The sequence below is a fragment of the Bubalus kerabau genome, unplaced genomic scaffold, assembly GCF_029407905.1.
Source record: "Bubalus kerabau isolate K-KA32 ecotype Philippines breed swamp buffalo unplaced genomic scaffold, PCC_UOA_SB_1v2 scaffold_70, whole genome shotgun sequence".
Classification (NCBI taxonomy): domain Eukaryota; kingdom Metazoa; phylum Chordata; class Mammalia; order Artiodactyla; family Bovidae; genus Bubalus; species Bubalus kerabau.
In genome coordinates, this window is record NW_026577924.1 from 421,856 (window position 1) to 493,213 (window position 71,358).

Consider the following 71,358-nt stretch of genomic DNA (forward strand, 5'->3'; position numbering starts at 1 on the left):
GCCTCAAGGTGTCACTTGGCTCGGCACTTTTGATCTCTTTGTGTATTTGGCGATTCCATTCTTTCCTTTCCTGGGTTCATGTGTACGCTATATTCAAGGCACAATCTAAGGCATTAAGACATATCCATCAGTATGGGTTCTTGCTTTCAAGGAACTCGTACAGCAGATTTCTACAGTTTAGGGCTTTTCAAATGCTCTAGAAGAATGTGAACGTTCAGTGTGATCCATTTTCATTTCCAAGAAAGATCGTTTGACTTCCATAGCAAAGGTGGAGACCTTCCGACGTGTAGTCCAATACTTAGACCTTGACCATGTCAGGCAAGTCTTGCGGTTCCTTCTGGAGGTGTGTGGCTCTTGCAGAAACGTGAAGATCTTCCATCGTCCTCGGACTTTGGTGTCATTTGCAATCATCAAGAAAGCTTCCAGGTATAGGTTCCAGACCACCACCGCACACACTCAGTAGGCAACGGAGTGGATTCCAGGAATATGCGTTGTTAACCAGCATCACCGTTGATATTGTTGCTGCACGCTCTATGCAGTGGCCAGGGCCTGGATTGTCCACTGGGTCTCATGTGGAATGGAAAGAAGGGCTTCCCCCACCCCCCACCCCACCCCCCACTGTTGACAGCCTTGTGACTAGAAAAGGGCCCCGAAACAAGAATCAGACAAACCAGATAAGCCCAGATGGTAGTCCATGAGATGAAGGAACTAAGCAGCTGGTTGGGATGGCGCCAAGGGGAAAGGTTGCTCTTTTTGTCTCCCGCTCTACTCCTTTCTTCCTGGACGCCTTAGGGGTTCATCATGGAGATTTGAAATAAAGTTCACCAAAGTCATAGGTGTTGAATCAAGATTTTGCATTTCACCATCTCTCAAAAACGAAGAGTGCTTAACCTGCACAGGTTTCTTTCAAAAAAGTCAATTGCTTTTCAGTTCTGGGGTTTCTCTCTTGCCTTGTTCAAGTAGCCTTAAGAGTAAAAATCAACGAAAACTAAAGAAAGATTCCAAGATACCAACAAAGGACACCTTCTGTTTCTTCAATCATCTTTCCACTTAGTAGCACACGAGCTCTTTTCTTTGTATTTTGCCTAGGGAATTCGCAATGTGCTGGTTCAGATGGCAAGGCATCCGCCCGCAGGAGACTCGGGTTTGACCCCTGGGTCGGGAAGATCCCCTGGAGAAGGTAATGGCAACCCACTCCAGTATTCTCGCCTGGGAAATGCCACGGACAGAGGAGCCTGATGGGCCACACTCCATGGGTCCTATAAGAGTTGGGCTCAACCCAGCAACTACGAACAGAAGTATTTCCAAAGACCACACTCGTGTGTGTGTGTGTGTGTGTCTGTCTGTCTGTCTGTGTGCCTGCCTGTGGTTCGTCTGCTCTCTCAGGAAGGTCGGGTGCTTGGCGGGCGGCGTGGGGACAAGGGGGGCGCCTCGGTAGGGCAAAGGGGCGGGGCTGAGGCGCTCCGGTCGACCGCGCCTCCGTGGCTCCCGGTGGGTTTGGGCAGCGGGCAGGTGCCGGGCAAGTTGGGCGCTCAAGATTCGCTGAGCCTAGGCCCGCAGGAGGTTCAGAGGCCCCCGGGCCGCGGGGATCGGGAGGCGGCGGGCCCCGAAGACCGACACCTCCGGGGTCGCGCGGCCCTGAGCAGCGAACGGGATGGGGGGGGAGGGGGAGGCCCCGCTCAGCCAGCGCGGCCGGGTCTGGAGTGGCCGGGGGTGGGAGGGCGCCGAGACCTCCGCACCCCTCAGCCCACCCCCCAGGCCCCGCGCGCACGCACGCACGCCCTCCCGGTCACTGGGGGGTCCTGGAAGCCCATCGGGCCCCCGGGCCCGGCCAGGCGGTTGCTGGTCTGGTGTTGGCGGTGTTCGGGGGCCGGGCCGGCGTCAGCAGGCTGGAGTGCGGTCGCGGGTCGTGCGGCTCAAGTACAGCACGGCCCCCCGAGGAGAGGGGCGGCCCGTTGGCCCGACCTGCAGGTCAGAGCGAAAGGGAGGCGAAGCGCAAGGCTCTTAGGGCGCCCCGCGGCGGCCGCGCCCGTCTCCGGCCCTATCGGCCTGAAGGCGCCCGATCTCGTCTGATCTCGGAAGCTAAGCAGGGTCGGGCCTGTTCAGTATCTTGGATGGGAGACCACCTGGGAATTCCGGGTGCTGGAGGCTTTTTTGCCTACCAGAAGAGGTCCTTTAGCCCCCGCCCCGCGTCCCAATTCTTGGACCCACACCCCCCCTCGCCCCCCCGCCACCCCCGCAGCCCCAGCCCCTCCCGGGGCGGGGGGAGTGAGTGGGTGGCCGGGGCCCCGACTCCCGCTGCAGACCTGGGTTGCCTCCCCGCGGCCCGCGAGCCCCTCCGCCTTCGCATTCGGCTTTCAGGAAACCAGACGACCGGCCGTCCCGTCTCCCTCTGGGGCTCCTTTGGCTTGCCTCAGGCAATCCCGGGGCTTGCACCGACTCCAGCCAGAGCCCCAGCCCCCGCCCCACCCCCAGCCTCGCAGGCGATCGCGCATGCGCATGCGAGCGCGCGCACAGATCGATGTGCCCAAACGGGGCATCTAGCTTGTTGGCTTGTACTGGGGGTGGATCTATGCCTGGGAGTGGGACTGCTGAACCATAGGCTACTTCTACTTTTAGTTCCTTCGCGAACCTCCATACTCTTTTCCATCCCGGCTGTACCAACTCCCATTCCTACTCAGCGTGGAGGAGAGTTCCCTTTGCTCCACAGCTTCTCCAGCATCTGCTATGGACAGACATTGCAATGAGGCCCAATCGGACTCGGGCGAAGTGGTCCCTCCTTGGCGTTTGGAGTTGAGTCTCTCCAATCATTAGTGACGTGGAGCAAGATGACCGTTTGGAAATGCAGATGCAATTCTCTCACCATCCTGCTCCAACGGCTCTTGTATTTTCCCATCATATTGAAGATACGACCAATTCCCTTCATGCCTGCTCCTCACGTTCTTCTCGGATGTCTTTTCCCTGGAATGCCCTCTGCACTCTTTGGCTTCCATCCCATAGGGCATTTTCATTTCTTGAACGTCCTAAGTTTCCCTGGTCACCTAGACTTCCAGGATGCTGTTTTCCCTGCCTGAAATTCTTCCTGCATCTCAACCCTGGTTTACGTAGGTTCAACCTATGGACCTCAACGCAATGGTTACTCTGAAAAGCCTTCCCTGACACCCAGGTTTTGGTGAGGGTAGAGGCCCCTCGACAAGTTCTCCAAGGATCTGCCTGTGATGTATCATTAGATTCGTCTCAGTGAAAGCAGGAACTCTGTGTCTGCTTCTCTCCGCCTTCTAGTTCCAGAAACTTATTACATGCCTCCCAGCTCATCGTAGGTGCTCAGGATTTACTTAGTGTGTGAAAGACAGAAAAGTTCTTGGAAGCCTCAAGGTGTCACTTGGCTCGGCACTTTTGATCTCTTTGTGTATTTGGCGATTCCATTCTTTCCTTTCCTGGGTTCATGTGTACGCTATATTCAAGGCACAATCTAAGGCATTAAGACATATCCATCAGTATGGGTTCTTGCTTTCAAGGAACTCGTACAGCAGATTTCTACAGTTTAGGGCTTTTCAAATGCTCTAGAAGAATGTGAACGTTCAGTGTGATCCATTTTCATTTCCAAGAAAGATCGTTTGACTTCCATAGCAAAGGTGGAGACCTTCCGACGTGTAGTCCAATACTTAGACCTTGACCATGTCAGGCAAGTCTTGCGGTTCCTTCTGGAGGTGTGTGGCTCTTGCAGAAACGTGAAGATCTTCCATCGTCCTCGGACTTTGGTGTCATTTGCAATCATCAAGAAAGCTTCCAGGTATAGGTTCCAGACCACCACCGCACACACTCAGTAGGCAACGGAGTGGATTCCAGGAATATGCGTTGTTAACCAGCATCACCGTTGATATTGTTGCTGCACGCTCTATGCAGTGGCCAGGGCCTGGATTGTCCACTGGGTCTCATGTGGAATGGAAAGAAGGGCTTCCCCCACCCCCCACCCCACCCCCCACTGTTGACAGCCTTGTGACTAGAAACGGGCCCCGAAACAAGAATCAGACAAACCAGATAAGCCCAGATGGTAGTCCATGAGATGAAGGAACTAAGCAGCTGGTTGGGATGGCGCCAAGGGGAAAGGTTGCTCTTTTTGTCTCCCGCTCTACTCCTTTCTTCCTGGACGCCTTAGGGGTTCATCATGGAGATTTGAAATAAAGTTCACCAAAGTCATATGTGTTGAATCAAGATTTTGCATTTCACCATCTCTCAAAAACGAAGAGTGCTTAACCTGCACAGGTTTCTTTCAAAAAAGTCAATTGCTTTTCAGTTCTGGGGTTTCTCTCTTGCCTTGTTCAAGTAGCCTTAAGAGTAAAAATCAACGAAAACTAAAGAAAGATTCCAAGATACCAACAAAGGACACCTTCTGTTTCTTCAATCATCTTTCCACTTAGTAGCACACGAGCTCTTTTCTTTGTATTTTGCCTAGGGAATTCGCAATGTGCTGGTTCAGATGGCAAGGCATCCGCCCGCAGGAGACTCGGGTTTGACCCCTGGGTCGGGAAGATGCCCTGGAGAAGGTAATGGCAACCCACTCCAGTATTCTCGCCTGGGAAATGCCACGGACAGAGGAGCCTGATGGGCCGCACTCCATGGGTCCTATAAGAGTTGGGCTCAACCCAGCAACTACGAACAGAAGTATTTCCAAAGACCACACTCGTGTGTGTGTGTGTGTGTGTGTGTGTGTGTCTGTCTGTCTGTGTGCCTGCCTGTGGTTCGTCTGCTCTCTCAGGAAGGTCGGGTGCTTGGCGGGCGGCGTGGGGACAAGGGGGGCGCCTCGGTAGGGCAAAGGGACGGGGCTGAGGCGCTCCGGTCGACCGCGCCTCCGTGGCTCCCGGTGGGTTTGGGCAGCGGGCAGGTGCCGGGCAAGTTGGGCGCTCAAGATTCGCTGAGCCTAGGCCCGCAGGAGGTTCAGAGGCCCCCGGGCCGCGGGGATCGGGAGGCGGCGGGCCCCGAAGACCGACACCTCCGGGGTCGCGCGGCCCTGAGCAGCGAACGGGATGGGGGGGGAGGGGGAGGCCCCGCTCAGCCAGCGCGGCCGGGTCTGGAGTGGCCGGGGGTGGGAGGGCGCCGAGACCTCCGCACCCCTCAGCCCACCCCCCAGGCCCCGCGCGCACGCACGCACGCCCTCCCGGTCACTGGGGGGTCCTGGAAGCCCATCGGGCCCCCGGGCCCGGCCAGGCGGTTGCTGGTCTGGTGTTGGCGGTGTTCGGGGGCCGGGCCGGCGTCAGCAGGCTGGAGTGCGGTCGCGGGTCGTGCGGCTCAAGTACAGCACGGCCCCCGAGGAGAGGTGCGGCCCGTTGGCCCGACCTGCAGGTCAGAGCGAAAGGGAGGCGAAGCGCAAGGCTCTTAGGGCGCCCCGCGGCGGCCGCGCCCGTCTCCGGCCCTATCGGCCTGAAGGCGCCCGATCTCGTCTGATCTCGGAAGCTAAGCAGAGTCGGGTCTGTTTAGTATCTTGGATGGGAGACCACCCGGGAATTCCGGGAGCTGGAGGCTTTTTTGCCTACCAGAAGAGGTCCTTTAGCCCCCGCCCCGCGTCCCAATTCTTGGACCCACACCCCCCTCGCCCCCCCCCCACCCCCGCAGCTCCAGCCCCTCCCGGGGCGGGGGATAGTGAGTGGGTGGCCGGGGCCCCGACTCCCGCTGCAGACCTGGGTTGCCTCCCCGCGGCCCGCGAGCCCCTCCGCCTTCGCATTCGGCTTTCAGGAAACCAGACGACCGGCCATCCCGTCTCCATCTGGGGCTCCTTTGGCTTGCCTCAGGCAATCCCGGGGCGTGCACCGACTCCAGCCAGAGCCCCAGCCCCCGCCCCACCCCCAGCCTCGCAGGCGATCGCGCATGCGCATGCGAGCGCGCGCACAGATCAATGTGCCCAAAAGGGGCATCTCGCTTGTTGGCTTGTACTGGGGGTGGATCTATGCCTGGGAGTGGGACTGCTGAACCATAGGCTACTTCTACTTTTAGTTCCTTCGCGAACCTCCATACTCTTTTCCATCCCGGCTGTACCAACTCCCATTCCTACTCAGCGTGGAGGAGAGTTCCCTTTGCTCCACAGCTTCTCCAGCATCTGCTATGGACAGACATTGCAATGAGGCCCAGTCGGACTCAGGCGAAGTGGTCCCCATTGGCGTTTGGAGTTGAGTCTCTCCAGTCATTAGTGATGTGGAGCAAGATGACCGTTTGGAAATGCAGATGCAATTCTGTCACCATCCTGCTCCAACGGCTCTTGTATTTTCCCATCATATTGAAGATACGACCAATTCCCTTCATGCTTGCTCCTCACGTTCTTCTCGGTTTTCTTTTCCCTGGAGATTATTTAGTATAGCTGATCTGGAACCCGTGTTTTTTAATTCTCAGCATTACTGTTCTTTGCTCGCTTTTACTTATATTTGTTTTTTAAATGGTTAAATATTGCACTGTATAGGATAAAAAAAAAAACAAAAACTCTCTCTTCTAACAGACTTTCCTCCCACTCTTCCATGTTGTCCAACTTTTTAGGGGAAACCACTATTGATAGTTGGGCTTCTCTGGTGGCTCAACCGGTAAAGAACCCACCTGCCGATGCCGGAGACATAAAGAGACGTGGGTTTAATCCCTGGGATGGGAAGATTCCCTGGAGGAGGGCATGGCGACCCACTCTAATATTCTTGCCTGGAAAATTCCACGGACAGAGGAGCCTGGAGGCCTACAGTCTGTGGAGTTGCAAAGAGTCAGACAAGACTGAGCACTTGTGCACTCACTATTATCAGTTTGCTGTATACATATGCAAATTCCATGTGTGTGTCTAAGTACTGATACATTCATTCACATACATATGGGTATATACACGGTGCAAGATTTTTTTTATTTGTATTATATTTAATTTTTATTGAATTATAATTGACATACAATATAATGTTAGTTTCAGGTGTACAACATAGTAATTTGACAATTTTTTAATTTTAATTATTTTTTTATTGAAGGATTTTGCTTGACAGAATTTTGTTGTTTTCTATCAAACCTCAACATGAATCAGCCATAGGTATGCATATATCCCCTCCCTTTGGAACCTCCCTCCCCTCTCTCTTGGAGAAGGCGATGGCACCCCACTCCAGTACTCTTGCCTGGAGAATCCCATGGACGGAGGAGCCTGGTAGGCTGCAGTCCATGGGGTCGCGAAGAGTCGAACACGACTGAGCGACTTCACTTTCACTTTTCACTTGCATGCATTGGAGAAGGAAATGGCAACCCACTCCAGTGTTCTTGCCTGGAGAATCCCAGGGACCGGGGAGCCTGTTGGGCTGCCGTCTATGGGGTCGCACAGAGTCGGACACGACTGAAGTGACTTGGCAGCCCCTCTCTCTCCCCACCCCACCCCTCTAGGTTGATACAGTGCCCCTGTGTGAGTTTTCTGAGCCATGCAGCAAATTCCCATTGCCTATCTATTTTACATATGGCAGGCTAAGATTTTTGAAAATAGTTTTACTCCAAACTAGAACCTAACTAAACCAAACTAAAAATGGGGGGGGGTGATAAAATGGGAGTTCTGAACAACAAAATAAATATCATTTCTAATAGAAATTGTTATTTCTCTTATCATTGCTCATCTAGAAATAATCATGAAATTTTTAAACATTTTTATTTATTTGACTGCACTGGGTCTTAGTTGTGCCATGTGGGTTCTTTAGCTGCAGCATGCAAACTCTTGCGGCATGTGGGATCTAGTTTCCTGAACGCAGATGGAACCCAGCCCCCTGCATTGGGAGCACAGACTGAGCCACTGGGCCACCAGGGAATTCCCTAGAAATTCTCATAAAATTTGACAAAAGCTCTTCAGGCTTCCCAGGTGGAGCCAGTGTTAAAGAACTCACCTGCTGGGACTTCCCTGGTGGTCCAGGGGCTAAGACTCCATGCTCCCAATGCAGGGGGCCTGGGTTTGATTTCTGGTCAGGGAACTAGATCCCACATGCTTCAACTAAGGGTTCACATGCTTCAACAAAATTGCAACCAAATAAATTAAAAAAAGAAAACTCACTTGCTAATGCAGGTGATATAAAGGACACTGGGTTCGATCCGTGGGTCATGAAGATCCCTTGGAGGAGGTCATGGCAACCTACTCCAGTATTCTTGCCTGGAGAATCCCACAGACAGAGGGGCCTGGCCAGCTATAGTCCATGGGGTCTCCAAGAGTCGGACATGACTCGGTGACTAACACACATGAAGGGGTCCTCAGTGCTATGCATGGTGGGTAGGGTGGAATTTATTCTTTGGAACAGTCTGTTATCTCTTGCTTCATAGGATTAGTTTGGTACTTTAGAAAGATCATTCTGGGACCAGAATAGAGGATGGATTAGAGACAGTGAAACCAGCTGAGGGGTTACTGCAATGTGCCAGGCAAAGGGGGGTGAGTGTGTGAACTGAGAACGTGGAGCTGGATGTGCACAAGTCAAAGGAGAAAAGGGGTCTGGATGAAGAGACCTCGGAGGAAGACTCACAGAACCTGAAAACCAGTTGGATATGGAGGTGAAGGGGAGCTGGTAGACACTCTTCCTTCTCATCTCCTAAATCTTTAAAAAATGTTTATTAATTTATTTGGCTGTGCTGGGTCTTAGTTGCAGCACACAAGGTCTTTAGTTGCAGTATGTGGGACTGAATTTCCTGGCCCATGATAGAACCTGGGCCCCAGCCCTGGGAGCAAAGAGTCTTAGCCACTGGACCACCAGGGAAGTCCCTAAGATCTTTCTTTCTAAGCAGGAACTTTGTATCTCTTGCCAACTCTGGCCAGGTAACTGGGGCTCAATTAAAGTTTTCTTTATTTTTGTTCTAAATGTATTTCAGTTTTTTTCAATTAAAATTTTTGAAGAAATCCTTCATTTTGTTTTTTGTTTTTGTTTTTTTTTTTATCCACTATACAATCCTAAGCAATTCCTGTTCATGTTTTGATTACCAAAATTTTAATGCTTTTTCTCCCTTCAAAGTATGATTTCAACTAATACAATAGTTCTTATTACTCACCCGGTCATTCAAAAGCTGATGGTTTAGGGGTGTCCAGGTACTCATCTTTGTCTGCATTTTGGGACCATTTGTGTTTTTTGGAGGTGCAAATGCCATCATGAAATAACTGGATATTCTTCTGTAAGAAAAACTATGTCTTCAGAAGAAATGAATCATACAATCTTCAGAATACTAAAAATACTAATACCATATAATCTTTTTCAATACACTGGGACAGGGACTAGGGGGAGAGTGACATTTACTGGGAGTATTTTATATGTCAGGCACTTAACAGGTTTGCTCAATTAAACCCATAACAATATGGTAAGGTGGTGGGTTTTAGCTTATTTTACAGATGAAGAAAATGAGGCTCCCTTTGCTTTGCCCAGAGTTATACAGACAGTAGGTGGTGAAACAGAGAATCAGACCCAGGTCTGTTTAACTCTGTTTGATTTTCATTGGACCAAGCGGGAAAAATCAGAATCACTCTTAGCTAAGAACACACCATATTGGTCAGAAAGAAGTATTTATAAAATCACTGTGCAATCTGATCTACTCCATTTTGTCCCTTGTGACCTCCTTCTTCCTCTGTTAACTTTCTGACATCTAGCTAACAAGGGCTCTAGCTTGCTACCATGTTTAAGAAGTAGAATAGTACAATGGACAAGGCCAAGAATTTATATATGGACAGATTTGGGTTTATTGAGAAAAATACACTGGGGAAAATATACAGTACACCCAGTACTGTATATGTCTGCCTTCATTTTTGTGGCCTCACGGCATGTGGGATCTCAGTTCTCCCACCGGAGATGAACTCACATCCCTTGTATTGGAAATGTTGAGTCTTAACCATGACTGCTGTTGTTCAGTCACTAAGTTGTGCCCAGCTCTTTGCAACTCCATGGACTGAAGTACACCAGGCTTCCCTGTCCTTCACTATCTCCAAGTTTGCTCAGACTCATGTCCATTGAGTTCGTGATGCCATCCAACCATCTCATCCTCTTTTGCCTCCCTTCTCCTCCTGCCTTCAATCTTTGCCAGCATCGGGGTCTTTTCCAAGGAGTCGGCTCTTTGCATCAGGTGGCCAAAGTTCTGGAGCTTCAGCTGCAGCATCAGTCCTCCCAATGAATATTCAGGGTTGATTTCCTTTAGGATGGACTCATTTCATCTCCTTGCTGTCCAAGGGAGTCTCAAAGGTCTTCTCCAGTACCACAATTAAAAGGCATCGATTCTTCAATGCTCAACCTTCTTTATGATCCAATTCTAACCATTGGACAGCCAGGGAAGTCCCTATGTATGTCTTCATTGGATTAAAGCACTCTAATTTCCACGAGGGATTACTTTTCCCTCAGTGTTTAGGGTCTGCTGGGTTGGTTAATCGAGGTGGCCTCCCCTTGCCCAGTCATAAGACTAAGCTAGGCCAGGTAACTGATGCTGGCTTATCCTTGCTTTACAGCCAAGGTGATCATTCAAAGTACCATAGATGCTCTGAGTAGACTGTTAAGCTGTTCTTAGACTCTTCTTGGAGGGGCTTCCTTGGTGGTGCTAGTGGTAAAGAATCTGCCTGCCAATTCTGGAGACAGAAGAGATGCAGGTTTGATCCCTGGGCCAGGAAGATCCCCTGGAGGAGGCCATGGCAGCCCACTCCAGTATTCTTGCCTGAAGAATCCCTGGGGCAGAGGACCCTGGTGGGCTATGGTCCACAGGGTCACAAAGAATCAGACACGACTGAAGCAACTTAGCGTGCATGCATGTCCTTTCTTATCCATTTTGTGAGCCACCTGATAGCCTTCAATAAATTTCACCTACATTAGCTAGAAGACCCTTCTTGTAGGGGCATCCCTGGTGGCTCAGATGGTAAGGAATCTGCCTGCAGTGCGGGAGACCTGAATTCGATCCCTGGGTTGGGAAGAGTCCTTGGAGGAGGGCATGGCAACCCACTCCAGCATTCTTGGCTGGAGAATCCCCATGGACGGAGGAGCCTGGCGGGTGACAAAGAGTTGGAAACAACTGAGCGACTAAGCACACAGCACACACACATTAGCTAGAATCTATTTCTGTTGTTTGCAACCAAAACTTTTTACATTACACAGTTTGGATCCTGGCTCTAAAACTTACTAGCTTTGAAACTTTTTGCAAGTAGTCCCTCAGTCATGTCCGACTAACTCCATGGACTGCAGCATGCCAGGCTTCCCTGTCCTTTCCCATCTCCCGGAGGTTACTCAAACTCATGTCCATTGAGTCAGTTATGCCATCCAACCATCTCGTCCTCTGGCATCCCCTTCTCCTCCTGCCTTCAATCTTTCCCAGCATCAGGGTCTTTTCTAATGCGTGGGCTCTTCGCATCAAGTGGCCAAAGAATTGGACCTTCAGCTTCAGCATCAGTCCTTCCAATGAATACTCATAACTGACCTCCTTTAGGATTGACTTGGGCAGGTACACACTGCTATACTTAAAATGGATAACCAACAGGGACCCATGATATAGCACAAGGAACTGTGCTCAATGGCAGCCTGGCTGGGGGAGAATGGATACATGTATATGTATGGGTGAGACCCTTCATGGTTCATGTGAAACTACCACAACACTGTTAATTGGTTATACTCCAACACAAAATAAAAAGTTAAAAAAAAAATAGCATCACCACAGACTTTCTTAGAACTTCCTGTTATTTCCAGAGTTCTTCAAAGCCTCTCCTTGAAGGGGGCACAACAAAATATTTTAAGGTAAAAAATATTTAAAGCAGATGGATGGCATTTTTCAGTATATAGCGTCAGTGTTTCTGTTTGTTTGTGCCTTCTTCCTCTCTGAAGGTATGTTTCAGATCCAAAGCAGTGGTGCTGAGTTGGAGCCTGCACAGGATTTGCCTGCCTGACCCAGGGCTCCAAAAAGTATAGCAACAAATATAAGACAATTTAAAAAAAGATTTATTTTTATTTATTTATCTGGCTGAGCCAGGTCTTTGTTAGGGCATGTGGGATGTAGTTCCCTGACCAGGGATAGAACCCAGGTCCCCTGGACCACCAGGGAATTCACCCAGACAATATTTTGATCCACATGCCACAACGAAGACCTGGCACAGCCAAATAAATGAAAACAAATATATATTTTTTAAATTAACCGTTAGTTTTGGACTTACAGAGGATTCCCCCAAATGCTAGATCTGAAATTTTGTGACTCTCACTTGACATGTAATATTCCCTCTCAGGTTTAAATTAGAGCTGAAGAGAAAGCCAATAGTTTTAAAACCTCAGGGTTTTAAACCATAGATAATGTCTTCCTGCAGTTGCCTGCTGATACCACTCCACTGGAATAAGGGGAAATAAAGGAGGTTCAGATGAGCCCTCACATTCTTAGCTCCTAACAGCTAAGTTGCAAAGATGTAAGAAATGATTTCATTACAGTATTATTAATTGGCTGCTATAAAAATACACATGAGCAGGCAAATATATAAAGCATGGTCACTGAGTCTAGATCTGCTCAGTTAAAAATCACATATTTCCTTTTTTATTGCTATTTATTCATGGTTGATGTTTCTTCTATTTAAATTGATTGAAGTTGTGTGTACACAACAATTTTTATTTATCTGTTTAGGCTAAGCCACTCGGCTTGCAAAATCTTAGTCCCCAACCAGGGATTGACCCTGGTCCTCGGCAATGAACATACAGAGTCCTAACCTCTGGACTGCCAGGGAATTCCTTAAACCAATTGTTTTCCATCTTTTATTTTATTTTTTTCAGGGCTATAAAACTCTTTGAGGATACGATGAAAACTATGAATCTTCTCCCTAGAAAAATTCATATTAACATTGCTGCTGCTGCTGCTAAGTCACTTCAGTCGTGTCCAACTCTGTGTGATCCTACAGACGGCAGCCACCAGGCTCCCCCGTCCCTGGGATTCTCCAGGCAAGAACACTGGAGTGGGCTGCCATTTCCTTCTCCAATGCATGAAAGTGAAAAGTGAAAGGGAAGTCACTCAGTCGTGTCCGACTCTTAGTGGCCCCATGGACTGAAGCCTACCAAGCTCCTCCATCCATGGGATTTTCCAGGCAAAGTACTGGAGTGGGGTGCCATTGCCTTCTCCGCATGTTAACATTACATTTTGCTTATACCAGGTTAAAACCTTCTGTTGTAAGCTCAGAAACTCTCTTTTCCCAGTTTGAGTAGAAAACAATCTGACTGATTCTAAGCACGATTTCTGATTAAAACAAAGTAGTTTTTCCAGGTCCTCCCTAAGGTTTTGCTGTTTTTTTTGTTTTTGTTTTTGTTTTTTCATTCCTGGTTCTTCAGAGCTAGAAATCATTTGAATTAGGCTTTTTTTTCAAATCAATTTGAGTAAAGTTTGGTTTTCAGGAGATGGGCCTGGCTGAGCAAAAGAGCCCTCTTGGTAATAGTCTTCCTGAAGCAGGCATATGGAGGTATCCTGCCCTGGTTTTTGTCATTATCCTTTTACAGTTTTTTTCCTCTGTCCACTCTAGAAGATGGGCAGTGTGCATATCTGCATGTCCACACTGGTTCACAGTATAGACCACTCAGACGCTTTCATACAACATACCAAAAAATTACAAGACAAAGCAAGTTGCCTTCCCTCCTTCTACATACAAACCTGGCTGTTGTTTTTTCATGACCTCTTTCCCCCTTAATGGCTGTCCTTGCATGTTCCCCTTTAATTTTTCTTTGGATAAAGGGGAAGAAAAAGGGCTTCTGGCCCTTACCCCCAGTGTGTGCTTCTAGTGTCATGCTTAAAGGCAAGGCTAGGTCCTCTGGTCAAGTTCCAGTGGTAACACACCTCCAATCCCATCTTCAAAGCCATTCTTCACACTGTCACCATTGCACAACTTCACTAAAGACTTCTTAGGTCTGTATTACAGGTATAAAGACAAGTCTTGCCTATAATGGAGATTACAGTCTACTACAAGAGGGTTTTTTTTTTTAATGTATATATTTAGTACATATATTAATATGTACATATTATGTGTACATATTATATGTGTACATGTATATATATGTACATGTATACATACATGTATACATGTGTACATAATATATGTATATAATTAATATACATATATTAAAATGTATACATGTATGTATACATGTATACACATGTACATGTATACATGTACATGTGTACATACATGTATACATGTGTACATAATGTGTGTATATAATTAATATACATATATTAAAAATGTATATATTTAAGGTGATATTTTAGTATATGTACACATTGTGGGATGCTTACCACAACCAAACTATGTAACATATCAATCACCTCCCATAGTTACTGTGTGTGTGTGCACGTGTGCATGTGTGTGCATGTGTGTGCTTCTGTGTGTGTGAATACCCTGGAGATCTACTCTTCTAGCAAATTTCAAGTATATAATATATTATTATTAACTATAGTCACCATGATCCCTGGGCAGGAAGATCCCCTGAAGAAGTTAATGGCAACCCACTCCAGTGTTCTTGCCTGGAGAATCCCATGGACAGAGGAACCTGGTGGGCTACAGTCCATGGGGTTGCAAGAGTGGGACACAACTTAGTGACTAAACTACCACCACCATCACCACATAGTCACCTTGCTGTACATAAGGTCTCTAGAACTTATTCCTTTTATAACTGAAGGTTTGTACCCTTTGATCAATATCTCCACACTTCCCTCCTCCCCAACTTTGGCTAACCACTACTCTATTCAGGGAAGTATTTTTTTAAAGGTCTGTTTGTCATTTGTCAGCTCAAAAACCTTCAGAGACTCAGTAAGGGCTACAGAATCCTTAGCATGCTGATCTAGGTGCACCATGAATTTACCTTTTTGGTTCATCCTCCTTCCTCTCCCTTCATGCACTATCTGTACAGACACACTGAACTTCAGATCAGAGAATGTGGTACAAAACTGGTGCTTCTCTGCTAATGTGGTTTTCTGAATGTGCTCACCTGAATCCTAAACTCAGTAGTACACAGTAGGTGCTCAATAAAACCTTGTCTCAATCAGCGGAATGAATGAACACAATAGTGGAGGTGAGGTGGTTTAAGGATGAAAGCTAGTGGCAAAGAAGGTACAACTCAACATTAGGAACCGAACATTGGGGTTAGACTCAGGATAATCGGGTTTTTATTTGGCGTTTACAGAGCACAACACGGTTGAGTTTCTCCACTAACACACAGCTCACCCATTGTACGCTGCAGTATCATCAGAGAAGGAAATAGAGACTGCCAGGAAATGATCAGGAAATAGGGTACGGATGTGAGAGTTGGACTGTGAAGAAGGCTGAGCACCGAAGAATGGATGCTTTTGAACTGTGGTGTTGGAGAAGACTCTTGAGAGTCCCTTGGACTGCAAGGAGATCCAACCAGTCCATTCTGAAGGAGATCAGCCCTGGGATTTCTTTGGAAGGATGATGCTCAAGTTGAAACTCCAGTACTTTGGCCACCTCATGCGAAGAGTTGACTCATTGGAAAAGACTCGGATGCTGGGAGGGATTGGGGGCAAGAGGAGAAGGGGACGACAGAGGATGAGATGGCTGGATGGCATCACTGACTCGATGGACGTGAGTCTCAGTGAACTCCGGGAGTTGGTGATGGACAGGGAGGCCTGGCGTGCTGCGATTCATGGGGTCGCAAAGAGTCGCACACGACTGCGTGACTGATCTGATCTGATCTGATCTAGATTTAAATATGAATTCATCTTATATTCAACTAGGTGGAAACAAAGAGAAACTATAAGACAATGCAAAGACCTAGTGCTTTGATAAGCACAGAAGTAATTATTTGTTGGTTGTTAATTTCATATATACGATGCACCTGGTCATTTAACTGCTAATACACAGCAAAATGTAATTCCCGGGGTCACTGCCAAGCCTCGTGAGAAGCCCAGGAGGACCTGAGAGAAGAGCTCTCAAAAGAGTCTCCATCTTTTTCATGCACCGATCACTGCTCTCACCTCTTTAAGGCTTTCTCTTCAAGTCTTTCTCCTCAAGCCTCTAGCGCTGGTGTTGCCATAGCTCCTGTTTCTGTGACTCCGTCTAGCCCCCACCCCTTCCAGTAGGCCAATCACTACCTATACATCTTTTCGCTGGCATGCGGGGTCTCTTAGGCAACAATGTGTGGTCTCTTGATTGGCTGGGAGATCCTGGAGGGCTGGCTCCAAATTTGGGCACGGGGACAAAATGGAAAAGTGGGAGGGCCCAGAGGGTGGGAAAGGCTGCCATCTCTCAATAGAGTGCCAGGACGAATATGCAGCCAATCCTGAAACAAACAGCATTAAATGCCCCCTTTCAAGCTGTAAGTATGTTCCAAATCAGGCCAACCTACTGAGCATGCCCAGTTATATCGTTCTGGTCACACTGGGGTTCTGAAACGTAAACTCCGTTTCTCCGGGTTTTTAGAGTGGCCAACAGGTAAAAGAAGGTTGCAGGAAAAACAATTATGGAGAGGTTCAATGAAAGAATAGCACCTGCACACAGGAAGTGAAAGAACGTGGGAAAATTGCCCAACACACAAACTCAGCAATGCTTCCACATGAATTGTACTTGATTGGATTAAGGAATTTAGGCCGACTAACAGATACACCAGGGAACCAGCAGATGGCATGCCTGAATAAGGATAACTCCAAATTTGGGGAATTTTTCAATCTGGTCTAATTTCATTAATGAAATTTATGAAGCATCTACCATGTAATGAGAGGCAGAGTGAGAATGCAAGAATAAAAAAAAAGAAATCTAATGAGGAGGATTTGAAAGTACAATGTAGAAATAACTACTGGTATAGAACTATAAACTAATGCTGGAGAAAAACAACATTTCAGAAGGGACATCTGGTTAGTGTAAAACAGTTCTTATGGGCAGCAGCTAACCAAATTCAAAAAAGAAGACTTTTCTCATTATCTCACGTTCTCTAAAATACATAAAAATGTACTCTCTTCCAAGGTAAATAAATGTAAACCCTATGTTTATATTGTTTCATTGTTTTGAAATAGGCAGCATTCGTATATCTCCCGTTTAAAAAGAAAATGAAAAGTAAAGCTCATAGAGGTTGCTGCTTTCTTTAGAGTTGACAAAGGATCAGTAAGTGGCCAAATTGAAACTTATGTTGTCTGAATTCCATCCCAGTGGTTTTAAGTATGGTTGTAAGTTTTATGATCAGGTTGTACGTAAAATGAATAAACAAAGACTTTTGCAGGGGTGGAGGCCTGGGGGAGGTAAGTAGATGCATTACTGAATTACCATGTATTACCGGTTAACATGGATGGTTTCAAAATGGGTTCATCCAGAAAGAGACCAGTTTTAACAACTCCCTGGGAGAGTGTTGGGTCTCGGTGAAGTTCCTGAGCTACCAGGGAAGCCCTAAAGACTTTCTATTGGTGGTTATAACATTGAATGAAAGAAAGATGGGATTAAAGAGAGCCCGACACTTTATCCCTGTTAGATCTGAATATTTTTATCCCTGAAAATAAGGTCCCTTTCATTGATCCTCTCAACTAGCATCCTCTGGACCTCTCCTTGTTCAGCCCTTCATCAGTGTGACTGCTGATCCCCCAGTGAACACCACCATTCACATTGTGTTCACGGTGAGCACATTGGCTCAATGTCCTTGAAAATTTAACATTACTTTCATTTAATTTTTTTTTAATTCCTTTTAAAAATATTTATTTGGCTGCACTGGATCTTAGTTGCAGCACACAAGATCTTGGATCTTTAGTTGCAGTTTGTGGAATCTAGTTCCCAGTTGTTCTTCAGTCGCTAAGTCGTGTGTGACTCTGAAACCCCATCAATTGCAGCACTCCAGGCTTCCCTGTCTTTCACTAGTTCCCAGACCAGGGATTAAACCTAGGTCCTCTGCATTGGGAGGGTGGAATCTTAGTTACTGGACCACCAGGGAAGCCCCTCAACATTATTTTAAAGGAAACATTTCAACCATAAAGAAAAGTTTACAGACTTGCCTAAGAAACACCCTTTTCTCCCTGCAGAGTTTTTTAAAAATGTTAACATTTTGCTTCATGTGTGTGATTAAGAGTTGAAGCCTGTTTTACATGCTGCCCAGATCTCATTTCCCACCCTGCCTGCCTAGAGGCATCCACTGTCATAAAATTTAGTGTGCTGCCTACTTGTCCACTTTTTTTGCTTATTATATATACATGTTTGGCCTTGTAAACAGTGTGACTGTTTTAAAGAGCTATCATAATTTACATACTTTGTAGTTCGCTTCTTTCACTCAGTGGTCTATTTCTGAGATGTGATCATGTTGATACATTCAACGATAATTTCTACATCATTCCCACCTCCCACTAGGAGCCAAGATATGTTCTATGCCTGACAGTTTTCACAAGACCATGTGTAAACTGCATAAAAATGCGAGAGCAGCACATCTCTAGAGGATCTGAAGGTACAAGGGATCTAGAAGTACCCGAAGCAGGTCTATACTGCTTTTCATAAATGCTCTTAGCTGCTTCACTCACCTTCAGTAGAGGCAGTGTTGGCTCCACAAGACACAATGACTTGATAAGAATCAGCCTATGGATCAATGGTATTTTTTTTTTTAAGAAAGTATTACTGCATTAGTATTTATTAACGAAATTGAAAATGTCATTTCAGATCCCCTTTATGGTGCAATTCGCATAGCTCATCTTCTGACATTAAACGATATTTATGACTGTCTAAGCTCAGTATTTATTGTCATTTAGGGAGCATCTTCAAAACAGATTGTTTCACTGGTGGCTCAAACAGTAAAGAATCTGGCTGCAATGCAGGAGACCTGGGTTCGATCCCTGGGTCGGGAAGATCCCCTGGAGAAGGGAATGGCAACCCACTTCAGTATTCTTGCCTGGAGAAGTCCATGGACAGAGGAACCTGGTGGGCTACAGTCCATTGGATCACTCACAAAGAGTCGGACACGACTGAGGGACTAACACTTCCACTTTTCTTTGTATAAAATAGTTGCCTATAATTAAAGAGGCCACAGAGATGTGTCCCAAGGGTTTGGACAAACCACAGATTATATAGCTGTTTTTGGTCAGTCTCCTAACATGGGGTGGCAAAGATTCAGACAGAAGATTATACTAAAATACACCATTTTAAGCAAGTGTACAGTTGAAGAACCTTAAGTACAGTCATACTATGCTACAAGATCAAAGTATTTCTTTAAGTCCTGTGTGCTACCATAGAACAAAATGATGCCTGTGAAGTCTAGGTTGAAAAGGGAGGGAAAGGAAGAGAAAGGAAGGTAGGTAAAATGATAGAGGCAAAGGTAACAGCTTTGGCTTGGAATGAGTGAATCCAGACTCAGCCCTTAAAACTCTGCCTGGCTTTGGCTAAGTCTTTTTAACGTTTCTGGACCATTCTTTTCCACGTCTGAATAATGAGAGGTTAGGTTTTGATGATTTCTAAGGAATCTTTAAGTTCTGAAATAGCTTAGGTAGAAAAAAATAAAATCACTTATGAAGAAAAAGAGAGAAGAAACATTTCTCAAAGAACAGAAGATGGGGCATGTCACCAATAACCTCAAGCCCCACCTGCTCACTAAAGTGGGTGTTGGTAAAGAGGGTATCTGCTCTGCTGCTTCAGCCTGGAGCTCTGCAATATGAAAGCTGACTACCTCTATCTGCACCCAGTACCACTCTCAGCACCCGCCTCTTAATCAATTCCAATCCCCGGGTTCCCAGGGGGCACGCTGGTTCTCAAACAGGTTTTGGTGGTCTCTCAATAATAGCGTTCCAGGCTTGAGTGATGAGAGTCGCTGCACTGTCTCAGCAGGGAAGGGAGGGAGAGCTTTGCAAAGGGGACTGAGGGCATTTAAGAAAAGCTTCCAGAGCGCGGAACGACTCCGCCGGAGCAGGACAAGGCCAGGCATCAGCCTCGACGCGAGGTCAAGAGCAACGAAACCTGCAGATGGTATCCAGAAGCTGGGCTCAAAATAGGAGCGCTAGGCCGAGCGTGCGCAGCGCGCCTGCGCCGTACGTGCGTGCGCATGTGCCGCGGCCATCGCGAAAGCTCTCGGTCGCTCGGAGGCACACGCTGGTGGTCTTCGCTGGCTCTGTTTACCTGAGGGAACTGCGGCCGCCCCCGGCCGGCGCTGAAGCCCCCCGGGAGCCCGGCCCCGAGGTGTGAGGTGAGCCCCGGGTCGTGCAGGCCCCTTCCCGTCCTGCTCAGCGGGGAAAGGACTTGGGAGTGGGGAATGAGGAGGTGCCGCGGCGGCTGCCCGCTCCTCGGTCTAAGCCTGTGCCGAAGAGCCACGAGCAGCTGTGGCACCTCCTCCTCAAGGATCGTTATTCTCGTCTCCGACAAAACAAAAGCCTTGGGCGCTGTGCTGTGGAGGGGTGTCTCCGGGCTTTCTCGGGGTGGATGGCGGGCCGGCGGGGGAGCCCGAGTTTGGCGCTGGGTGGACTGTGTGCGCAGACTGGATTAACCCTCTCGGTCCCGAATCTGCGCCGAGCAACCTGTTCGAGTGTGGCCCACGCTCCCTGCACGCTGCCCTCGGCCCAGCCCTGGGGCTCGGTCGGCGCCGCAGGGGCGTGTGGTGCTCCCGGGACACTGGGGGCTGTGGGTGGAGCACGCGGCTGCTTGCCGGGGGGACGATGCACGGAGGGCTGGGTGCGGGGGTGCGGGCGGCATCGCAGCATCTGGACTGCTTCCTGTTTCTAGTCCTGAAAGTTGTCCCCTCTCCTCCCTCCCATCAGTTTTGCGAAGTCTGCATATGCCTCCTTGAGGCTTTCCCCTCTGCCCCCTTGGACGCTCCGTGTGTTTGCCCTGGGGTACCTCGGGGAGGTTCATCCATAGCCTCTGAAATAAGGTTCTGTTAAACATTTCAAGACATTTTAACATCTTTCTAGAGGCTTTTTTCAGAATTAGTTGCCTTCCTCAATAAGAGAATAAGGGGTGGTTTTTTCTTTCTTTCTTTCTTAAAAGAACAAAAGCATACATATGCCACTAATTTAGGCAGAGGAGTCAACTCGAAGTTGCAAAATATCTAGGAAGGACAAAAGGTCTGGTTCTGGGCCCAGAATAAATGAAATTTTGAATTTTTGTTACCTTCTGAATGTAGGCAGACAGAGCAGCAGAGCAGACCAGCAGCTATAGAAATAAATGACTGCTGGATAAGATTGGTCAAACAATATCTTATTTTATAGAAGTAGTTTGGAGAGACCTGTAACGTTTATGTACGGGAATTGGGTTACTTGGCAAAGCCAATACCGCAGGAGCAAGGAAACAAACACTTGACGAGGGGGATGTTAACCTCCCTCTTGAGCCTTCTTTTAGCCTTTAGTGGCATGCTAACAGTCAAAGGGATGGATAAATCCATAGTTCTGTTATTAAGAACCATTTACTCCTCAAGATAATGATTTCCCTCCATCCTTTTTTTCCCCCTCATCGGTACTTTTAAGCAAATCAATACCATCTTTTTACTCCATAAGAAGAAGGGGGAAAAAAAGTGTTTGTTTGAAGTACCAAACCACAGCATAGAGGTAATAAGATAGGAAAGTGATGTAAAAGTTTAAGTGGGCAGGCTTGCAAGGATGTCGCTGAAAATAAAAGATAATTAAGATGCAGTTCTTCTTACAGTGTTGCCTTTTATTTAGTGAAATAAGAGGTTCCTCCTCTACCCCCCTCCCCCCAAATGCTTTGAAATGTCAGGAAAATAAGGTAATTAGTTTTCAGGAAGCATTTAACAGGAGGCTTCCTGTGTGCTGTTTTGGATCTGTCAGAAATTCTCTGTTCCTTACTAATTCCTAAAGACTCAAGTGTCTCCCGGGGGCTGAGAAATCCAGGCATTTCCTTCACTAGATTTTCTATACGGAGGTAAGTACCCTCTTCCTTCTTGTGAACCATACGGTAAAAGTGATTGTTTACAACTCTCTCTCTCTTTAATATGGATCGCCTATGTTTAGTAAGTCTGGAATTTTAATCTTTATCTTTGCTGAGAAAAACTACCTTGTAAGACAGTCTATATGCCCACACCATGTTAATTAAAACACCTTTGCTCCATCAGAGCTCTGATCCCCATGTCTTTCTTTTTCTCTCTCTATCAGGCTATTTCTTTGGAGCACAGAGGCCCTCTGAATTCACTTTTCTGCCCGGGCTTCTAAGACCCTCTTGAGAAGGCACTTTTCTTGCTGCCTGTAGGAGGGTATTTTTGTGTCCCTTGGCTTGTTATTTAATCAACAGCCAGTAAATCATTGATTCAAGTAGTAGTATTGTCAGCACACATTCATAGATTTAGCACTTAATGTTCCCATACATAAATAACATGCGACAGACTTTAAAATAACATTGCAGCATTTATAATACTTTACTACTTTTTTGTTTTGTTTTTGTTTTTTGACCACGCTGTGCAGCTTGTGGGACCTTAATTCCCTGAGCAGTGATGAAATTCGAGCTCCCTGACGTAGAAGTGTGGAGTCCTAATCACTGGATTGCCAGGGAAGTCCCTATAATATTGTATTTTTAAACAGTTCAGGTAGTTTTATTCTGTTCCGTGTATGTATATTTTTGACAGAAGTGGGAGACTATATGCTGTTTTGTAAACCATTTAAAATTTTATTTTTCAGTTTTTGTAGTGTTACTGTCGTTTGAAGTCAGTATATACAGATCCTGCTCATCATTTTTAGTGAGTGTGTTATAGGTTGGTTGTACCTTAGTTTAACCAATTCCATATTGGCAGACTTTCAGATTCTCTCTGGGTTTTTGTACTAAAATTTCAGTTATACATCATGTGTACTTGTGTTTACTTTCTTAGCATAAATTGTAGAATGGGTCTGCTGAATCAAATTATATACATTTTAAGGGCTTTTGATGTCCATAGCTATTTTTTTGAAATACCAACTACTTTGCTTTTCCTCCAGTAGTATTTGAAAATGGAGAATTTCCTGGCGGTCTAGTGGTTAGACACTCCACTACTCTAGCCCGGGTTCAGTCCTTGTTTGGGGAACTAAGATCCTGCAAGCCGTGTGGGACAGCCAAAAAAAAAAAGTACTTCCATGTGTTGGAATGTTGAATATATTCCTTTTTCTGCACCCTCTCCTATACTGTGTTCTGTTATTCTTACTTTGCTCATCTGATTGGCAAAAATGTTAAATATCATGTTTGTATGTTTTTATTAGTAAAGTTGAGTATCTTTTCATATGTTTGTTGGCCATTTGTAAATTTATGTCCTTTTTCGATTTTTCTATTAAGGTAGTATTCTTTATCTGCTTTAAAAAAACTCATTTTATATATTACTATTGCTAAGCACATAATTATGTGCAAATATCCTGTACTGTTTTAAGTTATTCTATTTTAGGATAGCATTTCTCAAAATATAACTTATAGATCACTTGTAACAGTACAGAGATAATCATTAGAATGCATGTATATCATTCATTTTCCAGAGGTTTGGATTTCTTAGACCCGTGGGGTTTCTATGAATCTACTGCACATTAAAATTAGGGAACCTCTAATTTGGAAGAAATATGAATTCCTTAATATTTTTACTGTTCCTGTTTTTCTTCTTGTCTCATGGCATTCTACTGTTTTTTCTTATTTATCTTAATAATCGTAAACTACAGTCTTAATGTATTAAGGTTTTATCCTATCCCAGGCTAACAATAATTTTACAAAAATATTTGGATATATGGAAATTTGAATGTTAAAGTGCATAAAGGAAAGCACTTTTGTAAGTCTGTGAGAAGCATTGTTTGTAAATGAGGCAAAAGGAATAACTGAGGGAAAGACAAGTAAAATAGAGTAGACAGAAGTATAAGGGGGTTTCTCATCTAGTTTAAAAAACTCAATATTACCTTGTTTCTGCCTCAAGTTTTGTGTGGTCATCTTCTTTGAACCGTAAATTTAGAACCCATACAGCTTGAATAATAGTCTAAATGAAAAATTTGAAATTCTCATTGTTATACACATATTCAGTAGGGAGCAATGTCCCCTTTAATTTTTTTTTAAGTTGCAAGCAGATGAACATGCTGCATAAGGAGCAAACTACAAAAATGGAACTTCTATGGATGTTTGATACTGTAGCCAAATAAAGCTTTCAGGGCTTATTTGACACATGTAATGATATGCATAATTGTTACCGTGCTGCATGATAATTAAGCTTAAATATACATGACTGTGTTTAATATCTCTTTTCCATAGCCAGACATCACATTTCTGGGCCCAGCTTGAAGGAGGAAAGAAAATGGCAGGCCAAGAAGCTTTAACAAATATTTCTGATTTAGAGATTTCCGTATTAGAGAGATGAAACGTTTGGGGCAGAGGTTGCTTGTGACTTCGGTGTCTCTAATTCCTAAGGTTGTAGACTTTACTTTTCTCTTCTACTCAAGACCATATGCTTGGGGGAGAAATTGGCAAGATTCAGCCATGGCTTTACTTTCTCCAAATAGTTTTTTCTGCCCAGTAATGAAAGCCTGGGAGGCAGAGGTCCCTGTCATTGGTAGTGTGCAAAGGACAGTTTCTTTCTCTGCTTTAGCCAAGACGGTTCAAGTTCTCTGTCACAGGCCCTAATATCTATTTGAGTTGTCCTGTTAACCTGGGTCTCTGAGAATTTCTGAACCTGACTTTCTCATGTTTTCCCAGCTGAGGTTGTGTACTTCAAACAGAAATATTTGACATCTGTGAAGCAAAAATAAAGTAAAAGCAGACTTAACATCATTACAAAACCAAATGGAAGTATGATAGTTTTAGAATATGCTTTTTTCCTACCAATCCTGCCTTCCGCTCTACCTACCCTTCCAGCCCCAAAAGAGATGCATATTTTTGTCCCTAGAAAAAAAGTGAATGTGAAAGTTGCATCCAACTCTCCGCGACCCCATGGACTGTAGCCTGCCAGGCCTCTCTGTCCATGGCATTCTCCAGGCAAGAATACTGGAGTGGGTTGCCATTTCCTCCTCCAGGGAATCTTCCCAACCCAGGGATCGAACCCATGTCTCTAGCATTGCAGGCAGATTCTTTACCGTCTGAGCCACCAGGGAAGCCCCCAGGAAAGGCAGTGTCAAATCCAACTCTGAAACTTGGTAGAAACTCTTAACTGGAAATCATTCCTATTCCATGCTGTAACTCTCTAGAGTTGACTCTTCTCTGCAGCCTGACTGTGTATAATGAGGCATTTGTTGATCAAACGTTTTCTCCATCTATGTACTGAATTTTTGTACTATCTAAAAGGATGAAGCATTGTTGGGAAAATGTCCTGATGCTACTTTTAGAATCCTCTGTTTGCCAGTTCAGTATTGGTTGATAGAAGTAAGTCTTTGTATCTGCTGTCATTCAGTAATAAAACTACCTAAAGTTTGATGTTGCTTTACCTTTTATAGAGAGCATTATTTTATAATTCACTCATACATCTTTGACAGGGAGGTGCAGTTTTTAGAAAGGAAAATTCTGAGCTCAGAGGAGTTAAGTGATTCACATAGTTGGAAAGAGGCTTCAATCCATATCTTTATAGTTTACACCTTTCACAGATACCATCTGCTGAATCATGTAATGATTAAAACGTATATAATAACATTTAAATAACTTGTTATTAAGTGTGGCAGATATTTAAATAAAATTTAGGACAGCAGCATGCAAGGTTTTCAAAATGGATCAATTATGTCTTGTGACAAATGAAAAACTACCACTGTAGATGGGAAATTAAACTATATGTTATATAAACAACTGAGGGAGGAAACAGTGCTTTCCTTTAAATGCTGTTTATGGATTCTCTTGTATATCTATAGCAAGAATGAGAAGGTAGAGAAACTGTCGTATTTTTTCTGAAATATCCATGTATTTTATCTGTAAGGCAGTCAAAGTTTGTGATCGTTGTTGTTGTTGTTAGCCACACGCCTGGCACTTGGAATTTTAGTTCTCCACCAGGGAGTGCACTGGAGCTCATCAGTGGATGTGTGCAGTTTTAATCACTGGACCACCAGAAAGTCCCAAAGGCAGTATTTTAAAATTTCTCTTTCTAGTAGCTGATTGTTAGTGTGTAGAAACACAACTGATTTTTGTATAGTGATTTTGTATCCTGCAACTTTATTGAGCTAATCAAAGTTTTAATATCAAGCTTGTAATATTTTAAGAGGAAATTGCTAATTTCACCCATTTTTTTTTCAATTATTTTTCAGATATTTCAGTCAAAGGAAGAAATAGCTCTTCTCCTAAGATGGAATCTGTTGTTTGGGAATGTGGTTGATCAACTTGACACATTGGCCACATGGTACCCGATGTAAGAAAATGAAAAGAAGAGGCAAGATGATGTCATTTTCCCATATTGTGAAACCAAAACCAAATGCCTTTTGTGAGACCAAGCTAACAAACCTCTGACGGTGCAGAGTAATTCTGTTTGAAGAACTTAACAGTAAGATAGAAGAAGTACTTTCAAGCTGAGACCTGTAGGTGTACAAAGATCTAAAATACATCTTGTGTAGCCCTGATCATCTGAATCCCATTCAATCGAGAAAGCGTGGCTATGAGTTGGATCATCTTTTAACTGTGGCCCTTGACTATGTTTGTGGGCCATACAGGTAGGCACAGTTTATTTTCTTTGAGCCTATTACCTTGAGGGTGTGCCAGGATTTGCCTTATAACACTGCCTTCATGCCCAATCTTCTGAATCACTATGACCAACAGATGGTAGTTTTAGCAATGGAGGTAAGACTTCATCTATTATTTGGCATATTGTAGAAAATTATTCTTGTTTTGCCCTTTTAATCAGTCTAATGAATGTGTTTGATAAACAACAGGAACAACTAACATGTTATTTTTAACTGCATCTTGTACATTAAAAAGTTATGTATTTACGCTCAGACTCTGATAGATTGACGATTTCATGTTTGGGGGGTGTTACTTATCTTAGTTTTCAGATATTATTCTTTTATGAAGAACTTTGAAACATTGGAACTGGGGAAGTAATAGCTTTTCAGAAGTTTAAATTGTCCAAGTTATGGTTACATCTTTTCTGTTATTTGATAATAAGACTTTAAAGAGCAGACTATAATAATACTATTCATAATTCACTTAGTAAATATTGAAGGTAACATGATTTTGACAATGGGTGCTTTGGTTCAGCCTTTAGGCTGGTGGGTTTACAGTATTTACGTTGTCTTAAATACTTAAGATGGTATCCTGGTCTTACTATCTTTACATCAATTTAAGAACAGTAACTCCCAAGCAGTGATAGAGGTTTTGTTGTGTGAATTATCTGTTCTTGACCTCTCAATACGTCCTGAAAATCGGTTGCCTTACTTGAATTTTTCTAATGATAATTCTTTAGGCACTTTTATTTATTTATTTATTTTTATTATTATTTTTTTTTTACTTTACAATATTGTATTGGTTTTGCCGTACATCAACATGCATCCATCATGGGTATACATGTGTTCCCTATCCTGAACCCCCCTCCCACCTCCCTTCCCATACCATCCCTCTGGGTCATCCCAGTGCACCAGCCCCAAGCTTCCTGTATCCCGCATCGAACCCGGACTGGCGATTCGTTTCTTATATGATATTATGCCTGTTTTCATGCCATTTTCCCAAATCATCCCCCCCTCCCTCTCCCACAGAGTCCAAAAAACTGTTCTATACATCTGTGTCTCTTTTGCTGTCTCGCATACAGGGTTGTTGTTACCATCTTTAGGCACTTTTTAATTATCTTACTTTAGAAGCTATGACAAATTAGTGGATACAGTTAATAATAGGTTTAAATAATTTTGTATGTGTTTCAACAGTGGTTTTAGAATTGTGGACAAAGGTATGTTTACCAGATAGGAATTAGGGGGCAGTAAACTGTGACGACAAGAGGTAAAAGCTTTGGAAGTGTATAAACTGCAGCAGCAGCTACCACTTTCTATCTGTATTACTTTGGTCAAGTTACTTGGGCTTTCTTACCATTGTCACTTTGCTTGTAAAATAGAGAACACTTTGGAAGATACAAAATGAAGCGTTTATACAAAATGAAGCATTTATAAAGTATTTGGCACAGTGCTTTTGGAGTAAGTTCTGTGAAAGTGATAGCTTTTACCGTTTTCTCATATTCTAATATTAATGTAGCTACATAGTACCTAGAATTTAAAGTTGTTGTTGTTGTTGTTTTAATTTTAGTCTTTAATCCTTTGTTACAGTGCTTTCAGCAAATCGAATACTACTTGTTTTGGAATCTTCATTTTATTGTAAAATTCAAAGATTTAATACTTCCAAGTAAACTAGCATAAATCTGGGAAATTTTGTAGAAAGATGATTATTGATAGATTTTGAAACGTAGAGGGCAACTTGTATAGTCCAAATACTTGAAAATATTGTAGAGGTTGAATAAAATATTTCTGCTCTTCCACTGACTACACACAGTCTAACTGGTAAGGAGAGATTTGGTATAGACTGTGGGTATTGGTTTAATATAGGAATTTGGTTCCTTGCATGGTAGTCCCTGTTGGGTGTTAAAACTACCCAGTTCTCTCACCAAAAAAATGAAGGAGGACTATCTTTGGTTCTGGTATCATTTTAAGTCAGTATAATCCCTTTGGAAAGCAAATAGAGTTGTAAGAAAGAAGTCATAAAGATTTATATACTGATTTGGGTTTAACTTTTGCCTCTTTCACGTAGTAGCTTTCAGACTTTGAAATTTTTTTTTTTTTTAGTTTAGTTTTTATTTTTTTTTAAATTTTATTTTATTTTTAAACTGTACATAATTGTATTAGTTTTGCCAAATATCAAAATGAATCCGCCACAGGTATACATGTGTTCCCCATCCTGAACCCTCCTCCCTCCCCATACCATCCCTCTGGCTTTGAAATTAAGTCACCTAACATCTCTGTGATCTGGAGAAGGAAACCCACTCCAGTCCTCTTGCCTGGAAAAGCCCATGGACGGAGGAGCCTGGTAGGCTACAGTTATGGGGTCGCAAAGAGTCAGACACGACTGAGTCACTTCACTTCACTTCAACATCTTTGTGAAAATCATTTGTGAAAAGGCACTAATAACAACAATACTTTGAATGGCTATTAGGATTAAGTGAGAGATTTAAGTAGCTAGCACAATGCATGATGCAGAATAGATGGTCCAGAAGTGTTCATTCTATTCCAGATTTCATTTCTAGGTGACCCTAGAGAGAAAGTACTAGAAAGACGATGTATTTGTTTCATATGAATTTGCATCTCTCATTGTGGGCTCCTGGGGCTTTCATAATGGTGGTGGCATGGTGAGCTGTCTCTGTCCTCTCTTCAAACATGCCCATATAGGCTAGACATTTTGCTGGCAGTGAGACTGCATCTTTTTGAATTTCACTCATTCTAGGGAGAGCACCTAGATGTGTAAGAGAAAGCTCTGGTGATATGAAGTGATGTCGGGGATAGTTGGCTTGGTTGTCATATCAGGCCAGTGATGCCACTGACAGAGTCTCCTGACAGTCTGAGAGTGTAAAGTTTCTGTAATAGCAAAGGATATGGAAATTCAGCAATCAACACAGCACACTTGCAAATAGAAGTAAGGATTCTTAGGTCCTTACAAGGACTTGTCTGCTGATGACACCGTCCTGTCTCTGATCCAGGAACTTTGGATCAGCTTGCCAGCTTTTAGTGGGAGCAAATAATTGGAGCAGGTAACCCCAGCACATTCTTGAGTGTTCTTTGTGGGACTGGATGAGTCGAAAGACATTTCCTAGGTAAAGCATCTTTCAGCAGACCCAGGCTTCAAGCCTGCCTTGGGTTCATTCCTGTACTGATGTTTGGTGAAATCAAAATGAGTGCTTTGAATGAAATAATACATGGTATTGAGCTAAGGATGCCAGGAGAGAAATTGCAGAATTTGGGTTATTTCAAATTTGCTTATTATTGTTCACAATCAACAAGTTGGGTGTTCTTTCATTGGGTATAGAGAATTCCTCCTCAGTACTTCGATTGAAATTGGAACATGTTCAAATAAATGGGGTGAATGTCCATTTATTAAATTGGAGAAAAGATCCTTGTTAGTATGTTAGTATGTTTATTTCTCTTTACAAAACGTGCATTTATACACAAACACACACATTAAATTTTTCTGAAGTTCTTAACTTGATGTCTGTCTTTTCCCCGAGTATTGTGGCTTTTGATAGAAACAGGATTGCTCATTCCTGAGTTTGGCACACCATTTTGAACTGTCTCAATTGCCAAGTACACGGTACAGTACAGTTGTCTCCAATGTACAATTGACGTTGTACAGGAGACAGGAATCAAGACCATCCCCAAGAAAAAGAAATGCAAAAAAGCAAAATGGCTGTCTGAGGAGGCCTTACAAATAGCTGTGAAAAGATGGGAAGGAAAAGCAAAGGGGTAAAGGACAGATATCCTCATTTGAATGCAGAGTTCCAAACAATAGCAAAGAGAGATCAGAAAGCCTTCCTCAGCGATCAGTGCAAAGAGATAGAGGAAAACAATAGAATGGGAAAGACGAGCGATCTCTTCAAGAAAATTAGAGATACCAAGGGAACATTTCATGCAAAGATGGGCTCAATAAAGGACAGAAATAGTAGGGACCTAACAGAAGCAGAGGATCCTAAGAGGTGGCAAGAATACACAGAACTGTCCAAAAAAGATCTTCACGACCCAGGTAATCACGATGGTGTGATCACTCACCTAGAGCCAGGCATCCTGGAATGTCAAGTCAAGTGGGCCTTCGGAAGCATCACTACGAACAAAGCTAGTGGAGGTGATGGAATTCCAGTTGAGCTATTTCAAATCCTAAAAGATGACGCTGTGAAAGTGCAGCACTCGATATGCCAGCAAATATGGAACACTCAGCAGTGGCCACAGGACCAGAAAAGGTCAGTTTTCATTCCAATCCCAAAGAAAGACAAAGGCAAAGAATGCTCAAACTACCGCACAATTGCACTCATCTCACACTCCAGTTCAGTTCAGTTCAGTTCAGTCACTCAGTCGCATCCGACTCTGCAACCCCATGAATCGCAGCACGCCAGGCCTCTCTGTCCATCACCAACTCCCGGAGTTCACTCAAACTCATGTTCATCGAGTCGGTGATGCCATCCAGCCATCTCATCCTCTGTCGTCCCCTTCCCCTCCAGCCCCCAATCCCTCCCAGCATCAGAGTCTTTTCCAATGAGTCAACTCTTCGCATGAGGTGGCCAAAATATTGGAGTTTCAGCTTCAGCATCAGTCCCTCCATTGAACACCCGGGACTGATCTCCTTTAGGATGGGCTGGTTGCATCTCCTTGCAGTCCAAGGGACTCTCAAGAGTCTTATCCAACACCACAGTTCAGAAGCTTCAATTCTTCAGTGCTCAGCTTTCTTCACAGTCCAACTCTCACATCCATACATGACCACTGGGAAAACCATAGCCTTGAATAGACAGACCTTTGTTGGCAAAGTAATATTTCTGCTTTTGAATATGCTATCTAGGTTAGTCATAACTTTCCTTCCAAGGAGTAAGCATTTTTTAATTTCATGGCTGCAGTCACCATCTGCAGTGATTTTGGAGCCCAGAAAAATAAAGTCTGACATGGTTTCCACCATGTCCCCATCTCTCTGCCATGAAGTGATGGGACCGGATGCCATGATCTTCATTTTCCGAATGTTGAGCTTTAAGCCAACTTTTTCACTCTCCTCTTTTACTTTCATCAAGAGGCTTTTTAGTTCTTCACTTTTCTGCCATAAGGGTGGTGTCATCTGCATATCTGAGGTTATTGCTATTTCTCCCAGCAATCTTGATTGCAGCTTGTACTTCTTCCAGCCCAACGATTCTCATGATGTACTCTGCATAGAAGTTAAATAAGCAGGGTGACAATATACAGCCTTGACGTACTCCTTTTCCTATTTGGAACCAGTCTGTTGTTCCATGTCCAGTTCTAACTGTTGCTTCCTGACCTGCATACAGATTTCTCAAGAGGCAGGTCAGGTGGTCTGGTATTCCCATCTCTTTGAGAATTTTCCACAGTTTATTGTGGTCGACACAGTCAAAGGCTTTGGCATCGTCAATAAAGCAGAAATAGATGTTTTTCTGGAACTGTCTTGCTTTTTCCATGATCCAGCGGATGTTGGCAATTAAGTAATGCTTAAAATTCTCCAAGCCAGGCTTCAGCAATACGTGGAAAGAGAACTTCCAGATGTTCAAGCTGGTTTTAGACAAGGCAGAAGAACCACGGATCAAATTGCCAACATCCGCTGGATCATGGAAAATGCAAGAGAGTTCCAGCAAAACATCTATTTCTGCTTTATTGACTATGCTAAAGCCTTTGGCTGTGTGGATCACAATAAACTGTGGAAAATTCTGAAAGGGATGGGAATACCAGACCACCTCACCTTCCACTTGAGAGACCTGTATGCAGATCAGGAAGAACTGGACATGGAACAACAGACTGGTTCCAAATAGGAAAAGGAGTATGTCAAGGCTGTATATTGTCACCCTGCTTATTTAACTTCTATGCAGAGTACATCATGAGAAACGCTGGGCTGGAAGAAGCACAAGCTGCAATCAAGATTGCCGGGAGAAATATCAATAACCTCAGATATGCAGATGACACCACCCTTATGGCAGAACGTGAAGAAGAATTAAAGAGCCTCTTGATGAACGTGAAAAAGGAGAGTGCAAAAGTTGGCTTAAAGGTCAACATGTAGAAAACGAAGATCTTGGCATCCGGTCCCATCACTTCATGGCAGAGAGATGGGGACAGAGTGGAAACAGTGGCTGACTTTATTTTTGGGGGCTCCAGAATCACTACAGATAGTGATTGCTGCCATGAAATTAAAAGATGCTTACTCCTTGGAAGGAAAGTTATGACCAACCTAGACAGCATATTAAAAAGCAGAGACATTACTTTGCTAACAAAGGTCCGTCTAGTGAAGGCTGTGGTTTTTCCAGTGGTCATGTATAGATGTGAGAGTTGGCCTATAAAGAAAGCTGAGTGCTGAAGAATTGATGCTTTTGAACTGTGGTGTTGGAGAAGACTCTTGAGAGTCCCTTGGACTGCAAGGAGATGCAACCAGTCCATTCTAACGGAGATCAGTCCTAGGTGTTGATTGGACGGACTGATGTTGAAGTTGAAACTCCAATACTTTGGCCACCTGATGCGAAGAGCTGACTCATTGGAAAAGACCCTGGTGCTGGGACAGATTGAGGGCAGGAGGAGAAGGGATCGGCAAAGGATGAGATGGTTGGATGACATCATTGACTCGATCGACATGGATTTGGGTAGACTCTGGGAGTTGGTGATGGGCAGCGAGGCCTGGCGTGCTGCAGTGCATGGGATCACGAAGAGTTGGACATGACTGAGCTACTGAACTGAACTGATATGCCTCTTAATTTATAGTTTCTCCTTCCATTTCCCATCTTCCTTTTTTCTCGTAACACACTTGCCCTGCAGATTGTCTCAGACTTCATTTTGTTGTTTGCATCCCTGTGATGCTTTTGACCATGTTCCTCTGTCTGTTTTTTTTTTTTTTTTTTTTTTAAGGACAACATTTATTGCTACCAGTAGCTTTTATCATCAGTACATGGTTCTGACTGCAATACCTTCTTCAGACTGCACAGGGAGCTCAGAATCCAGAAGTCATTAAGAGAAATACAGGTAGGTTGGGGAGGCAGGGGGATTAACTGATCAAGAAATACAGGTAGGCTGGGGAGGCAGGGGGTTAACTGATCAAGAAATACAGGTAGGCTGGGGAGGCAGGGGGTTAACTGATCAAGAAAAATCCTAATGGCTTAACATAAAACTAGGGTACTGAATTCAGTTAATACATGTTACAGATCCCAATCACAGAGCTGCCCCAACATCTAGAGAGTCTCTCCTGCTGATTATAAATGAGTGAACTGAGCAGTTTAAAAAACCTAACTTTAGCTGTTACGTTTCTTTAGTGAGCACCTCGATATAGTCTTTATCACAAATTTTTATACAAATGTCAAAAATCCTTTCAACAAACCTAAGAGTGTCTTAATCACGTGCCACTTTTAAGCTTCAATTTAAGATAAACAAAAACTGAAAGTAATTTTATTTTCAAACTCTAGAAATTGAAAGGAGACAAAAATCAACAATGGTAACAGGGGTCCTTTTTACCACCTGATTCATATGGGGCAATTTTGAAGTACCTTTTCCAGATTAATTTGAATTTGAATCATGGATTAAACATGGCTGTCACACTGAAATAATTTGTTCACTAGATTGCTAAAAATAAACTTTGAGGGTTTCCTCATCAGCAGGCATAGATCAACATGCATAAAATTCATTTAGTATTCAAAGAAGCAAGCAAAAGCAAGAGGGAAAATTAAATCAGGATTCTGGGACAAGGTTTGCTAGCTAGGAATTTTGGAATTTAAAAAAAACTGTGAGTTTCTGACACAAGGCAATCTACACGTTACATTTTAGCAGAGTAAAGGGTAGAACTGACAAATACTACAAAGGAATTTTTTACTAAAATTTTTTTTGATCTTTAGACTTTTTTTTTGGTTTTTAAGTGCTTAAATATTGTTAAATTATAATTAGTCATACAAATCAACTGGGTTTTTTCCTCTGGCTCATTTCAAATCAGCCTGAAAAGATATATACCTTACATAGCCTATCCTGGTTCTCCATGCTCCCATCCCCAGAGTCGTCTACCTTAGTTTGCACTTGAAGGTAACTCTTGCAGCTACATGACAGAAACAGGCTGCAGAGGTGGACAAGGAGAAGCCTGTCCCTCTTGCCGTGATAAATCAGTGCCACACACAGAACCCACACTTTCGGAAGCGTTATCTTCGTTATAGAGCCGTTTGATCCCATCGTAGAAGTCATCCACTTCCATTTCTTCCACTTCGCGTTTGGCAGAGGCATACTTGCACCCATTGGCAGCTGGGAGATGGTGGCAGAAGGCTGCTGGACCTCTGACTGGCACTTCTGGTTTGCTGTTGTCCTTGGAGAAGTCTGGGCCTGGGACGGAGGAGGGGTGTAATCTGAACACTCCTCTGTCACAGGTCACCAGGGTGTGCTTGAGGGGACGGTAGACATAAACGGAATTTAGAGGCAGGGAAGACTGCAGAGTAGAAAGGTGATGTGCCACAAGCTCCCGACAGTGGATCAGCTGGGAGCTATCCATCTGTGCTTTCTGAAGCAGTTCAATTGTAAGAGGAAGCCAATCAGGAATGAGTTTCTCCATTTCCAGACTAACCATCGCCAGGGCAAGCATGGATCCTTTGAACTGCAGAAGTTGGCTGCAGGCCATACAGTGAAGTAATTGCTTGGTAAGGAATGCCAAATGTTGAGATGGGCTCAGACTGGGCAAACTAAAAAGTAACTGAGGTCTAGTTGACACTGCAATGGCATGGAAAATGTGAAGAAAATCCAATGGTGTGGCTGTGTGAAGATCCCAATTCAACTTATCCAGAATAATTCTCTCCATCCGCAGAATTTCAGGAGAAGAACAGCCACAGAAACTGTCTCTTGCCAACACCTTCAGTACTGGGATTCTCTCGTCTTCCTCAACAGTCTTGGCAGCCAGGAAAAAACAGCTGATTGCAATACAACTCAGGTATTTGGGGTGGGCCTTTACAGTAGCTAAGAACCTGTCCAAAAGACTGCTAGCCAGAGCAAATGTTTCTGGGTAAAGGTTGAATTGGTACTTGAGTTTGGCCAGCCACTCAATCACTTCATCTCTCTGCGATGGAGAAACATTCTGATTTGTAGGTATTTTCGGCACATTCACTTTCCACATCTGGGCTTCCCTAGAGATTGCCTTTTCCAATAGGAAAGACAATCTCTGGTTTTCCAAAGGCCCTGGAAAGTTCATGATATCCTATGGATCTGCCTGCCACCCAGCTTGATGTAGCTACCTTCTCCTCCTCTTCTTCCTCCTCCTCCTCCTCCCCGGCAGAACTGTAGACCTCAAAGTGGTGACGAGGGGTCATCCGGGGGCCCGTTACCACCTCATTTTCCTCTGCGCGCGGCGACGAGACGCGCGGGACCAGGACGGGGCCGACAGAGGAGGGAGAAGAGGGGGAAGCGGGCCGGAGGGCACGGGCGCTGGCGCTCGAGCGGGACGCTCGGCTGCAGCCGGTGGGTTGGTCAGCGAATTAGTTCCATGACGCCCGCGGACCTGAGGCCGCCGCCGCCGGTCCCGCTCCTCCAACCGCCGCCGCTTGTGCCCGGATGGGGAGGGGGTTCCCTCTCGCCATAGGGCGGCGGGGGCCGGGGAGAGGCGGGGGGTGAGACCGGCTCTGCCCCTGCCCAGGGGAAGCGCCTCCAAGGGGAAATGGTGAAAGGGGGGGAAGGGGGAAAAATGAAAAAAAAAAAGGAAGGGGAAAGGGGGGAGAAAAATAAGAAAAAAGCGAGACAGAGGCGATGCCGCGTCCGCTCGCGGGGAAGGCTGGGGAGGGAGGGCTGTTTTTGTTTTGAAAGAATAGTTCCAAGGCCCTGTAATATCTGCTTGTTACTCTGTATAATTTTAGCAGCCGTCGATCTTTCCCTAGGTCTAGAATTTTATTAGGGGTTTGTAAAATGGTGATACTCTGTCATTCTTCGTTTCTCAGCTAGAATACTTTATAAACAGAAACTTCCTCATTTTGATTATTGGACTGTTGAGTTACTCTTGTGTTCAGTTTATATAAAAAAGACAGTAAATATGCAGCTGTTCTCCTTTGTTAGTTTTTAGGATAATAAATTGATTCATAAGAATCTTTCAAAAGTGACTAATGAGATCTTTCTCCTTTCAAATATCATCATTCTCCTTTCAAGTATCATTATGAAGTCATGGATTTTTATCATATTTTATGGGTTTCAGTCCATTGCCGTTATTATTTTGTTGTGGCTCAGTCTGTTCTGCTTTTGGCAGTGAGCACCTCTTCAAGATAGCTCCTAAGTGTTTTTGATACTACCCTAGTGGTTTCTGATTGCTTCCTTGCTTTCTGGTATGATCCAACCTCATTTCATAAAATTCTGCCTCAGAACTTGAATTATCAGTTTCTTTTGTGAGCGCTGGTTCCTTTGAGTTGGAAGGAATTGTCACGGACGTTTACAGACTGCTCTCTGGGTGCTATGCTTATTGATCCTAGGTTAGGAATTTATAGGTCTCTTCAAAGATGGAGCTAGGAAATACTTTTTTAAAAAAAGAAAGTTCAGCATGAGTTTATACTGATAACTTGTAATGAAATATTATTGGAGAGTTTTTATTTAAAATTTTAGAATTTTTGTTTCTTCTCATACCAAAACCTTATGATATACAGACATGACATAATTTCAGCATAATATCAGTATCATTACTGAAAGCACTGTAAGGTTTCTTTGTATTTCTTATGTCCTTAGGATGCATTTCACCAAGGATGTGCAGTCAGATTGCTGTGTTTCAGAGTTAAGCACTCCTCTGTTTGGTTTAACTCAATATACAGTGTAGGTTTGTTTTTCATTTTGATTTTGAGGAACGACTTAAAAATTTTTTTTGTTTAAATTTATTTTATAATCATGTTTAAAAACTTGAGATCTATGACAAGGTACATTGAGAGGAGTCTAGTTTCTGGACTGTGTTTGTGCTTAGTCACTCATTTGTGTCTGACTCTTTGAGACCCACTGGACTGGAGCCTGTTAGGCTCCTGTGTCCGTGGGGATTCTGTAGGCAAGAATACTGGAGTGGGTAGTCATGCCCTCCTTCAGGGGATCTTCCCAACCCAGGGATTGAACTCAGGTCTCCCGAATTTCAGGCAAATTATTTACCATCTGAGCCACCAAGGAAGGCCATGAATACTGGAGTGGATAGCCTATCCTTGTTCCAAGGGATCTTCCCGACCCAGGAATTGAACCGGAGTCTGCAGCTGGATTCTTTACCAGCTGAATCCTAACCTTATTCTTTCCTTCCCTTGGGGGTAGTTGGTTTTTTTTAAAGCTTTTTGTTTATCCTTCCATTAAAAGTTATAGTAATTGTAGAAAATGTCTATATAATATCTGTGTATAGCTATATATTCTTCCACGCTCTTTTGGTATAGTGTCATACTGTTTGTTTTCTCTACCTTGTTTTTTTTTTTTTACTTAACAATATATCCTGGCTATTTCATAGTAGCACTTATAGATAATATTCCTCAGAATTTTTTTTTAATTGTGGCAAAATACACATGTTGCACTAGTGGTAAAGCAACTGCCTGCCAATGCAGGAGATGTGGGTTCGAGCCTAGGGTCGGGGAGATCCCCTCGAGGGAGGGCATGGCTTCCCAATCCAGTATTCTTGCCTGGAGAGTCCAATGGACAGTGGAGTGTGACAGGCTGCAATCCATAGTGTTGCAAAGAGTTGGACATGACTGAAGTGACTTAGCATGCATGTACACAAAATATATATAACATAAAATTTACCATTTGAATCTTTTCTTGTTTGTTTTTTGGCATGCCATACAGTTTGTGGGATCTTAATTCCTCAGCCAGGGATTCAACCCAGTCCCTGGCAGTGAAAGTTCAGAGTCCTAACCGTGAAACCACCAAGGAATTCCCCCATTCCAGTCATTTTTAAGTGTGCAGTTCAGTGGCATTAAGTACAGTCACCTTGGTATGTCATTACCACTATCCTTTACTTTTTCAGCTTCTGAAACTGAAACACTGTACCTATTAAACACTAATTCCCTGTTCTCCCCTCCCCTCAACCTTTGGCAACCACCATTCTACTTTTTTTCTTTCTCTCTGAATTTGACTACTCCAGTACCTCATCTAAGTGAAATCATAAAATATTTGTCCTTTTGTGATTGGCTTATTTCACTTTGTCCAATGTCTTCAAGATTCATGCACGTCGTAACAAGTGTCAGGATTTCCTTCCTTTTTAAGACTGAATAATATTTCATTGCATATTTATGCCCAACGTTTAGTTTAATCATTCATGCATCAGACACTTGAGTTCCTTCCACTTTTTGGCTATTACGAATATAGCTGCTGTGAATACAGATGTATAAATATTTGTTCCAGACATTGCTTTAAATTTTTTTTGGTTATTCTCAGAAGTGAAATTTTAGGATAGCATGATAATTCTGTTTAATTTTGTGAGGACCCTCCGAACTGTTTTGTATAGCAGCTGCTCCATTCTACATTTTTGCTAGCGATGCACAAGGGTTCCAGTATCTCTGTATCCTCACCAACACTAGTTATTTTCTGGGTTTTTGTTTTGGAATAATAGCCATTGTATTGGGTACGAACTCGTCCTCATTTTTTAGTTCAGGTCCTACTGCAGGACATTTGCTTTTGAAAGCAGAACTTGCTATTGAGGTCCTTATTCATCTTTGTAGGGCCAGCAGGTAACATAGTACCTAACACATCAATCAGATCAGATCAGATCAGATCAGTCGCTCAGTCGTGTGCGACTTTTTGCGACCCCATGAATCGCAGCACACCAGGCCTCCCTGTCCATCACCAACTCCCGGAGTTCACTCAGACTCCTGTCCATCGAATCAATGATGCCATCCAGCCATCTCATCCTCTGTCATCCCCTTCTCCTCCTGCCCCCAATCCCTCCCAGCATCAGAGTCTTTTCCAATGAGTCAACTCTTCGCATGAGGTGGCCAAAGTACTGGAGTTTCAGCTTTAGCATCATTCCTTCCAAAGAAATCCCAGGGCTGATCTCTTTTAGGCAGGCAGGATAGGGAGCTCTGAACTATCATGGAAACAAGCCACAAATATGTTCCCTCAGATATCCACACATTCTTTCCTCTTAAATGGCAAAATGTGCATTGACTCCTATACTTGCAACAAAGTAAATGATTTTTGGAATTAAAAAAAAAAACTCTTCCTGTGCTAAAAAAAAAAAAAAAAAAAAACAAAACAAAATGAAATCCCAGGGCTGATCTCCTTTAGAATGGACTGGTTGGATCTCCTTGTAGTCCAAGGGACTCTGAAGAATCTTCTCCAACACCACAGTTCAAAAGCATCAATTCTTCAGCGCTCAGCTTTCTTCGCAGTCCGACTCTCACATCCATACATGACCACAGGAAAAACCATAGCCTTGACTGGACAAACCTTTGTTGGTAAAGTAATGTCTCTGCTTTTGAATATGCTATCTAGGTTGGTCATAACTTTCCTTCCAAGGAGTAAGTGTCTTTTAATTTCATGGCTGCAGTCATCATCTGCAGTGATTTTGGAGCCCAGAAAAATGAAGTCTGACACTGTTTCCCCATCTATTTCCCATGAAGTGTTGGGACCGGATGCCATGACCTTCGTTTTCTGAATGTTGAGCTTTAAGCCAACTTTTTCACTCTCCTCTTTCACTCTCATCAAGAGGCTTTTGAGTTCCTCTTCACTTTCTGCCATAAGGGTGGTGTCATCTGCATATCTGAGGTTATTGATATTTCTCCCGGCAATCTTGATTCCAGCTTGTGTTTCCAGTCCAGCGTTTCTCATGATGTACTCTGCATATAAGTTAACTAAACAGGGTGACAATATACAGCCTTGACATACTCCTTTTCGTATTTGGAACCAGTCGTAGGTAACTGCTAAGTAAATGTTTGAGTGAGTTAATGAACTTCATAAACTGTGAATTCCAGAAGAGGTGGTGGTAGTTGTGTAGAAGTTGTAGAGCTGTACCCAAGCACATGATCTCCTGGAATTGTAAATAGCTGTGGGTTTGTTGGGGTTAGTAATGGTAGCCCTGACAGGAGTAGCAGAGATACCACTTTTCTGTGAACACCAGTGTTTTACTTGGGCCCCCCCCCTTTTTTTTTTGGAGCGGGGAGAGGTCAAAGTGACTTGAAGCTTTCGACAGTATGTGTTTACACTTGTAAGTAGTATAGTAAAGTAAAGGACTAAAACAAACCTGCTTTCTTATCTCTAGACCTCTCATTCTCTTTCTGCCTAAATAATCATCTCATCTCCATCTTTGCCTGTCAAATTCTAATGGTTATACTTGATGGATCCCTCCAGGCTTCTCTGTCAGTGGGATTTCCCAGGCAAGAACACGGGAGTGGCTTTGCCATTTCCTCCTCCAGGGACTCTCTGTGACCCAGGGATTGAACCAGAGTCTCCTGCTTGGCAGGTGGATTCTTTACTACTGAGCCACCAGGGAAGCCAAATCTGATACATTAATTAGTAGGAAACAAATAGGAAGAGATCATAAAATACTATATATGGTATCATCCTGTTTTTGTTGAAGAAAAGAAGTGTATTCATGTTCATGTAGTGTAAGTGATCTGGAAAGATTTTTGTCAAGACCAACAGTGATTGTTCTTGGATTAGCACAGTTTATTGTGTTTTCTGTGGTTTTCATTTACTGTTTGTGTTTTCTGGTTTTTTTGTAAGAAACACATTGTATTTTTAAAATAGTAAAATTAGTACAGAAACTTTATTTTTAAAAATCCCAGCTGTCCTTTTTTGTCTAGCTCCCAGTTGCAGTGTCTAAGACTTAGTAACTTTTATTAAATATGTTTTTATCTGAATGACTGAAACTTAAGGAAGAACTTGGTAAATGCCATAAATAGGCATATAGTGCTGCGAGGATTCAAAGAGAAAAGGATCCTGTGTGGAAAGGATCAGTTGCAGATGATGTTTGACTTGACCTTGAAAGACAGAGTTTTCTGTTGTTTTGTTTTTAAGAGGATACTGTAATTTAATACCCCTTTGTACCCATGATTAACATTTTGTGGATAGGCATTTGAGGAAATGAAATTTGTTTGATTGTATTTATTCTTTAAGCTCATGGCTTATATTTTTAGGATACGTGCATGACCCAGCAGACTGACTTATTATCTTCTATTTGGGTTAGTATTATTACGGTGGTTTTCCCTAAGCAAACAACAGCCTGGTGAAATGGATTGAAGAGCCTATTGTGTGATAGGGAAACCAGCCAGGAATTAGGAAACTTCTAAATCGAAAAGTGTGGAAAATACACAAGTAGTGGAGAATTAATTGCATTTAGTGATTTCTGACTTTAAGAAGAAATAAGCTTTTAAAATTTTAATTGATTATCTTGCATTTTAGATCACTTTAAAAGAATGCCTTAAAATGCTTATTTTAAAGTATTAATTGTGATGAATTTGGTTTGTAAAGTTTTATCTTTTGAGTCAGACTATAATTCACAACCATTCATGATACTTGACATGTTAAAAGTACTTCCTGAAGCAAAGTCAGATTTTATGGGCTGCTGCAGGAGCTCCCCTTTGACTTAAGATAAATATACTCCTGTGATAAAGTCATGTTTCTGCAAACTAGCTCACTGAACTAATATTGGAAAGTATTTAATATGCTGTCATAAGACATTAACAAAATACATTTGTAAAAGAAAAGCAAATCTATGGGACTAGAGGTATTTTACAAACGTAGAATTTTTTATATAGTCTATATAAAGTAATTCTTAAAGTTTTAGACCTCATCTCTTTAGAATTTTTTTCTTACAAAAACGTTTTCAACGGTCTTATTTTACGTCACTTAAAATTATTCTAAAAAATTGTTTAAAATAATTTCTTACTCTAATTTGGATCTAAAATAGAATGAATACCATTTTTGAATTTTCAAGGCCATTCCACATTTGGTTTCGCATTTAGTAAATTTAGTCATAATATTCCCAAACCCAGTAGGATACAGTTTCTGTGGTTCTCAGACCCTTTGTAGAGTGACAGAGATTGGAATTCTGAATCTCACGAGTCAAATTTTGGCCTTTGACTCTGTTCCCCTTTCACACTCCTTGCTAAGCTTGGAATGGAAATTTCAAAGAAGAAAGAGAATAGGAGCACAAAGGCTTGGTTGATTTGAACTTGAACAAAAAATAGAAGGTTCCCTGTCTTGCACCTTTGTTGAAGAAACCAGAAATTTAATATTAGAAAGTTATTTTTCAGTTTGTAAACTTCATATACCCTGGTCTCAATTTAGTGAAGAAAAGTGCTGCTGCTTAGGGGAGTACTCAGTAAGACTCTTCTAAAAACTTTATCAGCTGAAGATTCTTTTTTCCTCCTTTATAGAGCTTTGATAGTCTGTGTTCCTTATATATATTCTCAACTTGGCAGTATGCTGGCTAACATTTAATTTTTACTTTGATGAAGTTAAAATTTGTTAAGAGTTATAATCAGGGCAGTTTGCTTATTTGAAAAATATTAATGTTTTTTGTTTTGACATAATTCTGTTGAGGTATGATTTGTATACAGTTAACTGTACCCATTGAACAGCGTTCAGCTTGAGTTTTGACAGAAGTATGTATCTGTGAAACCATCATCACTATCAAGATATCATACATTTCCATCACCTCCAAAGCTTCCTAGGGATCTTCCCTGTGGCTCAGACACTAAAGAATCTGCCTGCAATGCAGGAGACCCAGGTTCGATTCCTGGATTGGGAAGATCCTCTGGAGAAGGGAATGGCAATCCACTCCAGTATTGTTGCGTGGAGAATCCCACGGACAGAGGAGCCTGGTGGGCCACAGTCCGTGGGGTCACACAGAGTCCAACACAGCTGAGCGACTAACACTGCTGCTGCTGCTAGGTCGCTTCAGTCATGTCCGACTCTGTGCGACCCCATGGGCGGCAGCCCACCAGGCTTCCCCGTCCCTGGGATTCTCCAGGCAACTAACACTACTACGCTGCAAAAGCTTCCCTGTGCCCGTTGTAGTCCACCCCTCTGAGTTGACTCCCCGTGGAAGCAACCACTGATCTGCTTTCTGTCACTGTGGATGAGTGTGTTCATTTTCTAGAGTTTTATATGAATGTACATATAGCATCTACTTTTTTATGTCTGGTTTCTTTCACCCAGAATTGTGATTTAGATTTTAATGCATGTTTTATTTTGCTTTTTAAAAACACCATTCCAGTTGACAATTGACTTTTTCACTTGGTAGTTGAGCACAGGGAATTGAGCAGGGTTCCTGGTGTCCATCAAATAGGCCTTCTGCAGCTTTATTAATTTGTAACTCGTTCCTAATCTGTTTTTAAGCTGTCATTTACTAGGAGCTGTATCCTATTTTATATATTCTTCTTTGTATATGTTGTTGTTCGGTCGCTAAGTTGTGTCCGACTCTTTGCAACCCCATGGACTGCAGCATGCCAGGCTTCCCTGTCCTTCACCATCTCCCGGAATTTGCTCAAACTCATCTCCATTGAGTCTGTGATGCCATCCAGTCATCTCATCCTCTGTCATCTCCTTCTCCTCCTGCCCTCAGTCTTTCCCAGCATCAGGGTCTTTTCTAGTGAGTCGGCTCTTCACATCAGGTGGCCAAAGTATTGGAGCTTCAGCATCAGTCCTTGCAGTGAATATTCAGGGTTGATTCCCTTTAGGATTGACTGGACTGGTTTGATCTCCTTAATACTTCTATATATATTAACACCATTTTATAGAGGAAAAGCTGAAATTTAGAGAGGTTACAGAGAACAAACTGGTTAATAATAAGCTCAAGGGCTCTGGACAAGAATGCCAAGGTTTAACTCCTGGGACTGTCTTTGTAGCTATGTGATCTTCGGCGAGCTACTTAGCTTTCTGTGTCTTCTTTTCTTCACATTTATTTTCAAATGGTATGACTAATGATAGTACCTGCCTTATGGGATTGTTGAGAAGATTAAGTTAGGTGTGTGAAGCACTTACAGCGCTGCCCAGCCTGTAGTGAGTGTCCATCAATGCTAGCTGAGCCACAGCACAAGAGACTTACAGCTAGTGAGTGACAGAAGCGCACACTTAAAGCCTTATACTCAGTGCAAACAGCACAAAATGGTGATTCAAGTCAGTTTTATAATTCATGATGGGGCTCACAAATGCAGGTTTTACTAACATGGTAACATATCAATATCAGATTAGTTGGTATTGTGTAGTTGAGGACTAAGCAAGTTTGAGACTTACTTAGGGCATACATATGCTTGTATGTGTGATGTCTATACATACATCAGCATGTGAATATAATGCATTTTTAAGCTTTGATTTTTTTTTTTTTTTTTTTTGGTGGCACTGGGTCTTTGTTGCTGTGCACAGTCTTTCTCTAGTTGTGGTTTAAGAGCTTCTCCGTTGCAGGGGCTGCTCTTGTTCCAGGGCACAGGCTCGAAAGTGCATAGGCTTCAGTAGTCATGGAACGTGGGCTTAATAGTTGCAACTTGCAGGCTCCAGAGCTCGGGCTCACTAGTTGTGGCCCACTGGCTCAGTTGCCCTGTGGCATGTGGGATCTTCCCAGACCAGGGATTGAACTGGTGTCCCTTGCATTACAAGGTGGATTCTTAACCACTGGACCACCAGGGACTCCCTAAACTTTAAAATAGTTATAGACTCACAGGGAGAAGGCAATGGCAACCCACTCCAGTACTCTTGCCTGGAAAATCCCATGGATGGAGGAGCCTGGTAGGCTGCAGGCCATGGGCTGGCTAAGAGTCAGACACGACTGAGCGACTTCACTTTCACTTTTCACTTTCATGCATTGGAGAAGGAAATGGCAACCCACTCCAGTGTTCTTGCCTGGAGAATCCCAGGGACAGGGGAGTCTGGTGAGCTGCCATCTATGGGGGTCGCACAGGGTCGGACACGACTGAAGCAACTTAGCAACAGCAGCAGCTCAGGAAATGAAAGGCGGGTAGAAATTCTATATACTGTAGCTAGTTTCACTGGGGGCGGGGGGCTGGGGAACTGTGTCTTGCTCTCTTATGTAGCCATTAGTATCAAAACTGGGACCTTGGACTTCCCTAGTGGTCAAGTGGTTAAGAATCCTCCTGCCAGTTTGATACTGGGGGCACCAGTTTGATCCCTGATCCAGGAAGATCCCACATGCTTCGGGACAGCTAAGCCCAGGTACCATAACTACTGAAGCCTCTATTCCCTAGAGTCTGTGTTCTGCCACAAGAGAAGCCGCTGCAATGAGAAGCCCGCACACCGCAACTAGAGAGTAGCCCCCACTCACTGCAGCTAGAGAAAGCCCTGCACTCAACAGTGAAGACCCAGCACAGCCAAATAAATAAATAAAAAGTTTTAAAGGCACAGGTGATCTTAAAAAAAAAAAAAAAGGAAAGTTATCATAGGTATACACTTTAGCCCTTTATCATATTTCACCCGTTTTTACATGTACTCATTTTTGTGTCTGTATATGCACATGTCCATGTATTTTTATTGTCTTTGCATTTGTATCACATGTATAAGTTCATGTAGCCATCGTGGAAATTCCCTGGCAGTCCAGTGGTTAGGATTCTGTGCTTCCACTGCAGGGGGCACGAGTTCAGATCCCTGGTTGGGGAACTGAGATCCCACAAGACGCCCAGCGTGGCAAAAAGAAAACAAAACACCAAAACGATACAGAACTGTTTGTATCACCACATCTTTCTTGTGCTTCCTTTCTCCCTACCACTCTTTCCTGTTCCCAGGCAACCACTAATTTGTTCTCTGTCCCTCTGATTTTGTCAAGAATGTTGTATAAATAGATTCATACAGTGTATAATCTTTTGAGATTGACTTTTTTCGTTTAGCATAATACCTTGAGACCCATCCAAGTTGCTTCATGTACCAGTAGTGACTGTTTTTAATTGCTGAGTAGTATTCCGTTACAGAGATGTTTTGCAGTTTGTTTAATCATCCACTGAAGGATACTGAGTTGTTTCCAGCTTTTTGCTATTGCAAATAAAGCTGCTCTGAACATTCATGTACAGGTTTCTGTGCAGACATAAATTTTCCTTTCATGTAAATAAAGGCCCAGGAGTGTGATTGCTGGGTTGCAGGATAAGCATGTATTTGAATTTTTAAGAAACTACTCAGCTATTTTCCATAGAAGTTCTACCATTTTACATTCTACCAGCAGTGTACGAGAGACGTATGTTCTCAGCATTCTTACCGCCGTTTGGTATTTTCACTATGTTTTATTCAGCTTTTCTCAGATGATGTGATTGATACCTTACATGATTTCAATTTGCATTTCCCTTACGACTAATAGTATTGAACATCTTCATGTGCCATTCATGTATCTTCTTTGATAAAATGTCTGTTCATGTCTATTGTTCACTTTCAGTTGAATTGCTTTTTACTTTTGAGCTTTGAGAGTTCTTTATAGATTCTAGATACAAATCCTTTGTTGGAAATATACTTTGTAAATAGTTTATTCTAGTCTATAGCTTGCTTTTTCAGCCTTTTAAGAAAGTCTAGGAGACTAGAAGTCTTAAATTTTAACACTGTCCAGTTTACCAAGTGTTTTTCCTTTTAGGGACTGCATTTTTGGTGTCGTTTCTAAGAATTCTTCAGTGGGTCTGCAAATTCTCTGAAGTTTTATAGCTTTATGTCTCACATTTAAATCTATGATCAATTTTGAGTTAATTTGTAAAAGTGAGTTTCGTTTTTTTGCCTGTGAATATCCACTAGCTTAAGCACCATTTGTTGGAAAGGCTATCTATCCTTCCACCATTGAACTGCTTTTGCTTCTTCCTCAGAAATCAGTTATCTGTCCTTGTATAGATTTATATTTGGGTTCTCTATTCTGTCTTGTTGATCTTTGTGCCTCTTTCACCACCAATACCACAGTGTCTTGATTTTTGGAGCGCCAAAGAATTGATGCTTTTGAACTGTGCTGTTGGAGAAGACTCTTGAGAGTCCCTTGGACTGCAAGGAGATGCAACCAGTCCATTCTAAAGGAGATCAGTCCTGGGTGTTCTTTGGAAGGAATGATGCTAAAGCTGTAACTCCAATACTTTGGCCACCTCATGCGAAGAGTTGACTCATTGGAAAAGACTCTGAGGCTGGGAGGGATTGGGGGGCAGGAGGAGATGGGGACCACAGAGGATGAGACGGTTGGATGGCATCAGCAACTCAATGGACATGAGTTTGAGTAAACTCTGGGAGTTGCTGATGGAAGGGATACCTGGCTTGCTGCAGTCCACGGGGCCTCAAAGAGTTGGACATGACTGAGCAGCTAAACTGAACTGAATATTAAGTAATCTGGACTTCATAGAATTTGTTCGGATTAGTTCTCTGCTGTTTTCTGGAAGAGATTGTGTAGAATTGGTATTCCTTTAAAATTGTTAGATTTTACCAATGAAAGCATCAGGCCTGAACATCTTTGTTCAGGAGATTTTAAACTACAAATTCAATTTGTTGAATAGTTACAGGACTGTTCATATTATCAGTTTCATCTTGGGTGAGTTTGGGCAGTCTGACTTCTGAGGAATTGGTCTACTTCATCTAAATTGTCTGGTTTATATGCATAGAGTTGTTTGTAATATTACTTAGGTATTTTTAACATTTTTATTGGAAAGTGAAAGTTAGTTTTGGTTGTGCTGGGTTTCCATTGCTGCGTGCAGTCTTTCCCTAGTTGCAGAGTGTGGGGGCTACTCTTGGTTTTAGGCTTTTCATTGTGGTGGCTTCTCTTGTTGCAGAGCCTGGGCTGCAGAGTGTGTGGGCTTCAGTAGTTGTGGCACATGGGCATGTCACTCTGAAGCATGAGGGAATTTCCTGGACCAGGGATCGAACCCATGTCCCCTGCATTGGCAGGCAGATTCTTAACCACAGGGCCACTAGGGAAGTCCTTCCTTATTATATTTTTAATGTCGGTACAGTCTCTAGTGATACCCTCTTTTTCATTCTTGATATTGGTTAAGTTGTGTTTCTCTGTCGTTTTAAATGATTTGTACTAGAACCTTATCAATTGTACTAAAGTGCCGGGAGCCGGCATATTGCATATTGAGTGCATATTGCATATTGAGTGCAGCACTTTCCACAGCATCATCTTTCAGGATCTGGAATAGCTCAACTGGAATTCTATCACTGCCGGGAGCCAGCGTGAGGAATTCCGCCCATGACAAAGGTCATGAGGAAGGAGGCTCGGCATACGCAAAGGCGGGATCGAGCCTCAGGAGTCCCCCTGGAAATTCTCGAGCATCTACCCCCAAAACCAGAGTCTGCCTACTTTCTGCTTTGTGCTTTCACCCACACCTCTGACTTTATGGGGGGCTGTCCCCCACTACCTCTCTCTGGAAAAAGAGTTAGCTTACAGCTCCAGTTAATAATTCCTGGGTGTGACAGTGTTTAACCTACAAACTCCTTTGGAAATCCTCTAGCCTGCCTGAATGGGTTTTTCCGGCCACATGTGATTGTTCAGAGCCTCCCAACTGTGAGAGGCAGGAGATGTTCTAAACTGCCTAAACACAGATTCCTTTGAGTAGTTAAAAGATTGATTAGAAATTGTATTGGTGAAGGGTTTTTCACTTGTTGGGCCAATGTTTGCTGCTAAGTCTCCATACTCCTTACCTACTGTGTCCTTGGCAGTGTATTGATTGATATAATGGGTGTATAGAAATGTAAAATGCAGCTTTGTCCAATGCTTTTTGGAAGGCTGGTGCCTGACTTTGGAATAATCACCTTTAGAGAAAAATAAGTTTCTTAAAATGTTAACAGGCCTCCGGGCCAGAAGATGATGTCAATCACCTGAACTTTTGCATATGATAAGTTTGAAAGCCTGGCTTCGATTAGAACCAGGAACTGCTGTCCTTGCATGACTCCACCCCTTCCCCCATTATCCTCTATGCATAACTTAAGGTATAAAAACTACTTTGGAAAATAAAGTGCGGGCCTTGTTCACCAAAACTGGGTCTCCCCATGTCACTCTCTCTTTCAACTTCCGGCTGAGTCTCCATCTGGAGCGCGGAACCCGCCATGCTTGCTAATTATGCCTGGGCTTCTAAGATCCGACCGGGGAGGCCTCAGTGTCTCCTCTCCTTCGGGAGAACGGAAGGACGCCTGCGGCCTCCGTAAGTGGTGCAAACTTCTTGTCTTGAAGTTTTATTGGTCTCCCGCGTAAACCAAGCTACTCAGCCTCTTTTCTCCACTGAATTTTCCTACTGAGCTATCCTTATTTCAGCCGCTTTTCTCCACTGAATTTCCTCACTGAGCTATCCTTATTCTATTACCCTTTGTATCCTTAATTAAAGTGTAATTAAGCAGTTGTTTCCTGACCCTCGCCTACGCCGTCTCTCCTTCGAATACCCTGGATCAGCCGGGGCTGGTCCCCGGCACTAAAGTTTTTAAAGAACCAGCTCTTGGGTTGTGTGATTTTTTTAAAAAATTGATTTTCTGATTTCAGTGTCATTGAGTTCTCTTCTTTAGTATTTCCTTTCCTTTGCTTGCTTTTGCTTTATTTTGCTCTTTATGGTTATTATGAATAACACTGCTCTGTTATGAACAGTCATATGCACATTTTTGCTTCAGTTCAGGTCAGTCGCTCAGCCGTGTCCAACTCTCTGCGACCCCATGGACTGTAGCATGCCAGGCCTCCCTGTCCATCACCAACTGCCAGAGCTTGCTGAAACTTCTGTCCATTTAGTCGGTGATGCCATCCAACCATCTCATCCTCTGGCGTCCCCTTCTCCTCCCGTCTTCATTCTTTCCCAGCATCAAGGTCTTTCCCAGTGAGTCAGTTCTTCCCATCAGGTGGCCACAGTATTGGAGTTTCAGCTTCAGCATCAGTCCTTCCAATGAATATTCAGGACTGATTTCCTTTATGATAGAGTGGTTTGATCTCCTTGCTGTCCAAGGGACTCTCCAGAGTCTTCTTCAACACCACAGTTCAAAAGCCTCAATTCTTTGGCACTCAGCTTTCTTTATAGTTCAATTCTCACATCCATACATGACTACTGGAAAAACTACAGCTTTGATGAGACGGACCTTTGTTGGTAAGTAATGTCTCTGCTTTTTAATAAGCCGTCTAAGATGATCATAACTTTTCTTCCAAGGAGCAAGTGTCTTTTAATATCATGGTTGCAGTCAGCATCTGCAGTGATTTTGGAGGCCCCCAAAATAGTCTGTCACTGTTTCCATTGTTTTCCTGTCTATTTGCCATGAAGTGGTGGGACTGGATGCAGTGATCTTAGTTTTCTGAATGTTGAGTTGTAAGCCAACTTTTTCACTCTCCTCTTTGACTTTTCATCCAGAGGCTCTTCGGTCCTTCTTTGCTTTCTGCCATAAGGGTCGTGTCATCTGCACGTCTGAGGTTATTGATATTTCTCCCAGCAATCTTGATTCCGGCTTGTGTTTTGTCCAGTCTGGCATTTCACATGATGTACTCTGCATAGAAGTTAAATAAGCAGGATTATTTTTGCTTAGACATGATTTAAAATTATTTGGGGTATATTCCTAGGAGTGGAATTCTGGATCATGTGGCAGTTTTATGTTTAACTGCTTGAATAGTCACCAGACTGTTCTCCATAGTGGTTGCCTCATTTTACATTCCTATCAGCAAATTTTTTTTTGTACCTAGTCCAGCAATCTTACTCTCTTATGTCGTCGATAGTTCATTTATATATAATGCGATTGGTGATGTACTTGGGTTAATATCTGCCATCTTATTCTTCGATTTCAGTTTTTCCAAACTGTTTTTCTTTTTCTCTCTCCTGTCTTGACTTCTTTTGTATTATTGTATTTCTCTCTCTGATTACCTAGTTAGTTGTGCATTCTTTTATTGCTTACCCCAGAAATTATGATATGTACTCTTGACTTACAGTATTCTAATACAAATAATAACTATGATCACTCCCCCATTAGTGTTCCTCTGACCCCTGTCTTTATCATTTTATTATTACACGTAATTATTTTGTATTTTATATGTCTCTTAAGGCATTCTTTTTTGTTTTTACAGAGAATATTCATTTCTGTTTTCCCACATCTTCCTATTTATTTAGGGGCTTCTAAGAGGCTCAAAGCATTTTATGAAAGAGTTACACATTTCAAAGTTTGTTGATATTTCTAGAAAGCCATTCACATGTAACATATTCATTAAAAACATGGGGTTTACAGTCCCATCTGTAACACTTTGAGTCTCAGTTTCCTCATGTAAATATAGGGAATAATATGTTCAATACAGTAATATCTACCTCATAGGTGGCTGTGAAGATTAAATGAGAAAATCAAGTTAAGCCTCTTACTTGAATGCCATACACAAAGAAACATTTCATTATTCTGTTGTGGCAAGTACATAATTCCTGAGGTTTAAAAAAGAATTGTTCTTATATTCTGTATTAGAATCATCATTTTGTCTTTTAAACATTGATTTTTCAAAAGAACATGTTTCCTTTCCTAAAGTTTCCCCCTTCATTTTTTTCTCTTTCATCCATCTAATCCAGTTATCTATGTCCCAAGGAATTTTGATACTAGAACCTGTGTTTCAATAATAGAAATGTGTTACCGTAATAGAAGCAGCTTAGCCAAGACTGTCAGTTCACCTTAGAGCCATTTGTAGAATTAAAAAAAAAATTATTTGTGTAGAAAACAAACAACCCATTATTTCTATTTTCAGCCACAGAAGGCAGCCCATCTGTTGTTTATCTAATCTTGATTCAGAAACATACAAAAATAGAACAATAACATCATATCTAACTCATAATTTTAGTTTCATTTTCTGATAACAGTGTTTCCCCTTCACCAGACAATAACAGAAGGACCTGACAGAGGAGCACAGAACTAGAGAAACACTGTTTATGTGTTTAAAAGACAAACTAGAGAAGCATTGTTTATGAAAGGACCATAAGGAAATGGGTATGTTTTGCTCTTGCAACATTAATGACAGCAAGTAATTCTCTATAAATAGATAGTATATACTACTAATCTTTTTTTTTTCTGCTACTAATCTTTAAAGTTGGGAAGTATCCTGCCTGTGACTTCCTAGCACCAAACTGATTTTTCCTCAAAATTGTTCAGTGCCTGTAATAGAGGGAAAGAGGGAGAGTTACTGAAAAAATATTCAAAGTCTCTTATAGGAAAATATTTTGAAATATTATATTTTAGAAGTATAGACTATTAAATATATTTTAAAAGTATTCATCCTCTTATGTACAGGGTGTAAAATGCTATCAAGGGGCACTTTTGGATAAATACTTTAAAATATACGAGTCATTTGGCCTGTGTGAAACAGACTAAATAGCCTAAGCCATGAGTTCCGTTTTAGTCTTAACTCAGATCAACCGGTGGTGGTGGTGGTGGTGGTCATTCGTTAAGTCGTGTCCGACTCTTTGTGACCCATGAACTGCAGCACGCCAGGCTTCCCTGTCCTTCACCATCAAAGAGCCCTGTCTTCGTCTTTTTGGGCTACTGTTGTAAATCCCGTAGACTAGCTGATAAACAACAGAAAGTTGTTTCTTGTAGTCCTGGAGGCTGGGGAGTCCCAAGATCATCAGCAGGTGCCACGTCTGGTGAGTCATGTTTCCTGGTTCCTAGACTGCCTGCTGCTTCTCCCTGTCCTCGCACCACGGGAGCCCATTCCTTCCTGGCCTGACCCCTCCCAGAGTGCCTGCCTCCTAGGATCATCACCACGTGCGGGGTGAAGTTTGAGGGCCCATAAACTGTCAGCCCATTGCAGTCCCTAAGTATACTCTGCATTACTTCCGTCTTTTGAAATAATTCGAGCTTTCCTAATAGCCCAATACATGTTCTTTTTGTTTTATGTTCGTTGGGCTCTTGAAAATAATATGTATCAGTGGGAATGCAGTGTTCCGTGTGTATCAGTTACATCAGGTTTGTCACTCATGTAATTCAGATTCCAGTAGCCACCTTGAATAAAAGCAGAAGTAGGTGAAATTACCTGTAATATATTTTATTTTAACACACCCCAAATATTATCATTTCAGTGTGTAATCAACATGATAAAACCTAATGAAGTAGTTCACGTTCTTTTTTTCATGCTAAGTCTTTTTTTTTTTAATTTTTTTTTAATTTTTAAACTTTACATAATTGTATTAGTTTTGCCAAATATCAAAATGAATCCGCCACAGGTATACATGTGTTCCCCATCCTGAACCCTCCTCCCTCCTCCCTCCCCATTCCATCCCTCTGGGTCGTCCCAGTGCCCCAGCCCCAAGCATCCAGTATCGTGCATCGAACCTGGACTGGCAACTCGTTTCATACATGATATTTTACATGTTTCAATGCCATTCTCCCAAATCTTCCCACCCTCTCCCTCTCTCACAGAGTCCTTAAGACTGTTCTATACATCAGTGTCTCTTTTGCTGTCTCGTACACAGGGTTATTGTTACCATCTTTCTAAATTCCATATATATGCGTTAGTATACTGTATTGGTGTTTTTCTTTCTGGCTTACTTCACTCTGTATAATAGGCTCCAGTTTCATCCACCTCATTAGAACTGATTCAAATGTATTCTTTTTAATGGCTGAGTCTTTAAAATCCAGTGTGTGTTTCAGGCTTGCAGCGCATCTCATTGTAGAGCCAGCCGCATTTCAGGTACTTCATGGCTGCAGGTGACTACATACCAGGGGGCCCAGTTCCACGAGAGATGTGTCTTTAACGTCTCCCACTGGGATTATGAACTCGGCTGTTTCTCCTTTTCTATTTCTGTCAGTTTTTATGTATTGATATTTTGAGGTTATGTTATTAGGTACATTCAAGTTTAGAATCCTCATCTTCTTGCTAGACTGAACTTGTATCAGTATGAGATGTTCTTTTTTATTGCTAGTAATGCTTCTTTCTTTAGACACTATTTGACAGTGATATTGCCACGTCAGTGTTCTGTCCGTGTTAGCCTGGGTATCTTTTACTTTCACCTGTCTAAAAGACCTTCCATCTTAACACATACCTCTGAATAGTGTATAGTTTTCACTGGAATCAGTTTGAGTATTGGCTGTGTTTATAATGTTGATATTTCAGTGTGTAGACACCATGTTGCTGCGTGTTTTCTGTTTGTCCCACCTAGTGTGTGTTCTTTGCTCTTGCCTTCTGTTAGAAGTATGAAGTGTTTCTCTAGTTCTGTGCTCCTCTGCCAGGTTGTTGGGTGCACATTTGCAGACACAGCGTGTGTTTTACATTCAAGTCTAGCTTAGTACTCTTACTGCCTCCCTGACACGACTGTTTCCTCCTTGTCACTGTCACACTTTAAACTGTTAGATATATTTTTGGCGTTAACATCATTGTTTTGTAGAGTTAGTATTTACCCTCACAGTTACCTCATTGTTGGTCTTTACTTGTTTTTTATATTTCCGTCAGGGACTACTTTTCTTTTTCCCAAAGCACTGCCTGAATATTTTTTTTTTAGTTCCTGTGTGTGGGTGATGAGTTGTCTCATTTCCATTTGCCCTAGAAGTCTCTATTTTGCTTTCACTTTAGAAGAGAGTTTTTGTTGGAAATAGAATTCCAGGTTGGTGGTTATTTGTTTTTCAGCATTTTACAGATGCCAGTCCATTATCTTCTAACTTCCTTATTCTTGGAAAGTCAGCTCTCAGTGTTGTTGTGCCGTTAAAAGCCACACCCTTTTTCCTCTGAGCGCTTGAACATTTTCTTCTAGCCTTAGGCACCCACAGAGCTGCTGAAACCAATGTGTGGTTTTCATTTTTGACTCAATGGTCTGATTCTTGAACCAGCTCTTGCCACTGTCCCTGTCAGTCAGTTCAGTCGCTCCACGTCTGACCCGTTGCAACCCCATGGACTGCAGCACGCCAGGCTTCCCTGTCCATCACCAACTCCTGGAGCTTGCTCAAGCTCATGTCCATCGAGTCAGTGATGCCATCCAACCAGCTCACCCTCTGTCGTCCCCTTCTCCTCCTGCCTTCAGTCTTCCCCATCATCAGGTTCTTTTCCAATGAGTCAGTTCTTTGCATCAGGTGGCCAAAGTATTGGAGCTTCAGCATCAGTCTTTCCAATGAATATTCAGGATTGATTTGCATTAAGATTGACTGACTGATTGGATCTCCTAGTAGTCCACAGGGCTGTCAAGAGTCTTCTCCAACTCCCCAGTTCAGAAGCATCGATTCTTTGGCGTTCAGCCTTCTTCATGGGCCAACTCTCACATCCATACATGACTACTGGAAAAACCATAGCTTTGACTAAATGAACCTTTGTTGGCAGAGTAATGTCTCTGCTTTTTAATATGCTGTCTAGGTTTGTCATAGGTTTCCTTGCGAGGAGCAAGCATCTTTTAATTTCACCATCTGCAGTAATTTCGGAGCCCAAGAAAATAAAGTGTGCCACTGTTTGCACTGTTTCCCCGTTTATTTGCCATGAAGTGATGGGGCCGGATGCTATTATCTTCATTTTTTGAATGTTGAGTTTTATGCCAGCTTTTTCACACTCACCTTTCACTTTCATTAAGAGGCTCTTTAGTTTCAACCCCTGGAGGCATTTCTTATTCCCCTTTCTGTCTTTTCTCCACCATGAGGGCCCCCATTTATAGTTTTTAACAACATAGTTTAACAACAGACTCCTTCAATACATTCTATCCTTTTTCCCTCGTATATATATATTGTAACCGATCCGTCCTTCAGTTCACTGATCCTCTCTTCAGCTACGTCCAATCTGATGTTAAGCCCAGAGACTGAGTTCTTAAATTCAGTCACTGTTATTGTAAAGTTCTAGATTGGTTTTGATTCTCAGAAATTTTCCCTTTTGTCAAGTATATTTTTGAACAGGTGACATTTGCATCTGATACCTCTAGCATGCCTCTGATATGCTGATACATATCTCATACCTCTGGATCTGGTTCAGTTCTTTTCCTCTTGGTCCTGTTTGTTGTTACACCCTCTTTTGCTTTTTTGGTTGCATGTTGGACATTATGTTTGGAAAACCCTAGAGGTTCTGAGTGATGCTGCCTTCTCCAGAGTTTCCTCTGACGCAGACCTCCAGTGGGGACAGAGCTGTCTGTTCACTCAGGGCCTGAGGGACTTGAGGCTTGGGGGTCCTTTTAAGCTCAGTCTCAGCAGCCTTCACCCACCTCCCCCCCCCCGACCCCAGGGAGGAGCTTTCCAGCGTCTCCAGTGTCTGGAAGCCTGGGGTGGCTCCCAGGGCCCCCCCTTCTCGGCAGGTCCTGAAGCCCACCGTCTCTCCTGAGCACCACGAGGTGACTGATAGTCAGCCCTCAGCCGGTTTGGGCAGAGTGTTGGGTACGTTTTCTGACATCCGGACTGACTCGTCAGGCCTGCGCTCGACTTTTTGTCTCCACAGCCCAAGGAACCCTCCAGAGCTGTGTTAGCCAGCCCCTTCTGCTTGACTTTTTCCCTTCCTTTTCTTCACAGTGTCAGCTTTGCTCAGATGCCCCGAGGGAAGGAGCGGCCCTCTCAGTCTCCAGCTCCCTCACTGGGCTTCGCTTTTGTTTGAAATCTTGGATTGTGGCTGCCTAAGGACCTCTTTTAAACCTTAAAAGCTAAAAGCTAAAGCTTTTCTTGCTCTTGGTAGGCTGACCTACAAGATGCTTGCATCTGTCACTGGAAGTGGAGACACCCTGGGGGGTCTTCTGTCATCTGAAGCCACATGTAACAGTCACAGTAATTGTCTTGATCAAGTTTATTTGATACCAGGGAAAACAAGAACCAGGGGTCCTTGCTTGGTACCCACGGTTGTGTTTCTGGTCAGAATCCCCAGCTTGCCCGGGCTGTTTCAGTGCCACGTGAACTTGGGAAGGAGGTGGAGCAGGCAGCCCACGCGGCCTGGAGACAGAGGAGCCGGTCTCCCCTCTGCCCTTGCCCCTGGCGGCCCAGGGCAGGCCTTGCGATGACAGGCTGCTGGTGGTGGAGGCCAAGGCTGAGGAGGGAGGGGTTACGTGACCTGTATTCTGTGACATGGTCACATGTGGGTTTTCTTTTTCAGTTTGAAAAAATGACTGCTTTTAGTCTTCCCTCCAGTTTCACTTTAAGGTGGAAAATGAAGATTTTATTCGTAAAGTTGAGCACAGTGACTTTACAGTCTTTTTGAAAGCAACAGTTGATGTTTTAAGAACACATCTCAGAGAACTCCAGTAGATAAAGCTAAAAAAAGAGAACGTGTTCAGGGTGAACTGAGGGCGGGACCCCAAACCGTACTCTGTCTCTCCCAGAGTGTGTAATTGCTGAGATGGGTGGATATAGGACCCCAAGCACCCTGGGGACCGAGGTCCTCAAATGACAGCAGAGGTCCGGGCTGAGCCAGGAGCAAGTGGCCTGTGCCCTGGCGAGTGGAGAGCCACGAGGGTGGGAGTGGAGCCAGGAGAGGGGTGGGAGACTCAGGCGGGGTCTGGGAGGCGCTGGCTGTCGCGGCTCGAGGCAGGGACACCCTTGAACCTCCACCATGCAGCCCCCACGGGGCAGAGTCGTCTGGCAGCCAAGGGTCAAAGTTAAGAGGGCAAGTTCGCAGCAGGTTGAATGAACCCCTGTACGCACTGTGGGTTCATTTTAAGTGCCTGGAGCGAGGTTGGTCAAGCCCTTGCTGAGCTCGAGTGAGGGAGTCCGACAGGGCGGACCGAGCTCAGGGTAAGAGTGAGGGGCAGCTAGCGTGGTGAGTCCTCCTCAGCCGGGTGGGTTCTGGGGACGCCCTTGAGTTCAGGGCTGCCCTTTCAGTAGCCTCACTGGAGGCTTGTTTAGGGGGTAGAGGGGGCAGAAGCGCACTTAGAAGACGTGCTCATTCCCAGGGGTGGTGGTTTCTGAAGGAGTTTATACTGGTTGGTTCGACTGTGACCCAGTACCTTGCAGGGTCATGTTTGACAGGGGGCCTGAGCCGTGGGCACAGCCTGCCTTCTCCTGCACTCCACACTCAATTGTTGTCTTTTTGGCAGCCCCTCCCCCCTCTCTGCACCCTTGAAGGTGGGCCTGAGCCCAGCCCCCCTGTTGCCATGGAGCCCCTTGTGACTGAGTGGGTTCCAGTTCTGGGCTCCTGGGAGACGTGCTGGAGGCAGAGCCTTCATGCCATTTGGTGGTCATAGTGTGAGAGCAGTGGTCATAGTGTGAGAACAGTGTGTGTGAGAGTGGTGTGTGAGAGCAGTGTGTGTGTGAGAGCGGTGGTCGTAGTGCGAGATTGGTGGTGATAGCTCGGTAGCCGAGGTATCCTACCGTGAAACAGCAGTTGCCCCCGAGTGGGGGGCTGTCCCCATCCACGAGGATGGGTCGCAGAATGGCCCGCCTGTGGGCATTATTCCAGCGCTGCAACCCCAAGGCAAAGGCGAGGACTAGGAAGGACTTGGCCTCAGCCCACGTCCTGGAAGCAGAGCGGCCTGAGGTGAGAGCAGCCGGGGGCTGGGCCCGTCAGATTGGCCCTCACCCGGCGAAGCATTGGGGTTGTGTTTCATTTTGTTAGCGTGGTTGTGGGCCCTGCCGGCCAGGGCGTTCTGGCCTTAGTGGGCAGGATCGACCCCAGCAGGTTTACCTTGTAAGAGGTTGTGCAGTTGCTGCGTGGAGGATGGGCGGGGGCCCCACAAGAAGGGAAACACTGGCTGGAGAAGTCACTGGGGCACGTGGACTGAGCTATAGAGTCAGTCCTTGAAGCAGAAAGGCTAAGCCCCTTAATGTCTCCCTTCTTGCAAAGAAAGGATATACGGGCTGGAGGAATCTCGGGGGCATGAGGATCGAGCTAGAGAGTCAGTCCTTGAAGCAGAAAGGCTAAGCCCGTTAATGTCTCCCATCTTACAAAGCACAGACCAGTGTGTCCAGTATTTTAATGACAGGTACCTACTGTTTACATGTATGACATACACCCTCATAGCTACACATGTCTACTACATGCCTCTTACAAGTGCTGGGCACTGTTCTGGGTGCTGAACACTCAGTATGTAGTAGGGGATAGTAGCCCAGGATTTTCTAATTTCTGCAAAGAAAAATAGAAGAATGAAAGACTCCGTGTGGTTCAGTTTGAGCAAGTTCACCACGTGGACGGCCCCGCATGCACGCAAATTGTGGTAAAGTACATATAACATAAATTTAACATTTTAACCGGTTGATTGAATGACTGGGTGGCTTCCGTGGAGTCAGGCTAACAGATGGCTTTGAGGTGCCATCCGCTTTTTTCCCAGAGGAACACTCCAAAGCCTCGTGGCCTTGTAGACCTTCCTTTTTTTCTTCACTCTCCCCAGTGGCTCTAGGTCACTGGTCTGTGTGTCGTTTAAGAATCTCTTTATCCACTTTGTTGTTAGGTTTACGTTTTGGAAAGTTTCTCAAATGTCCCTGGGTCTTGAGAAGGCAGGCTTGGATTCCAGGTTCTCTCCTGCCACGTGCCTGCCAGGTCGAGGTGGAGGCCGAAGGCCGGTCTGAGTTGTGGTGGCCTGTGTTGTCTTGGGGTCAGTGGACCCCTCTTCTCTGGAGGGGCATGGAGATCCTTTGTGTGGAGCCTGGAGAGACTCGACAGGGTCAGTCTTCACAGTCTCGCTGTCTTTTTAATTTGTTTGCATTTAGTTTCTCATTTAACTGTTTTCTAGGAGTTTCCAACTCCTGAAGAACTACACACATGGAGGCATCAGCTTCATGAAAGACAAGAGGAGATCGCTCAGCTAAAAGCTGAAAGAAACAACACCAGGGTCAGTAGGGGGATTCTCACGTGTTGACATTTGCCCCGTGGGGGTCACCGCTGGCTTCCATGTGCTGTCTTTAAACTTTGTCTGATTTTCAAGTCATTTTTCACATCTTCCCACTGAGCAGACCAGGGTGGATCCATTCGGGGTTCTCATAGCCTTGCTTCAAATTTCTGATGAGAGCTAATGTAATTTTAGTACATATGAGGGGGGAGTTCTCTTAACTTACATTTTTGTCCACGCTACACTTTGTGTGGGATCTTAGTTCCCCGACCAGGGGTTAAAACCCATGATCCTTGAAAAAGTGTGGAGTCTTAACTACTGGACCCCTGGGGAAGTCCACTCTAACTTTCGACTGAACTGGCGGGATTCCGACGTGCCTTAGCGTGTTTCCGGCTATAGCGTGAGGCTGAGAGGAGTTATCCGCCCGGAATTCGAGCCTGATGTTGAAGGTGTTCCTTTGGCCCTGCCCTGCAGCTGCTGCTGGAGCACCTGGAGCGCCTGGTTTCCCGACACTTTCCAGCCGTCGGGATGACAGCGGGCAAGTGGCAGGCGCAGTCCCCAGCCGGCATGACGAGTGAGGTGGAGGTGCTCAGGGCGCTGAAATTTCTCTTTGAATACCACAAGGCCCTGGACGAGAAGGTACCAGCCATCCGGCCCTCCTGGATTTGTACACTTGCTGCCTTGTTAGGTGGATGATGCACATATTTATGTAACTAGTTGAGTTTTGAGCATCTTGAATTCTTGTATATACATTTTTTTCTGTAAGAAGTCAGAGTTTTATATGGTTAAAAAGCGTTGCCTGCGTACATGCTCAGTCATGTCCGAATCTTTGCAACCCTGTGGACTGTAGCCCACCACGCTCCTCTCTTCATGGGGCTTCCCAGTCATGCATACTGGAGTGCGTGGCCATCTTCTACTCCAGGGAATCTTCCTGACCCAGGGATCGAACCTGCCCTCTTGCATTGGCAGGCGGATTCTTTACCACTGAGCCACCTGGGAAGCCCCCAGTTAAAAAGTATTCGTTGGCATGAATGTCTCAAGACTTATTATATTCTGTATATCAATTTGCAGTTAAAAACTGGGTAATAATTAATTTAGGATAACATTTTGTTCTCTCAAACTTAGAATTTAAAGCTGTTAACAAGCAGATTCTCTTGACGTTAAGATCAATGAGAGACATTAAAGGTATTCTGTGACAGTACCCATGTATTAGGGTGAGTATACACTAAGAAGTGTACTAACATATATACACACATCAACACACAGTGACTCGGCCCCTTTTATTTGAGTTGAGAGGTGATTACGAGTAGCACTCGAGAGCTGTAGTTTGTTCGAAGAAGAATTAGGTGCCACACATAAAGAGGTAAGTTTGATCAGTCTTTGTGTAATTTCCGTGAAGGGTTTGTCATTTGCATCCTTTCATTTTAAAAAAGAATGAAGGCTGTAGTGGTGGGCATCAGATGTTATTTATCTTTCTGATTGAGGACCCGCCCACCAGGGTTACTTTAATGACTAGTAAACTAGACTTGTGACTCAGAGTTGCAGGATCTCTTAAGTACCCCTTTGTCCAGTAGAAGACAAATTCTGACTCTAATCACCTGGTGGTGTTCGGGATGGATAGCATCACCATGTATTTTCTTTTTATGTTGTGTTTTCAGTTTAGAGTTGAGTTTTCCAGGTGGAGTTTTGCTGTCTTTACTTAATTTCTTTACTCTGATTCAATGTTTTGGTTTTAGCAGATGATTCTTTCAGAGGAGAATAACCAGGAAAAGATACTAACGGACAGGGTGCTTGATGTACATCATGAGCAAGAAAACATGCCAAGCGCTAATGGAAAGGCAAGTCCTTGGTCTCGCTCTCTGTCTGGTTCTCGTCTTACCATCCAGTCTGTGCGGGGCTGTTGGGACCTCTCACCGATGCACCATGTAGGTCTGAGCGGCCGTGAGGGTCCTGTGAGCTCCCAGAGCGCAGAAGGCAGTTTTGACCTCACAGATTGCCCGGAAGTACTGTGTTCCCTCCCTCCCAAAACCAGGCTGTGTAAGGCTTCCTTTCCCCCTTAGAGACCCTCGGACGGCTTGGCGAAGGAGACAGAGCTCCAGGAAATCATACAGAGGCAGTTGCGGGAGCAGAGGCAGATGGAGGAGCGCCTGGCAGCCCTCTCTGCCCACGTGAAACATCTGGAGGAGGACCTGGACACGGCCAGGAAGGACCTCCTCCAGTCCAAGGACAGGAAGAGAAAACTTGAGCGGGACGTCCGCGAAGTGAGTGACTGCAGCTGTGTCTGTTGTCCTGAGGTGGAATGTGGGTTTCTTGTTCTCCCGGGGATCTCAGCCTTGGGATGGCTGCGTGAGTAAGAGCAGAGCACTGGAGAGACCGCAACTGGCTGCCTCCCTGCCTCTGCGTCGAGGTCTCTGGGGGAGAAGAGGCCTGGTCCAGGCAGTCCGTTGGCAGTGGAGCAACACGAGGGCAGCCCTGACGCTGTGCTGCACCCTGGGTGTGGACTCCTCCTTTCCACAAGTTCTAGGGGGCCCACTGTGTTCCTTTTCTAAAAATTCATTCATCCATTCATTCATTTATTGGCGTATAGTTGCTTTACACTGCTGTGTCAATTTCTGCTGTACAGCAAAGTGAATCAGTCATCTATCTATCTATTTATGTATCTGTCTCTCTTTTAGATTTCCTGCCCATTTACTTCACCACAGAGCACTGAGTAGACTTCCCTGTGCTGTACACTAGGTCCTCACTCGTTGACTTTATGTGTAGTATCAGTGCTGTATATATGTCAACCCGAGTCTCCCGGTTCATCCCCGCCCCCCCCGCAACTGCCTGTCGAATGTGTTCCTGATGATGCTGAAATTTGCTTCTGATTCACTCAGGCGAGTCTGGTGACACCTGTGGAGCCTGTTCTCTCGGAGAGATGGGAGCATGCTGTGTGGGCTCTGCTGAGGCAGCTTGCCTGGCCATCTTCTCGAGTTTTCTGAGGTTCCGCTCCTTGAAGGGATGTGTGACAGTGATACCGGCGGTCAGACAAGTCGAGTGGTGTTTGCTCACGCTCAGATCCTCAGGCCCGAGCTGTGTAACCATGTGGAATCGTGATGTCTCTGGCGGTCGTGTCTGCGGGTGTCATGATTTATGAGAAACTCCCTAGCGGTCACTGTGAAAACAGAAGAGTGCTGGGGACTCAGGCCTCTTCCTGTGAGCCTCGCCTCTCCTCTGTGCACAGACAGACAGCACCCACCCTGCCCACCCCTCCCCCGTGAGACCGTCTCAGAGAGAACCCCTCCAACATGTGGTACAGCAGGTGTACTTGTTCAGTAGCTTGGTGTGAGTAATTCTGTGTGAGAACTCAAAACAGAAATATTTGCACAGGTTTGTATAAGCTATTCACACTACTCTTTGGCAACAGGAGATTAGGTGTCCGAGTTGAATACGTATAGAATTCTAGAAAAAGCGTTTTCAAGACCTTTCACTTTTAAAGTTAGGACTTTGCCCACATTGGCTACTTAGTGACCAGGGAGGGACCTGAAGTGGATTTTGAGGTGGCGGACAGGAGTTGCACCAGCAGCAAGTTCTGGTCCTGGTTTGAGCGTTTCATCCATGTGGTGTAAGTCTGCTTTTGAAGAACTAGGCTTGAGAAGGCTGCTCCCAGTTGTGTACAATTTGACTTCTGTTTCCACTCGTTAATATGCTACTTTAATTCTGAGGAAATTGCATGAGACTTTTCCAACTTTTACTCGAGGAAACGAGCCTCAGAGCTCCCCGTTGGATCTGTTGAAGGTCCCTCCCTGTTCTGGGTCAAGCCCGCCTGTATGGTGTAGCAGACAGAGGTCCTGACTTCATGCCAGATACCTTCCCTCCTGGAATTCTTGCAATAACAGGGTAGTTTAGTATACTTTTCGTTTGCTGTTTGGGTTTGTTATGTAGAAAAGAAGCTTGGTCAACCAAGTGGCTGGACAGAACGTTAAGACAGATGGGTGCCAATCGTGGCAAATGTGACCTTTGGGATAGGCGCATTTTTGCTCACGTCCGAGAAAACTGCCGTGTCTAGGACTTTTATTTTGAGGACGTTAAACTTTATGTTTGATTTGAAACTTAGGACGACATCAATGATAAACTTGAAAATGAAATTGCAAATAAGGATTCTAGGCATCGACAGGTAATGGCCTTTCTGAACTGTGTCTGACTTTTATAGTAGTGAATTCCTGAGGAAGGAAGGTAAAGATCTTTTCATGTGACTCCCACATTGGAAATCAAGTCCCAGTGTAAAGTTCTTATGACCCTAAAATACTGTGTTCAAAAGTGTGGATGTACATCATGGTAAATCAGCTGTACTGGAAGGAAATACATTTTTAAAAAATTGCAGGTGACTGCAACTTACAGGTTTGCATTATTTGGGACTTGGTTTAACCATTTTGTGGAATTCCACTCCTGACTCTTTTGTTTTACTTGAACGTGAATCTGTTGGCTTGTTAGAGTTTTTACCGAAAGAGTAGAGAGCAGCAGGGAACTTCATGGCAGCTGGCTGCCTGTTGGGAACTGGGGTCACTGTGACAAAAGGCAGGGTTAGAGCTCTGGTCTGATTAGGGTTTCTACTTCCTGTGGTTTGGTGAGCCTTACTCGCTCCTGTTCCCGAGTGGTCTCAGATAATCAGGATTTAACCAGGAAAACCAAATCTGGCTTCTCCAAAACAAAGTGAGTCAGTCTGGTGTGTGCCAAAGTGTATCATTGTCCCCACCACAAAAATTAAATACTAGAAAGCCATTGAAATGTATGATGGGGAATGCTAACTAAAAGCATTACGATATACAAAATAATGGCTGTAAAAGGCAGATCAGAAAATACTATGTACCATATGCTATTGTTTTCTGAGGGTTTTAAAGCACAGCATATTGTTTGTGTACGTACATAGAGGAATACGCACACAGAAAAAGTAAGAAAGCTGCTTAGAAACAAATGCTAACCTCTCAGGAACCTGAGCTTATAGATACTTTAATTTTTTTCTTTTTTAAAAAAGAATCTGTCTGTTCTACATTGAAAGTTTTTCAGAGTAAGAAGATCTGTTAAAAGAATAATCGTGCCTTTAGAAATACTAGTTGACTGGCATTTCACCAGGCACGCTCTTATCAGGTCTGTATTTCAGAGGAGATGAAAGCCATATTTTGGCTTACACGCCCGTAGCCATCTGCGGTCGGTAGGGTTCCCTCTAAGTGATGATTCTGGTGATGTTTTAAGAAGGGTCCGTAGTGAACCCTTCTTCCCTTAACTTGTCAATAAGAATGAATAAGCTTCTACAGATCTTCTTTAATTTATAAGAATTTGTTTTATTCTTAAGACGTCCTTGGGGAACGTTTAGGAAAAGCAAATACTCTGGCAGGAGGTGTTCTGCTCACTGAGCCCAAGCCCAGGAACACTGAGAGAAAATTTACCCTGACGGAGCTTCCGAAACAGAATGAATCCACTAGACACGTGCATTTAGGTTTTGTCTCAGCTTGCTTAAAGCGACAGTGGCTACACCTCTCGGCCTGTTTTGATCCTCTGCTCTCCCTTTGTAGACAGAGGATAAGAACCGCCAGTTGCAGGAGCGCCTGGAGCTGGTAGAGAAGCTGCAGCCGAGACTGCGGAGGGCAGAGACGCTGCCCGAGGTGGAGGCGGAGCAGGCGCAGAGGGTGGCCTCGCTCTCCAAGGTGCTGCTCTGGGTCCCTGGGGGGCGGGCGCAGGGAGGGCCTGTTCCCCTGCTCTCCCACCGCGCCCCTGCCGGTGCTGCTCAGTCCACACAGGAGCGCAGACGCGGGGGTCGTGCTGCCCGTCTGAGATGGGAGCGCTCCCTGAGTGTCAGGCAGGCCCCACTTCTGCGTCATCCCTACGTTAATTTCCCTCCAGTTTTGTCCCGAGTTGTGTGTGTCCCTAGGACGCTTCAGCTCCGAGTCACTGCTGCTCAGAGTTCAGTCAGCCACTCAAAGCCTAGCAGGATAGGGACCTAGAAAAATCCCATTCTCGTTTAAGAGATGGCCAAAATAGCTCTGTAATGAACACAGTTTTAAGTCATTATCCATACACTTGTTAAAGAAGTCCCAGCAGGGCACGTGCAGACCCGAGGCCCCACTCCCCACTCGCCGTCCCCAGGAGCCCGCGGGTGAGGGGCCATGTCCGTGGGATGTGGCGCTGCTGGGGGCATCGACCCCATTGCCAGCCAGCCAGCCACCCTGTCTTTGTGGCGGGAAAGGTGTTGCCCTGCGCTGCTGGTGGGCACTGGCTGAACATAGAGAGTCGGGCCGGGTCTGTGCTGACGCGGCTGTCGGAAGCCTTGCCAGGAGCTCAGTGAGCGCCCGAGGGGCCATCACGTCGCGGGAGGCTGCCGGTGTCCCGTGCTCGCCGACCCTCCCAGAGCAGGGTCACTAACAGCCGCCAGGGGGCACCCTTCTGCTGTGATCCTCCTCTCCAGGCTTGGTTTCTCCTCTCCCCTGGCATCTCTGCTGTCCATCCCCAGTCGGCCTTGTAGTCCGACCTTTTGTCTTCCGGAAGCTCTACCACTCAGGAGGCTAAACGGTTCGAACTTCCTTCCCGGCTTAGGAAGGTAGAACGTGTGCCTCGCGTTTGCCGCTGTCTGCTGCCCGCGCGGGCTCGCCACAGGCAGTCCGAGGAGGGAGCGCAGCGGCCGTGGGTGTGGGGCCCGGGGCACGGGGAGCACGTCTCCTCTCACGAGCTGGTCACCAGCCCCCTCCGTGAGCCATGTGTCACACACGAAGCCGCGCAGGCTGTGTGAGCAGGCATGCGGGCGTGCCCCCCGCGAACCCAGGGCCCGTGGTTCGCACAGAGCATGGCCCGCTTGCCGCCCCTGCGATCACAGCCCGCGTGCCGTCAGGACAGGGTTGTTGTGAGCGGAGCTGACGCTGTTCTTGGCCGACAGGCAGGAGAGAGAGACACAGCAGCATGGAGGATAGGCTGCGCCAGATGGAGGCCCAACTGGAGGAAAAGAACAAGGAGCTGCAGCGGGTGCCTGTGCTGACGGGGAGGCGGCGTCTGGGCAGGAGACGTGGCTTGGGCGGGGGCCAGCACTGCCTTTCTCCACCACTCCCGTCTCTGGCATCGAGTGTGTGCCTGTGTGGCCCCATCTGCTGATCCGGGCACCCACCTCCTCGGGAGCAGGGCCAGAGGTGGTCGCCCATAGGCAGTGGGCAGGAGCCAGGGCCTCCCCACATTCAAAGAGGCTGCTTGTTGCTCTGACCAGCCAGTCCGGGGAGCTGCTTGGGATACAGGTGGACCTCACGACTGCCCCTCAGACAAACCTGGGGTGCCAGCCCGGGGCCCATGAAACTGAAGGCATGGCGCCCAGGTGTGGAGCCTGCTTGCCTCGGACGTGGCGCTGGAGTCCCACATGCCAAACCGCTGGTCCAGACACGGTGTGTGTGTAGGATGGCTGCCTCTAGACAGGAGAAGCGCAGTTGTGCTGCGACAGAAGGCGCATCACGACAGGAAAGGGTGATGGTGGAGGCTCGCATCACCGAGTCCTGAGAGAGGTTTCCCGGAAAGGTTGGCCACACGGCAATACAGACCATCCAGGAAATGGAGTGGGGATCCCGGGTCCAGCCTCACGTGTCAGTACTGTCCCCACCATACCTGTGTTCTTGGGCTTGGACTGCAGAGCCTCACAGGCAGGCTTCCAGGGGGCAGTGGTTCTGACTCCCATCATGCGACCCGCGGTGAGGCGCCCTCCCCGCTTAGGCGGAGAGCTCAATATCTCCCGATCAGGGGTGCACTTCTTACTTTCATAACTGCTGCTCAGAGGCTGTTGAGATCGGGATGCTGTTTATGACTAGACTAAGCCAATTCAAAGTCAACTTTTGTTTTGCTTTAAAAATCTTTGAAGGCCGATGCCTTATTGTGGAAGCTGTGACAGGTTTTGTTTCCTTGGGCTCAAAAATCACTGCAGACGGTGACTGCAGCCATGAGATTAAAAAATGCTTGCTCCTTGGAAAGCTATGACAAACATAGACAGCATATTGAAAAGTAGGGACATCACTTTGCCGACAAACCATATACTCAAACCATATACTCAAATCTATGGTTTTTCCAGTAGTAACGTATGGGTGTGAGAGTTGGACCATAAAGAAGGCTGAGCACTGAAGAATTGATGCTTTCGAATTGTGTTGCTGGAGAAGACTCTGCTTTAACAGAAAATAAACTTTTAAAATGTATTACGATGGAAAATTGCAAACATGCACAAAAGTGGATGGAGTAGTATAATAAATACCCATGACCCGTCCCGTCAGTTCATCTCAGCAATTTCTCATACAGAGCCAATCTCAAATAGATCATTCTTTTGTCTTCTCTCCATTTTTTTTTTTAATACAGTAGGTTCTGAAACAGCTTTTTAAACCTTGAAATTGATGCTCATTTTATAAAACACAGACTTGGCAACTTTGTCATTGCATTTAAAAATTGTTTGAGGTAATTATTTCCAGTTTTTTAATATGAATTTTCATATTGGAAAAGACCCTGATGCTGGGAAAGATTGAAGTCAGGGAGAGAGTGGATGACAGAGGATGAGACGGTTGGACGGCATCACCAACTCAGTGGACATGAGTTTGAGCAGATGCTTAGCAGAAGTCGAGTTACATTCTCCTTTGGCGAATCCACTGCTGTAACACGTATAGCACTTCTGGTTTTGAACACTGAATGTGTTTGCATTATAGATGGATTTAGAGTGTGTGGCTGTTGTGTGTGGTTCAGAATTCTGAGTAGTCCTTTCTGGATTCACCCAAGAGCTGAGACAAAGCGTGAGCCATTCACGTGGGCTGTGCTGTGCGTCAGAAAGATAATACGAGCCACCTACACAATCTAAAATTTCCTAAAAACCAACGGGCTACTCGACGTCCTTCTTTCACCACGAGTCTTGAAATCCTCTGTGTGATTTCCACATCGGGCTTTGCAGCAGCCTGTCTCACGTGCTCAGGGGCTGCACGAGGCGAGTGACTGCCGTGGCCGACAGCACAGAGCTTCCAGGTTGAGTTGAGTGACTCACAGACTTGGCCCGTTTGACTTGTTTTACCCCATGAGCAAGTGAAGTGGGCTGTAGAGGAATGAATGTGAGGAGTGCAGGTGAGCTCCATGGAGACAATCGAAAGCAGTGAGAGGAGGGAGGGCAATAGAGTGAGTCGTGTCCCCCTGACCCGAACCCCCCGCCTGAAGTCCAGCTTCTCTCTACAGACTTCATCGTTGTTAATGGCTTGCCACGTTTCCTCCAGAGAAACCTTTTCTACACCTGAGATGGAACTTCCTCCTCATTATGGTTTATAAGGGTTAATATTGTTCTGAGTGTTTCCATTTGCTAGGGACTCTTAGAGAACATTTTCTCAGAATTAAAATGTTGGGAGTTGATACCTACTCACGTAACCTGTTCTGCACATTTTGGTGCAAGTCACTTGACATCCAGAAAGCAAGCGGTGCAGGCTGTGTCATTTGCTGTTTCGTAGGACCAGCTGATTCTAAACCTGGAAACCCTGAGAGCCGAAGTGGACCAGACGAGACTGCGAGGGGCTCCCTTCCACCACAGGTAGGCTGCTCCCCCGGGCAGCTCCCCTCAGCGCTGTCGAGTGTGACAAGGGCCTGTCTGGTGTGTGGACAGTATGACTGGGTGTTGCTCATGGTCGCACCTCAAGGAGCCTGTAGCTTCGTGGCCAGCGAGAGGGAAGAGACAAGCATCGTTCCTTAGGGTCAAACTTGGTACCACGGAGTGGTAGTCACAGGATTGAGAACACTCAAAACCACAGGCAGAGGTTTGGAAGTAGGGGGCCGACCAGTTGATATTTGGGCGTATTCATTTGAGGGGCCTGACAGACTGTGACACCGATGTTTCTGAAGAGTCGCAGAAGGTTAATGACCTGTAGTCTTTTGACTGCGGTGGGAGGAATCACCTGGCTTGTGAATGAGGCGAGCAGATTACTGAGCATCCTGCTTTTTTCTTCCTCGTTGTTAGAGGGGCGGCAATTCTTATTGAGTATTTAAATGTTTCTTTGGCTTCTTCACGGAAAACGGTCACAAGTGAGAGAGAAACTCTAGCAAAGGTGATTAAGTGCTTACTGGTGACATTCATTCATCTGTAGGAAATCGACTACTGCTTGCAGCCTGACTTAGGAGACAGTTTGGAGCCCATACGCATATTTCTGTGTTTGTGTGCTTAGGGGATCCTCGCAGTCCAGAGCCCCCACCCAGCCTTCTTCTAGAGAAAAGGAGATGTCATTTGAGACAAAGGCAGAGCCAGAAACTGGTCCTGTGTCTGAAACCACGGCGGGTGGAGTTCAAGGAGAGCACGTGCCCTGTAGAACAGGAGGGGACGTGGCCGGACTTGGTGGCAGAGCTCCTCCAGGGTGAGGGGCTGGGGCTGTCAGAGGTGGGGAACCCCTGCTCCCGGGGTGGACGAGGTGAGTGTGAGGAGGACTGCGTAGACAGTGGAGGAAGAGGAGGTGGACACGGCCTCCTCCTCTTGGGGGTTTTTGGGTAACGAGGAGGGACCTGGTGCCAGGACCCGAGGCCTGACACAATTGGGGGCTTCAGATGGAGAAGCCTGGGGCCTGGTCACCAGTCCCGTGTGTGTCAGTGAGAGTGAGAGACGAGAAGAGGAAGCAGCCGCGGGGCAGGAGGAGCCGCTGTGCTCTGAAGACAGTGGGCCACAGCGGCTGGTGCGAGGGAGGGGTGTCTCCAGGAGGCAGCTCTGGAGGGGTCACAGCAGTGACTTAGCAGCACAGGTGGGGCCTCGGAGTGGGGCTTGTGGGCAGTGTGGGCTGGGTGGGGGGCACTGTGCTGCTTCAGGAGGGAGGGAGTGGGGACTGAAAACTGGCTCCCAGGCAGGGCAGGCACGGCGTATTTGGTGGGACCTCCCAGAGGAATTGGTCACCTTGTCTCTGAGACCTTCTCCCGGAGGAAAGAGCTTCGGGTGAGGAGGGGGAGAGAGATGAAGGCTGCACCCCGCGAGGGGACTGGGAGGCGATGGTTGGGGGGCGACCCAACCCGGAGGCCTCTGTGGCCCTCAGAGGACCCTCGAGGGCCCGCAGTCCACAGCGGGACTGTGTCGTACCCCCCACCCAGTTCCCAAGTGTGCTCTAGCCCCAGGCCCTTGGGTGGAAGTGGAGCAGAGAAGGGAACAGTTCTGTCAGGAGGGAGGGGAGACGGGAGGGAAGACAGGTGTGGCTCCGGGAGATTCCAGACTTCCATCTCCTGTGCAGCACAGTGTTCCTTGCAAAACCGTCGAGCAGAGCAGCGTGTGACCCCGAGCAGGCTGAGCTGGTGGTCGGCCCTGGCCACTCTGCAGCGTATG

At 44.9% G+C, this 71,358-nt stretch overlaps 1 protein-coding gene, 1 long non-coding RNA gene and 2 pseudogenes across 3 annotated transcripts; 3 read left to right on the forward strand and 1 right to left on the reverse strand.

The window, feature by feature from the left end:
* The first annotated feature begins 2,031 nt into the window (after positions 1-2,031).
* On the forward strand, positions 2,032-2,151 carry LOC129641098 (uncharacterized; annotated as a pseudogene).
* Positions 2,152-5,403: 3,252 nt separating this feature from the next.
* LOC129641062 (uncharacterized) lies at positions 5,404-5,523 on the forward strand (annotated as a pseudogene).
* Positions 5,524-26,397: 20,874 nt separating this feature from the next.
* Positions 26,398-33,741, forward strand: LOC129641030 (uncharacterized). Its single transcript, XR_008709050.1, has 3 exons — positions 26,398-26,484; positions 33,397-33,510; positions 33,554-33,741. It is a non-coding gene; the product is annotated as an uncharacterized LOC129641030 (long non-coding RNA).
* A 147-nt stretch (positions 33,742-33,888) lies between these two features.
* Positions 33,889-35,881, reverse strand: LOC129641029 (cyclin-I-like). 2 transcript variants are annotated; one of them, XM_055565882.1, is made up of 2 exons: positions 35,745-35,819; positions 33,889-35,587 (listed from the first exon to the last, which is right to left on the reverse strand). In XM_055565882.1, exons 1-2 carry the CDS (start codon positions 35,817-35,819, stop codon positions 34,568-34,570), a joined length of 1,095 nt encoding a protein of 364 aa, XP_055421857.1. In that variant the 3' UTR covers positions 33,889-34,567. The 2 variants fall into 2 exon arrangements, with proteins under 2 accessions (XP_055421857.1, XP_055421858.1); XM_055565883.1 differs by having other exon boundaries at positions 34,993-35,164; positions 35,244-35,881.
* Between the last annotated feature and the right edge of the window lie 35,477 nt (positions 35,882-71,358).

What these genes read in the sequence shown, in the direction of transcription:
- LOC129641029 (XM_055565882.1), bottom strand. Translation starts at nt 35,819, where the DNA reads ATGACCCCTCGTCACCACTTTGAGGTCTACAGTTCTGCCGGGGAGGAG. An exon ending in AGGAAGAAGAGGAGGAGAAG is followed by an intron (nt 35,588 to 35,744) that starts GTAGCTACATCA and finishes CCTACAAATCAG; the next exon opens with AATGTTTCTCCATCGCAGAG.